Genomic DNA, 63,653 nt, shown 5'->3' with positions numbered 1-63,653 from the left:
GGAAGAACAAGTCTAAGCCCCAGGAGGGGCCTCTGGGGAGCCTAGGGCAGAGACAGGGCCAGGGAAGGGGTGCCCGTCAGAGCTTGAGCACAGAGGGTTTAAACAGAAGATATGGATACCTCCTGCCTACCCCTCTCCCCGAAACAAAAACTGGGCAAAGGACAATAACCCCAGTCCTTTGGGGCCTCTCTCCCAACCCTCTGACGGCATGGAGAGGACCCATCCCACAAGGACAACTAGAAGACAGACTCTCTACCAAGCTCTCATGCTGCCTCCCTAGGTGACCTTGAGAAAGTCCCTCCAGCTTTCTAAGCCTCTGTTTCCTTACCTGTGAAATGGTATAAATGGTCGCACTCAGCTCCAATGAGATAAAAGATGTGGATTGGCCAGAGCTACATTCCTGAAAGGGGCCTTTGAAAATAATTGCATTACCAATTAATTCGGATTTCGGTTAACAATAACAACCACCAGTGGTTCATTCAGGAGGCAGCACAGCCCTCGGTGGGGAGGCTTAGGAGAGGACAGTGGGTGACCAGGTCACACATAACCCCGGCCTCACGGCCTCACGGCCTCACGGGCCTGGCCTCACCCGCCTGGCCTCAGTCCTGCCTCCCACTGGACCAGCCACTGCTACGCTTCGTTGCCCTTTAAACAGATGAGAAAATGTTCTTCTTCTCTTCCCAATGATTTATTTGGCCCAGAGCCTGGTCAGGTTTCCTTCTAGCCGGTGGGACCTAGGAGTGCCCCTCCCTCAGCCACTATCCTCTACTGACACTCAGCCAGGTGCCCACGGCAGCCCCAAAGCTCTGAATGTCAAGGTCCCCTTTCGATCCCCCAACCCCAACCCAGATACCTATCAGGAGCTCATAACATGTCCCCAAAGACACCCAAATCCATGTGACAGTCTTCTATCAGGGTCTGTCCGAGAGCTCACGTGACAGATACCTCATTGCTCTGGAGGTCATGGATTCCGGAGGGGTATCCTGGAAAAGGTGGACTGGCCCTCTCTGTCTGTGGGAAGTGCCGCATGTCTAACTTCCATCCTTCCTGCTGCAGATGTCAAACGGGTTAGGAGCCTGGGGCAACCCGGCTCGGGTGTTTGTCATTTTCTTGGTGCTGTAGATCAAACAGAGGAGGGCGGCTTAGCTGCTGTCTAGCCAAATCCTCCCGGAAGGTCAGCACCGGGTTTGTGTGCCCCCCTCTGGGCAGTGCCTGCATTCTCTGGCCCCTGGGGCAGAGGGTGGAGAAGACCTGTAGGATCCCGGGTGATCTTCATGTCTTAAGCTGGAGGGTGGGCACAAGAGCCTGGCACCAGGAAGGTGCCTTTGCTGGCCCATTCAACAAATATTTATTGAGTGTTTACTATGTTCTAGGCTCTGGGATCCAGGCCATCGGCAAGTTCCGTTGCTTCTACCTGCCAAAATACCCCAAATCTATTCCCTCTTCACATCCCCACTGCCAGCACCAGAATCCAAGCCACATCATCTGTCTGGTGCCCGGACCTCCTTTATTTCATCTCCATGCTCCCACTTCTTCCTCCCCACCCCACTGCATTCTCCTGGAGCCCACATGGAAATCAGGGCAGCTCTTCTTAAACCCTCCAATGGCTTCCTACTGCCCTTAGCACCATGACCTTCCAAGCCCTGCATGATCTGGCTCTTACCAGCCTCTCCAGAGCCATCTCCCTTACCCCCCACCTTCACCCCACCCCCCACAACACAGGTCTTCTTGAAAAAGTCCAGATCCTTCTTCCACTAGCACTTGCCTTAGCTGACCCCACTTACCAGGAAGATCTCAGTTCCAACATCACCTCCTCGAGGAGGCCTCCCCGGATTACACTTCTATCTACTCATCCCCAGTTGTTCCATCCCATGGCCTTGCATTTCCCTCGCAGCATCATTGCTTGAAAATATGTGATCTATTTACACACACGTCATCGGTTTCCCGCACTGGACTAGGAATTCTGTGAAGGCAGAGACCATGTCCATCTATTCATGTTTGGACCCTGGCACAAAGCACTATGCCAGGCATGTGATAGGCGTTTGTCAAGGGAGTGAACGGCAAAAGGGCAAGCAAAGACCCTGCCCTCACAGAGCTTCCAGTTTGTGGTCCTGGGTCAATGTCCAATAAAGCAGTGTTTCAGTTTCCCACGTGATGGACTAGAAAGGACTTCTGCCTCTGTCCCTCAGTGGCCGTGTGACCTTGGGCAGGTCAATTATGCTCTCCAGGCCTTGGTATTCTCTTCTGTAAAATGGAAACAGGGGAAACAACCGTAGCAGAGCTGATGTGAGTCACGTGAGATGATAAAGATGAAGCGCCCTGCACAGTGCCAGACCCAGGGAGGTGTCATCTGCATGAATATGGCCCCCTTTTGAGACTTCCTCAGGGCTGCAGCTGTTTCCGGTTCTGAAGACATGGAGAAGACTCCGGAATGGGGCCCTGACCTTGAGGCCTTCCCAGTGCCCCTCCCTCCCACCTAGGGAGAGAGGATTCTTATCTGCTTAGATCATTGCTGTGAAGGAGGCCACCGGTGTGACCGGGATAATCACACCGGTGAGCGGGAGACCACTGCAGAGAAACTGAGTCTGGATCCACTTCTCCATGGTACCTTCTCTCCTTATGCTGAAGCCCCTCTCCGTTTTCTGCCTTCCCATGTGCGCACGCATGGGTACGTGTACAGACAAACCCATGTCCACACACGTACAGTCACTGGCCTGCAGACAAATATACTTGACTAGGAAACTCAGGGGTATAAATAACCCCCCTTCACACACTCACACACACAACCCTAGGACACAACAACCTCCCTCCATTTTTCTGGCCCAGGGGGGATGTGTCCGGCTCATCTCTCAATCCTGCTGCCTCCTGCTCTAGGCTGGGGTCAGACACAACCCCTGCAGGTTAACAGGAGGCAGCCTGGGTGCTCCCCTTGGGAAGTTCTCCTTGAGGTCTAATCCTACATTCCCCTGCTGCAGACCTTACGGACGCGGAACGCTGGCAACCACTCCGGATGCCCAGAAATGACAGCACCATCCCCTGTATCCACACCCGCAGGCCGGGGGGCCATGTAGAGGGTGGAGGTGCCCGGGAAGAGCTGCTCCCAGCTTCCTGCCCAGGTGGAAAGGGACGGGGAATCCCTCGAGGAGGGTCTGGGACACTTGGCAGGCATGGGGCACACCAGCAGTGGGGGGCCAGTGTGTTCCCACCATCTGGGATGCCCCACGTTCTCTCCCCCGGGCTCTCTGCCACCTGGACCCAGCTGGGCTGGGCTGGTGCCAAGCAGGACACATTGAGCATAGCAGGGAGGGGGGCGGGGGGGTGACCTAAAGGTGACAACCTGAGGGACCAGCTCACCCCGTCGAGCCCCTCTGTGGGCCTAACACTGTGCCAGCTGCTTTGAACTCATTGTCACAACAAGCCCTTACACGGGCAAGGTCACCCCCCATTTCCCAGATGAGGCCCATGGCTTAGAGCGAGGCAGAGAGAGAACCAGAGCTCCCCCACCCCTCACCCCTGCCTCCTTCAGTAAGGCCCTGCCCTAGCCTTGCCTCTCCTTGTCCTCCTTGCCACCCTCCAGAGGACAGACCAGGAAAACTGTGGAAAACAACTTATCAGTATTGGAGCTGCTCCTCCAGAGAGAACTAGCTCTCTCAGGGTGAGAGATGTGAAGGGGCCTGACTCCCGGGGCCTGGCCTGTAAGGAGAGGCTGAAGCCGGGCGCCCAGATTTGGGGGAGGCAACCAGAGTTGCTGAGGGTGCTGGGAAGGACGTCTGCCGAGATGGACGCATGTCGCTGGCAGGCGCAGCCACACTCCTCCGTGACACACCCCAGGAGGACAGCCATCTTGCTGGAACACACACCACCCGGGCTGGCATACAGCAGTCACTGCTGGGTGGGCCTCCCCTCTCACTCGAAGCTGGCACAACTCTGACCTCTAGGGGTCCCGGGCTTGGGGGCAAGGCCTGTGCATGGGGCCGGGAGCTGGGTGGTGGGGAGACGGAGGAAGGCTCTGAGTGTCGTGATTGGAGGGGAGGAGCCCTGGGGTGCATCGCCAGCCAGCGTTCCGCATGTCAGAGTGGGAGTGAGTAGGGCTGAGCTCGGGTACACGTGTGGGTGGCTGTGTGCGTCAATGCGTGGGGGGAGAGTCTGTGTGTGTATATGATGTGCCTGTGCGCAGGCTTTGTGTGTGTTTGCCTAGGCCTTGTACGTCAGAAGCCTGGGCCCGGCTCTGGGATCTCTGCTGTGTGTGTGTGTGTGCGCGCACGCACGTGCGTGTGTGTCTTTGTATACAGGGTGTGTGGTGGTTTTTGTGCATTGATTTTTCCGTTTGCGTATACCTATGGCATACAATGCATCCAGGTGTATGACGCTGGGGTTTGTGTATCCACCCACTCGGTGTCAAGGTGGATGTGGGGCGTGTTGACAGGGCTGGGTTTAGTGTTGGAGTCCGTGTGCCACCGGTGTGTGCTGTTTCTTTGTAGTTGATGCTTGAGCCTGTGTGTGTGTGTGTGTGTGTGTGTGCATGCGTGCGCGTGTAGGGGGAAGTGTTTTCAAGCCTGTGTCTGTGCCTTTCAGTGCGGTATGAATCAGGGCACACGGCATTTGCAGGCCTGAATGTGATTGTGTCTCTATGTGTCAGTGTTTGGTAGGTGTGCGAGCCCGTCATGTGTTCGTTTCCCTGTGTGTACATGGGGGTTGGCCTTCAAGTTGGGGGGGGCACTGTGTGTAATACTGTTTGGTGTGTGACTATGGGTGGCTGTGACCCTGGATGTCCTATATATGTGTCTAGATGTGGGGTGCGGATTAGTGTGTGGTGTATATCTGCTGATCTGTGCCTGTGACATTGTTATTCTTGCCTTTGGGGACTTTTTAAGCTAATGCTTCCCAGGAAGTCTCCTCCTCCCCCAAAGGCTGAGATCTTGACCATGCTCTCCACTCCCAAGCGTCTTGGCCAGCTCTGTATTTGCCTTGGGGGATGGGGGGCCTGCTAAGAGAACCCTGAAACTGCAGGCTAAGGGTCAAGATGGCATGGCAGGAAGCACGGCGCTCTTTCTCCTAGGGCGCCCCAGCACCTCTCCTTTCCCCTCCTCTCTCACAAAAGGCCCTACTGGTGAGGCCACCTGCACGCCCCTCCCCACCCTGCCCAGGTCTCCCGTGAAATAAATTTTAATTTCCGCGGGGCAGGCGGGCTGGTAATGAGGCTCGAGCCAGCAGGGCAGGCAGCGGTGGAGGTGCGGGGCGCCTCGGGTCTCCAGCTGAGGAAGGGAGGCGCGGATTTGAATTTCAAAGGCAGCTGGGGCCCAAGTGCGTCTGCCTTGTGTGATTGTGTGTGCGGCGCTGGTGTGCCTGCCAAGGCGCGCCTGCGTGTGCGGCGTGTCTGGGTGAGCGTGTTTAGTGAGTGTGCCTCTGAAAGGCGTGTTCGAGGCCCCGTGCGGGCTGCGAGTGCGAGTGTCTGAGCGTCCGGGGGTCTCTGTCACCGTGAGAACGTCCACGGCAGCGTGTCGCGTGTCGCGTGTCTGTGCGTGCTTGTGGGCAGACGCCTGCGTCTAGGAGTGTGTATTTCTAGGACGAGTCGGCACCACTGTGTGTGTGTGTGTGTGTGTGTGTGTGTGTGTGTGTGTGTGTATCCGTGCCCCAGGCCCCCTTTTGACCCCCTGCGAGGGTGGCCGCAGTTTGGGGCGCTCGTGGCTGTGTCACCCAGTGGACGTCCGCAGGGGTGTGAGGGTGTGTTCTTGTGTCTGTGCCACGTGTGAATGCGCGTTTGCCCCTCGTGAGTCCGTGTGGGCATCTGCTTATAGGAACGCGTGTCTGAGAGTCCCCGCGTTGAGTCTGCGAGGGTGTCCGTGCGTCTGTGTGTCGGGGGTCTGTGTCACTGTGTGTCTGCAAGCGCTGGCGCCGGCGACAGTGGGTGTCTGCGCGAGTGTACGGCGGGCCAGGGCGCCGGGGTGGGGGAAGCGGGGAAGGGCAGCCGGGAGAGAGGGGCGGCCCCCCTCCCCCCGGAGAGAGGGGCGGCCCCCCTCCCCCCAGGGCCCCCACAGCGGGGGGGCCCAGCTCGCCGACCCGCGGGGGCTCAAAGGGCTCTCAATGGGAGGCAATGGCCGGAGAGGATGGGCCATTAGCCGGAGGGGCGGAGCGGCGCCCGCTTAACGCTTGCTCTTCCGAGAGCCAGGGCGTGGGGGCGGCTCATCAGTCTCAGGGAATCGGGGAATCGGGCCTGCGCAGCTGAGAGATCGCCACCGCCTTGTGGCTGCACTGGGGACTCAGGCTACAGAGCAGGAAGGACCACCAAGGCCCCAACAAGGTCTCCCGAGAGGCAGAGGCACACACGGACACTAACTCAGACACACCAGGGCACATTCCCAAGCACACCTAACACACCCACGAGTGTGCTTGGGGCTTCTGTCACCCAGCTCAGAGGTCCGGCCCGCTGGTGCACACCCAGGAATGCACGTATGTGAGTGACTACACACACACACACACACACACACACACATCCAGAGACACAGGTAAGTTGGTGTGCACATCTCACACTCACTGGGACAAACTACCCCCTCCCTGGGTTGTGGACCCTGTGGGGTGAGGAGGGGTAAAGCTTAGAAGTCCTAGAGAAAAGGGGTAGCTTGAGTCACTTCATGTCACCTTTACTCTGTCCAGCCCTGGGTTGGGCCCTGCCAGGGCTGGCTCCCCCTGCATCGTATCTCCCAGAAGCTGGGGTGGGGGTGGGGGCACAGAGACCCCCCCAATACAGTTATTCCTGGCCGTTCCCGCAAGGTGCAATCCCACAGCCAGAGGCAGGTGAGAGCCAGGGGCTGCCTCCTCATGGGAGGTCCCCCAAGGTGCTGGCTGGAACAGGCAGGCGCTGTCAGGAGACCCAGAGGACAACAAATTAGGAACGAGGGATGGCATGATGGTTTCAGGCCCTCCTTCTCTGCAAGAATAGCAGCATTCTGAGAAGGGGTAGGGACTGACTCCTCTCAGTAAGGCTCAGCAAGGGGCCTGGCACCAAGGGGCTGCTCCAAAAACACTACTGACTGAAGAAAGAAAAGAAATAAATGAGTTAGAGAATTAGAGGACCACCTAAGGGCTGAGGGAGCACCAAACAGAGGCAGAAATAGTATATCCAGGCTCCCTGCATGGCCGTGTGTGTGCGTGCGTGTGTGTGTGTGTGTGTGTGTGTGTTTATAGTTGGGGGAAGAACACCGGAAAGGGGTGAGGCTGGAAAGACATCACTGTGAGCCTTGTAAGCCAAACCAGAGGTAGATTTTATTCTCAAAGCAACAGAGTCCAATGGAGGGTTTTAGACATGAAAGAATCAGAGTTAAGTTTGTTTAAGGAGAAAGAGGTGGGCCACTGGAATGTAGATTTGAGAAGCCAGGATTGGACAAGGGGACTAAGCTCATTCATTTGTTCACTTACTAATTTAAAAAAATTTTTTTAAATGTTTTACTTATTTCTGAGAGAGAGAGAGACAGACAGACAAGCGTGAGCAGGGGAAGGTCAGAGAGAGGGAGACACAGATTCTGAAGCAGGCTCCAGGCTCTGAGCTGTCAGCACAGAGCCCAACGCGGGGCTCGAACCCATTAACCGTGAGATCATGACCTGAGCCGAAGTTGGATGCTTAACCAACTGAGCCACCCGGGCGCCCCTTTTATTCATTTATTCATTAAATGAATATTTGCTGAAAGCTTATTATAAGTGTTTGGCGCAGAGGCGCCCAGGTGGCTCAGTCGGTAGAGCATGTGACTCTTGATCTCAGGGCCGTGACTTCAAGCCCCACTTGGTGGTGAAGCCTACTTAAAAATAAATAAATAAAAGTGTCTGGTGCTGAGGGAGTGAAACAGATACAATCTAGGACCTCAAGGAATTTCTAGAACATGACCGCATAATTGCTGAGCTTATGTGGGGCTTAGCTTCTAGTGAGGGGGTGGGGAGGCAGACAGAAAAACATAAATATGTGAATGTTGAGAAGTACAAAGAAGGGGGCGCCTGGGTGGCTCAGTCAGTTGGGCTGAGCGTCCCACTTCAGCTCAGGTCATGATCTCATGGTTCGTGAGTTCGAGCCCTGCGTCGGGCTCTGTGCTGGAGGCTAGCTCAGAGTCTAGAGCCTGTTTCAGATTCTGTGTCTCCCTCTCTCTCCGACCCTCCCCTGTTCACGCTGTCTCTCTGTCTCATAAATAAAACATCAAAAATATTTTTAAAAAAAGAAGTACAAAGAAGGAAAATAGTGTCGGGTAAGGAGACAGGATGGTAGAAGAGAACGGGGGTGGGGGGACAATTTTAGGTAAACTCTTCTCTGAGAAGGTAGCATCTGAGCAGAGACCTGAAGGAGGGGAGGAACGCCAGGAGGAAGAGCAGCCCAAATAGGGGAAAGTGTAAGTGCAAAAGGTCCTGAGGGGGTGTGTGCCATTTACTCAGATGGGGAAGACTTGTGGGAAAGTGGATGATTGCTATTTTGGACGTACCTCATTGAGGTGCCTTCAGGACATCCAGGGACAGTGACCAGGAAACAGGAGAGATTTGGGGAAAGATAGAGATTAGCGAGAATGGAAGCTTGGGTGCTGCTGCAGTAGGAGAGATTAAGTGTAGACGGCGGGGAGGAGCATGCGGAGGCAGCCCAAGGTGTGAGAGTCCGTTTGGGGGAGAATGGCTGCCAGGAGGGGGAGCAGGGATGTGGAACATGTGACCAAAGCGGCACCCCTAGACTGGTCCGGTCCCAGCTTCCCCTCCTGCCCATCCCCCTGGGGTCACAGCCTCTCCACACTTGCCGTCCCCCCCCCCCCCCCCGCTTCCTGGGAGGGAGCCAGGGAAACAGGCTAGGTTGCAGACAGGAGCCCCTTTCTACAAGGTCCCTGGGCTCCCTCTGCCCCCATCCTGGCCATCAGAGCCAACCTGTCCACCTTTAGTGCTTGTTTCCTCTCACTTGAATCCTCAAGTAACCCTGCAGCCCCGGAAGCAGGAATCCATCCTGGGGAACAGAGGAGCCTAGACTGAGAGTCCGGAGGACCACAGACTTCCTAGGTGGCCTCTGAGCTTCTGTTTCCCGAGGTGGGATTTGGAGGGACAACATCATAGCAGGGCCTTTCCAGCCCTAACAGGATCAGAATTTCTGAGGCTCTTTCATCACATTTCAGAATGTTTTGTGGGTGAGTTGTTAACTGTTTAACGGCTGGCTCTTGGGAGGGAGTGGGGAGGTATAGCCTTGATTTGTAGCAATTGCCAATTTCCATGGTGTAAATCCTCCCATGATGGCCAATTTAGACAAGCAGCGGGAAGTCAACTGGCCGGCAGGTTCCTGAACATTTAACAATGTTTGGCTCTCATAAACTGGTATGAACTGGTTCCAGTGTCTTTGCCAGACACTTTCTGGAGAGACGGAAGAAGCAAAAAGCCTGAGACTCTGGGGGTACCAGCTAGTAGGAGAAAGGTCGGGATTCCTAGCCACTCCCATCTTTCCTCTAACATCCAGGTCATTCCCCAGGGAGGGGCCAGAGCCTCTCATCTGCCCCCATTGCTCCTCTGACTTTAACCATTTCTTACTCAGAAGGTGGACTGGTATCCCCAGTCCCAGCCTCCCTGTTGAAGGGGCACCTTTTTTTTTTTTTTTTTTTTTTTGAAATATTGAGGCCAGACAGCCATGGGCAATGCCATTCTGACCCACACCCAGGCTACTGCTATGGTCAGTGTAGACAGGTGACCTAGATATCTGGTGCAGATCAGCCACCAGCTCCCAGGAGTTTCCTCTCCTGAGCTGTCCTCGGTTTCCCCATCTGTAAGATAGGCAGCAACTGCTGGCCTCCCCGAAGGCCCTTTGAACTGTGAGATCCTGCCATTTCTATCAGTCCTTATCTCAGCCCTGATGGCAACCCAGGGCCTCCTCCCTCGGAACATTTCCCCAGCCTCCTAGACCCTCCCGGCTGCAGCGGCCCCCCACTGCCTCTGGCTCCCCAGGCTCCCCGATAAGGGGCCCAACTAATTACATTAGGATTTCATGCCAATTAGCAAACAATTACACGGGCAAATTGGTGCCTAATTTGGAGCAATAACGACAGCTCCATTGGCCCAGGCAAGATAGCTGCAGACAAGACTGTTCACCAGGCCTGGCCCTGTCGGAGCCCCTGGAGGATGGGGACCGCCAGCTCTCTGCATTGACCCAGCGGAAATCTGTGATTCTCCTTTAAGGATCTTTAAGCGCTGTTCACGCTGATGACATGGTCTGCCCAGGGCCTTTGCTAAATGATGGATATGGAGGAAGGGGAGGAAAGGTGGATAGTGGGGACAGGGGCCACCTTCACCAAAGAGGTGGGGAGGATTGGGGGACAGTAACTAACCATCTAAAGGCTTGGATGCTTGAGTGGTTCATGTGAGCTCAGGACCAATACAGACACTGGTTAGGCCAGAGCACAGGCTCACATAGCGGGGAGGAGGGCTGAGGCTGTAGAGGTGGATAACGCCAGGCAGAGAGCACCATTAGAGCGAACTGAGGCATGCTCCGGAGGCCTGGGCCCTGGGGACCTTCGAGCTTTCCCTCCCTTTCTGCCTGCACAGCCACCCAGTGTCCTGGGAACTAGACCCTGTTTCCTGATTGTGCCAGACTCTTTCCCACCTACCAGCCTCTGACTCTGCTCTTCCCTCTGCCTCGATTGCTCTCCCAACACCCCTTCCTTTTTACCAAGGACAGTCCTTCCAGCCGCCCCCCTCCCCGTCCCCCGCCACCTCCCAGATTCCTCCAGGAAGCACCACTTCTCTCTGGGCTCCCTTTGTCACCTTCATCCGTGGCACTGTCTACCCCATATAGGAGCTGGTGGTATCAGCGTCTGCCTGCTGCTCATGGGTAGGGCCCGGAGCTGATTTACTCTGTGTCTCCTTCATCCAGCATAGAAAGCACATGAATAGAGAAGACAAAGGGATGAGATTTAAAAAAAAAAAAAAAGAATTCCCTTGAGGATGGTGGGGAAACTGAGGCAGAGACCCAGAGACCTATTTATGAATCTGGCTGGTGGATGCTTCACTTAGGAAAGGAAAGCTGGGTCAGATTGCAGCCCTCTGGTCACTGGAGCCAAGCTCTGCCCCATCCCTCCAGGTTCTCTTCCTCAACACCTTCATGAAGCTTGGAGGATCTCCCTGAATCCATTCTTATCCAACTGTTTTCAGCTCTGCTTTCAACAAATGAGATAAAGAAAACCCCTACAAGGCAAAGGATGTCCCCCGACCCCCCCCCCCCGATAAAGGCAGCTCTCATGAGGGCAATGGCACAGCAAACTGAACTGCAACACGAAGGACTATGGGCAGACTCAAGGAGGAACCTCCTAACCACCAAGGCTCAGCCCCTAAAGTGATCCCTAAAGGAATGGGCAATGGGTAGGGGGCAGGGGGCTTCGGCTTATCTAAAGGAGACAGGGTGGAGGCCAAGGATGGAACGCAGGCCTTTCTGGAGGCAGGGGCATGACCCAGCTGACTTTCCTGAGGGCTTGGCTCTCACTTCGGGGGGCTGCCACTCCATCTCAAGGCCCATCACTCATGTTAATTACCAAGAAAAAGCCGATTTCTCCTCATTTCCAGACTCTGAATGACAGTATCATTAGGCTTGTAATGCGCAGAGAAATTGTGCATGTCTATCTGGGAACATGTCCTGAGCCTGTGTGGGTGAAGGCGCCCCCAGCTAGGGTTTGTCTCCAAGATGTTCCCTATGGCAGACGGCCCATCTCAGGAAGAGAAGCTGCGCCCCTAGGCAAAGGTACTCTCCCTCTCTGTTTAGCCGGTCCCAGTGGTGGTGATTACACATACTGGGCAATGGTGTGGGTCACAACTCACAACACACAAACCCTGCTAGATGGAAACAAAGCCAGCAGTTCCCTTCTCAGAATTATACAAGGGCCCAACCCCTCTTGTCTCAATTGAACTTGAACTTAGGCCTGTCTGCTATCACAGCCTGTCCCAATCTTGCCCAGACCCTTTACTCTGAGCTCCCTGCCCACCTCTGGGCCACCAGGGCATCTGGGTACCATCTCATCTCTGGGAGCGGGGAGTTGACTATTCCTGAACATTCCTTCTTCCCTCAGCAAAGCCAACATCCGAAACACGAGCAGAGCTAAAACAATAGCCGCTGCTCACAGCCCTTTACACACCTCTTCACACTCTTCATTGTGTTTAGTCCTTGCTCAAACCCACTTAACATAGGAGGAAACTGAGGCCCACACAAGCAAAGTGATTTGCCCAAGTTCACATCTCAGAGGTAAGCTTGACCCCAGGTCTGCCCAATGTCAAAGCTCAGGTTGAAGACAGGGTCTTCAATCCATCTAGTACTCTGGGACAACGTCCTCAGTCGGTCCCCACTCCTGATAGAGAGAATTGGACCCAAATAGGCTCTGCCCTCAAGAGCTGAGGTTGGCAAGGGAGAGGCAGGATGTAAAAATATAATTATAGCTCAGTGCATTCTGTGCATGACACAAAAGAGAAAATACAAAAGGTTTATCCTCACCAGTAATCAAAGACATGCAAATTAAAACAACAATACAGTGCAGTTTTACCTATTGAAATTAATACAGTTTTTTTTCCCTAAAGACAGCACCAGTGTTGATGTGAACTGAAATCTGGGGCACTCTCAGACTCTGCTGGTGGAAGAGTAAATGAGAACAACTTTTCTTACTTTTTTAAAAAAAAGTAGGCTCTATACTCAATGTGGGGCTCGAACTCACAACCCTGAGATCAAGAGTCACATGCTCGACCAACTGAGCCTTCCCCTAGAAGAGCTTTCCTAGAAGGCCATTGGGCCATGCTGTCAAGAGTTTTAAAAACACACCCCTTGATCTTGTTAATCTACTTCTAGGAATTCAATCCAAGAAATAACCAAATACTGAAAAAGTACCATGCATAAGGGATGTTATTGCCATTATCTATAACTGAAAAATCACAACCAACATAAATGTCTGGTGGTAGAGGGTTCATTAAATAACTTATAATATATCCATATATAAGAATATTATGCAGCCATTAAAAGTCATGTTCTTGAAGAATTTTTAATAACTTGGGAAAATGCTCACTCTATAATGATAAGTTAAACAAAATTATACATATAGGATGCCCCTAATTTCATAAAGAAATTTAATCAATTCATGTAAAGAAAGTCTGGAAGGGGGGCGCCTGGGTGGCTCAGTCGGTTGAGCATCTGATTTCAGCTGAGGTCATGATCTCACAGTTTATGGGTTCGAGCCCCGTGTCGGGTTTGTGCTGACAGCTAGCTCAAGAGCCTGGAGCCTGTCTTCGGATTCTGTGTCTCCCTCTTTCTCTGACCCTCCCCTGCTCATGCTGTCTCTCTCTCTCAAAAATAAATAAAACATTTAAAAAATTTAAAAAAAAAAAGTCTGGAAGGAAACAAGCCAAGAGTTAATCTGAGAGGATCTGGGGTGATTTTTTTTGTTTCAATTGGTACCTTTTGGTTTTTTTCTAAATCTCCAAATCTGTGGGGAAGAGTCAAAAATGCATGCAATGTAGGGGGGTCGGGTGCAGCCCAGGATGTCATGAGAATGCAGAGGTCCCTAACCCCAGTCAGGGAAGGCTTCCTGGTAGAGGTGATGCCTGGATTAACTCTCAAAACACATAATCTTTATTTACCATTCCGAGAGTCAGAAGACTGGTTCTAGGCTAGGAAACCATGTGCAGAGGCACTGAGGCAAGAGAGGTCCTGATCTCTTCTGGAAACTTTTAGTTGCTAGTGGGGCTGGGTGAAGGGGCAACAGGTAAACCCAGGCAGTGAGCAGAGACCAGACTGGGGAAAGCCTAGCGGACCAGGCTGAGGAGCTGGTGCTTTGCCCTGAGAACAAAGAGCCAAGCAGGGGGTGTCACAGAATCTGAGCTGGGTTTGAAAGGATCATCATTGTGGCCACTGAATGGAGGAGGGGATGAGGGGCACAGGAGAGAGGGCGAGGCACGACCCAGGAGTCTGAAAGGTAGGGGCCGCTGGTTGGAGGCTGTGGCTTCGGCTGGGTGAAGGAGGGGCCTGGCCCGGGGTTGGGTGCGGGTGGCAGAGAGGAAGAGAGGAGGAGGGAGTTAGAGCAGTGACGATGAGGAGATTTGACAGGACTCAGTGATTAATTGGAGAGGGGAGGCCGGGCGGGGGAGGGGAGGCTCTGCCTCTGACAGGGACTCCAGCACACACACATACACGCACACACTCAGAAACGTAGATCACACGGTTTCAGGAGTGAATTCTGCGCCGCCCCCCTCTGCCCCCTGCAAAGGGTCAAATTCGAGCCTTATTTGATATTTAGCCACAGACCCTGGAAGAGGCTGAACTTGGCCCAGGCACCACACCTGACCTCTGGCTCACCCTGGGCACCCATGTGCCTCTGTACTCTGAGCCTGCAGCCCCAGAAAAGCAGGGGCAGGCAGGGTGAAGGGAAAGCCCACAAGGAGTGGTGGGGGGTGGGGCATGGGCAGGAGCAGACAACTAGATCTTCCCTTGGGACATAATAGACACCGTCACACACACAGACCCAGATCCACAGAGAGAGAGAGCACCGTCACCCACGGGGACTCTGAGAGTCAAGTCACAGTCAGAGAGATGTTCACAGAGCCTGACGCAGGCCTGTCGCACACACAGTCACACACCCACCATCAGATGAGCCTCTGACACAGCCCCAGATGGGCCTCACACTCGGGCCATTGTGCTCAACTGGGGCCCGCAGGTCCTCGGGCTGCTCCACCCCCGGCCCCACAGCCCTCCTCCCTCCTCAGAAGGACGGACAGAGGGCTGGCAGAGGGGCCAGCAGAGGGGACTGGCACAGGAACCAGCAGCCAAACGGGGCAGCCGGGAGGAAGGCCTCTGAGAAGGGGTTGCCAAGGCAACAGGCTCCTGTACAACCTACCAGGAGCTTAGATTCTCGACTCTTATTTTTAGAAGTTGGGCCTGGGCTGGTGGGGCTGGCCGGCGGGCCTGGCTCCCTTGGGCAGTGCCTGAAGACATAGGCACCAGCCTCGGCTCCCCTGGGGGATTCTGGTGGGCACTGCCCATGCCTGGCTTCTTCCCCACAGCCTCCTTCCCCAGGGTCATGCCCTGGATAGGATCTTCCACTCCCTTCTGTCTTCACACAGACCCAGGGCCCCACCTGCTGTACCCTCTAACCTCCAGGTCCCAGGAATGGGGGACACAGCCTACCCTCTCCACTGCCGAGTGTTGATGTCTGTGGCTTAATTGACAGTGTGTTGATGGAGCAAGGAGAGGGTGGACCTTGGCCAGATTTGTGAGGTGGTGTATGTGAGGCTAGTGTCTGAATGAGTATATATGTGTGCCCACCTTAGGGGTAACTCTCACATCAACTCTGTGTGTGTGTGTGTGTGTGTGTGTGTGTGTGAGAGAGAGAGAGAGAGAGAGAGAGAATATTCCCCTTTCCACAGGGGGAAAACAGAGTTCTCCCTCTCTCCCAGCCCCCTAACTTCCACCCATGCCTGGATCTCTCTCTTTTTTTCTTTTTAATTTTTTTAACATTTATTTATTTTTGAGAGACAGGGAGAAGCAGAGCACAAGCAGGGGAGGAGCAGAGAGAGAGGGAGACACAGAATCTGAAACAGGCTCCAGGCTCTGAGCTAGCAGCACAGAGCCCAATGCAGGGCTCGAACTCACAAACCGTGAGATCATGACCTGAGCGGAAGTCAGCGCTTAACCAGCTGAGCCACCCAGGCGCCCCCTGAATCTCTTAAAAATGGGGGGAGGGCAGAGATCTCAAGCTGGAAAGGTGGTAGAGGGCCTGCGCCTCGGTGTCCCCCCTTTTCCACACCCTCCCTGTGTCTGAGCAAATAGCTCCTGAGCAGGGCAGGAGAGCAGTGGCAAGGACAGGGAGGGACCAGACTGGTCCCAGGTGCACGACCCAGGTGGACGGAGACTGGGTAAGGGCATCTGGGGAAAGCTTGCTCTGAGAACTGACTTCATGGTGACTCCTCCAGCTGCTGGGGATTCTCTGTTAATCTGGGACTGCTCTGTTTGCATCTCATTTGCCTATATTTGCATAACAAGGGTCTAGCTGGCACCGGAGCTCGAAATTCCTAGCCTGGGTAATTGTGTGAAAAAGCCTCTGGGGACGGAGCGGTAATTTGGAGGCCAGGGAAACAGAGGCAGGGAGCTGGGTGCACTGATGCGGCTGGTCCAGGTCCATATTTAATCCTGGGAGCCTCCGTTCCTTCCTTAGCGCCAGCAGGAGGGGCAGGGGTGCCAGTGGGAATACGGCTGGAGGAACAAGATTGAGAGTCAATCTTGGAGCTGGGCACAGAGCCGTCCCCTTGGTGGAAACGGCCCGGATTTAAGAGCAGAACTGGGAGTAGGGGTGGGGAAGGAACACTCTGCTAGTTCTGCCCCTCCTGCCCGCCCCCTGCTCTGGCCCCTCAGCCCCCACCAGTCTACATGAGAGCTGAACTAGCCAGGGTGCCGGGAAGGGTGCCCTGGACCTGCCACTTACCAGCCCCAATACTCTCAGTATTGGAGGGCCCTGCCCTGGCTCCCCTACTTCAGACAGCCCTCTTCTGCGTGGGATGAAGAATGTCAAGGTCCAAAGGCCCACAGGGTTGTGCCCACGGGAGCTCCAGCCTGCTTCTAGACCATACCCCAACCCAGGCCCCTGGAATTCCCTGCCCGGAAAGCCCTAAGCCAGCTGCCAAGGCCGGGGTAACGTCTTTCCCACATCCTTTCTCCTCAAACCCTAAGGGTGCTCTTTACCAGGAATGTGAAGCAAGCAGGGACTCCAGTGTTGGGGCATCCACAGCCCTGCCTCTCACCCTGCTACCTGGAGCCCAGAGATGGAAGAGGAGGGGGGTGGGCGAGGTCCAGGGGGGTCTCTGGTTGTATTCTTGCCCTAGGCTTTTTAAACATTGGGGGTGGCTCCGAGAAGCTGTTTGATCTTGGGCAAGTTACTTAACCTCCCTATGCTCCCGAGTGGGGTTAATAATAGTGCCTGCCTCATGCAGTTGTTAGGAGGAAGAACTGAGTTAATTCATGTAAAGCACTTAGAGCAGCGCCTGGCACAGAGTAAGGGCTTGTAAGTGTTCACTATTATTATCTATATTATCCTGGGACTTGGCGTTTTTTCCCCTCCGGCTGCAAAAGAAGCACCTTTTCTTTCACTTTGAGCGACCGAGAAAGCAGGGGATGGGGACATCCTTCCACTCCCCTCCCCATCCCTCTGAGCCCAGGCTGCCTCCTGTTTCCCTCCCCAGCTACCACACCCCCAGGCCAGGATGCCAGATGCCAGGAGGACAGCTAGGTCACTGGACTGAATATAATGGTTCGTTTAATGCCTTACTGGCTGAATGAATGAGTGAACATTGGTTGAGTGAATGAAGGAAAACAAATCGAATGACGAAAAGTGAAAAGAAGGCTGGATTTACAGACAGAAGGACAGATCTACAGCAGATGCTTTGGCTTTGGGGGGCCCACAGATCTGTTTCTTGTTTGCTATCATTAGATGGTAGGAGGCAGCGGGGGAGGGAGGGGGCGGCGGGGGTTAGAGGCCTGGCCAGGCTTTCTGCAAAGTCAGCCCTGGCTTTGGTGAGGGGCTCCTGCCTGGGGACGGGGCAGCTGTACCTGTGGGTGCTAGAGGGGGTGTCTGCCTGTGTCTGGGTCCTTCTGTGTCCTGCGGAAGCCTGAGTGGGTGGGGGCGGCTCTGTACGAATCCACACATCTCTGTGTCTGTGGGTCCTTGCTCAGAAGCTCCTCCCTGCCCAACGATGAAAGGCCCTGGGGTATCAGGCCTGGGGTGCGGGGTGCAGAGGGTGCTGGTGAGCTTCATTACCTCCTTATTGCCACCCCTGCCCCTCTCTGGCTGAGCCAGGCCTCAGTGCACCCGCCTGTCAGCTGGCGGGGTGGCGATAGAAAGCTCTCCTGGGGCCTGGTGGTCTCCACCATCTGGCCAGGCTGCTACTGGAGGAGATGAAGGGAACCTATCACAGGATGCCCCCTGGGCCCTCCAGCTTGACACTGGGCTCGTCTCAAAGAGTAATGGGCATAGGGGCACGTGGGAGTGCAGGTGTGTGTGAGTGTTGCTACATGTGCTCCCATATGCGTGTGATTTCGTGTGCGGCGACCCTTTGTGTGGGCAGCTAGGACTGGGTGTGATTGTGGGTAGGATTTTATGTTTGCATTCATGACTGTCTATGTCTGTGTGGCCACATGACTGGATCTTTGTGGGCTGCTTTCTGTGTATGACGACGTATGTCCCAAAATAGGGGCTAAGTGTTTGGGTCTTGGCTCTGTAGGTTTTCCATTGGATGGAAGCTTCCAGGCGGGGGGAGGGGAGGGTCTGGTGGGGACAGGAGCAATGGCCTTGAGAGGAAGGTACCTATTCTTAGCTTTCAATCGAGAGAAGTTAACCTCCAAGTCCATTTCTTTAGAAACAATGCTCATTTCTCTTCCTCCACCTGGGTGGCCCAATGGTGCTGAGTCCTGCTAGATGGGCTAGATAGAAGTCCCCGTAAGGGAAAGGGAGTCAGCCCTAGGAGTCCTAGAGCCCTGTTTCCTAGAGGTAGGTCCGGGTTTCAGGTACCATCAGAGCTCCCAGGCTCCCTGGGGAACATCCCATGGGGACAGCCCCTCACCTGCCACAGCTCAGAGAGGACACACATAAAGCCACTCTGAAGTAGTGACACAGTTACCCAGACATGAACACTGGCACAGGTTCACATGTGAACCAGAAGCCCACGTGACAGTCACGGATCCACGGGACACAGCAGATGTACATATACCCACGACACACAAACGTTCATATAGGCACACAGATATAAGGTGCATGCCTGTTTACACACACGAACATGGCCATGAGTTGCAAGGACATGCACGCTTATTACATGCTTGCAGACATGCTTGCGTGTGTGTGTGTTCACACACATTCTGTCCCGTCCCACCCTTGTTCCAGTGCTCAGTCCGATTTCCTGCTGCAGCTCTCTGTGGATGACCCTTTGCAAGGTGGGCATCAAAGGAGGGCCACACATATCGGGGACTCCATGAGTAGGTAGCTGTGTCTATCTATGTGTCCAAATTTGTACATGTGTCACTGTGTGTCTTGTAGTCTATGTGGCTCCGGCTCTGTGTAAAATACGCAAGTGTCTCTTTCTGGGTATTTTTCTGGATCTCTGTGTATTTCTGGCAGAACTTATGTGTATCTCTGTGTACACATTTTTGTGAGTGTGGATGACAGTAGGGGACTTCTGTGTCGTGTGCCTGCATCTTGTGGACCATCTCTCCACACACGTATGTCTGTATATGCCCATGTGCATGTTGGCACATATGTGCATTTCTCGTGTGCCTATGGCTCCGGGGTCCGGAGTCCACAGGCTGGCTGGGCTGGCTCCCCTCCCTGCAGAAGCTGTGGCCTGGGGTGGGGCTGGGCGGGACTGGACTGAATCCCTCAGCCATTGACAGTCGTATTTACAGAGCTCCGAGTAGGATGTAATTGCTTCTATTAATCTTTCTCTGGTTGTTAATTGCTCACTTATCGGGTTGTGTATTATGCCGACTGTTGCTCTTAATTCGCCTCCGTAGCTGCAGGTGTTTGCTGCCTTATTAACTGTTAATCGGCGCGGCTAGGGATGGAGACTTAATTGGCCCCCAGAGTGGGACACAAGCGGGCCAGCCGGGCACTGCCAGGCTCTCAGCCTGTCCCTGGAACCCTTACCTATGGAGCGCAGGTGGCTGCAAGGGAAGGAGTTGGCCCACTGCCAACCACAGGCAGACAGCAGTCTCACGTACAGTGGTCAGAGTGACAACTGTAGGGTATAGCCCCTATGTAATCCTACCTCCTCCAGGAAGCCAACCAACCAATCAGAATCCAGCTCCTACACTCCCTCTCCAACACCAACAAACTTCGTCTACCCAGGAGAGGAGCCAACCTCATTTATCTTAATTATCTGAACCTAATTGAGAACTAAGAGACCAACACAGAGTGGAACTGGCTCTCCTCCTTTAACACCTCCTCTGCCTCCCCTCTGACCCTGGCAGTCAAGGCTGTTAAGGTTACAGAGACTCTGGGAGAAAGGGAGGCAAGAAAGCCAGAGGAGGAAAGGCTGAATTTAGACCGCGGGAGGACTTTCCAGCCTTTGAAGAGGCTGTACGGAGCAACGAGAGTCCGAACAAGAACCAGAAATTCCAGGAGGAGATCTGCTGCTCCCTCCCAGCCATGCTCTCAGTCCTGCTCAGCTTCTGCTTTCATAGCCCTGACAACAGGGAACTCACTACCTCCATGGCACTACCACACAACTACAGCAGTGAGGACTCTTCACCCCGAGCTAACCTCTGCCTTTTTTTTGCCCCATGTCTGAGCAGAGGAGTCCCAATTGTCCACAGTGGAGACATTGAGGCACAGAAAGGACAAGGGGGTGCCTTCTCTCTGGTAAAGGCTCAGATGTTTGACTCTCCACCCGAAGTTTCTGCCCTCAGCCTCTGGCCAGACCCTGATCCACCCTGGACATCTCGGTCTTGTAGGGGACCTTCTTGGTCACCACCTCCCTCGCTCTGGTTTTTAAGCTTCTCCAACTCAGCTGCCACTGCTGCAGAGGTATTGGGCTCCAGCACGTTTGAGACAGAAATGCACGGTTTCTGGAAACACTTGGTCCTTGAGAGGAAAAGGGGTGTAAGGGTGTGCATGAGTGTGTGGTTGTGGTGATGGGTAGGGAATGGGGGTCCATGCTTCACCAACCTGGCCTCCAGCCTCCAAGGACAAAGAGACAAACCAATAGTCCTCATCCTTTGCCTCGAATCCTGACATCCGGAAGTTCTTCTTGGTGTTTAGTTGTCAAGTCTTGAGCTGCAGAGGACGTTGATTTGCTTTGGTTGGGTCCTGAGAGGAGCTGAGGTCTATGGAAGGAGGGTGGAAGCTACCATTAAGGGCTTGCTGTGTGCCAGAAGCAGCGTAAGTGTCTGCTAAAGTGACATCTCATTGAATAGTCACATCACCTGATAAATTAGGGATTAAGATCCCTATTTACAAAGAAGGAAGCCATAGAGGGGGGAACTAAACTAAACTTGTCCAAGGCCACACAGAAAGGAAAGGGCAGAACTGGGATTCCAACCAGGCCTGGCATTGCCTGGGGGTGCTGGTCAAGGTCTTTGGTCAAGGGTACCTGGACGAATTCATGCTAATGTTTGACGGGGCGGGGGGTGGGGTGGGGCGAGCCATCGGTCACTATTGCAGATCACCCATCCGCCCCAATTTTGGGAACAAGAAAAAACACTCACGCATGCGCTGCCCACGTGGCCCTCCGGCGGGATGAGAAAGGAAGCAAAGGGAACTGTCCAGGGATAGTTGCCCAAACAAGTTCCGGCCCCGCCTCTATGTTAATGACATGCAGATATATGTAAATTTGTACACGCTACCGCTCAAACCTTTGGAAGAAATGGGATGACACAGGAGCGGTTGCTATGGAAACCCAAATGCGACCCCCTCTCCCCCCCCCCCCCCGCACCAGCGAGCGTATAGACACGTGCACAAAGGCCCAGGGTTCCTCGCTCCACAGCCCAGAGGATCACGGAGTCTCGGAGGGTGTGAACCGGAAGGACCCTCAGAAACTGCGTCCAGCCCAAGGGAAGCTGAGGCCCGGAGAAAGTCGCGAGAGAGCAGTTTCGTGGGGCGCCTTACACTGAAGCCGAGGGGAGCTGGGTGGCCTTTCCGGTCCCTGGGGACTCCTACTCAGGCCTAGCAACGTGAGCCCCGCCCAGCGTTGCTCAGTAACGTCCCTCGAGCCCAGCAACCGCCGGCCACGCCCCCTAGCAACAGCTAGCCTAATCCTTGCTCCCGGCCTCCTGGGCCAAAAGAAAGGCGAAGGAAGGGGCTTTTGGACTAGGGCCAAAACGTGGGTGGAGGTTGTGTTGTCCGACGCCCGGCCTCAAAGCAGGTTGCAGGATTTCGCGGTCCACCTCTAGCCCTCTTCGCTGGGTGAGGTGCTATGGGGCCGCGTCATCACCCCCATCTGCCAGGGAGGAAACTGACTCTCCGAAAGGAAGTCCCAGCCGAGAGTCCAGAGCTTGTCCTTCCCTGAGTGACCTGAGAAGGCAGCAAATGCTCTCCCGTCTCCCTGGAAGGAAGCCCTGGGCCTGGGGGGAAGGAGTTCACAGCTGTCTTCCCCTTGGCCTGCCCCAACTGCGTTAGGAAAATGACCCAAGTTGCCGACTCAGAATCAAGCTGCAGGTTGCATAGTAATTTGTGTCATTTACATGTAGCACGGAGGCTGCGGCGCTCACAAGCCAAGCCGGTCGGAGACGGTAAAGTTCGCCCCGCCCCCTCCCCGGTTCACACGTCCGGTCCCTTCTCGTTTCCCCGTACTTCCCACACCTCCCCTCGCACCACACCCCGGGCCCCTCTTCCAGTCCCTCCCGCTAAAATTCCATACCTCACCCCGCCCCCAGCTCTTCCTCCTGTCCTGCGAGCCCCGACCTCCATCCCTAGGCCGAGGGCCCCCTCTGCTGTCGGCCGCGGGTAGGGCAGCAGCAGAGCTCATGGGGCAGAGAAGAGGGGTGCCCCCAACCAACCAAAGCCCCATCCTTCCCAGTCCAGCCCGGTCCTGAGCGAGGCTGGTGCGTGGGGACACTTCCAGAGGGTACACTCCTTAAGGGCGGGGGAAGGGGTCGAGGACGGAGGGGTCCTGCCAGAAGTTCTCTCCCCTAAGCCAGGCCCTGCCTCTTTGCACTGGGTTAAGTGGCCAGGGGGCAGCTAGTGTCCAGATAGGTCCCCAGACTCCGTTCTCCCAGAGATGCTTCACAATTGCAGCTGCTGGTAGGGTCTCATTCCAGGCCCCAGGCAAAGCAGCACCATCCAGCCCTAACACCAGCTTCCAACCCCACCCTGAAAGCCCAGCCCCCTCTGCTCTCAGGCCAAGACCCTGGGCTTTCTCCTGAACCCGTCTCTGGGAGCTAGCAAGAGGCACAGAGAAGAGTCATCCTACATGGATCTCCCAACTTACCCAACAGGGACACACACAAACGTGCAATCAGACACACACACGCTCACAGGCAAATGCACACATAAAGACACTCACAGATGCACACAGACAGAGATGCATAGGGAATATGGTGGCACCCAACTGTCCAAATGAAAAAAATCCTGGTAACTGAAAAAAATATTTTTTTGGTAACTATAAAATTTAAAAACCATTGCAACTTGCTTTCCTTTTCCTCCCTATCTCTAGATGCGATGCCTCCTTTCTCTCTCCCCCACCCTGATCCTGCCCTCTCCCCCATTGCTTCTTCCTCCGGGTTCAGAACACTTGCAGAATACTTCGAGAACCCACCACGGCAACAGCTGTGTCCAGGGGCACAAGTGATGGTTCAGGATCTCAAGACACGCAGCTGGTACGGCTGCCTCTCCCTCCCTGGCACGTTAGCTCTGCTACATCCGTGTCCAGAAACTCAGACACACCTACCCCGACCCACACCTGGCCGGGCCCCAGAGTCCCTCCCGACCAGCCAGCAGATGCAATCTCACCTTTGCCAAACTCTTTATTGAACCAAAAACCAACACCAAGCAGACTGCAGAAGAGGAAACTCAAAATAGCCCACCCTCCCCTTCCTCTGCCCCTCTCTCCCGGGAACAGCTCAGGATTCAGCCCTGGGGAAGGAATCAAAGGCTCTCTTCCGGTGGGTAACGGGGGTCAGGTCTCTCCGGGGAAGGAACACTCAGAGCCAGCTCCATCTGGGGTACCCGAAGAGTCAGGAGCTGGGCTAGGGGTCTCTATGGCTGTAGGCAGCCGACACAGTAGGCCAAGAATTCCCGGGGCAGCAGGAGACGGGGCAGGAGCTGAGGGAAGCGTCTCCTGGCCTGGGGACCTCAGTGAGGCTTGGAGCTGGTGGCTCATGGACACCAGGGATTCAAGATGCTGGAGCAGGGCCTGGTGGGGACAGGAGGCCCTATGGAGGTGCCAGCCGTGGCCAGATGGTACTGCTGAATAGGGATGCCCGGATTGGCACTGGCCTGGCTTGGGGGCCCACTGCCCGCGCCCTGCACTCTGCCAGGTCTCAGGCTCCCCCCGCAGTCTCCCCCTGCCTCTGGGTGGCCTCCGCCAAGCACAGATTCCCCTTGGAGCCAGGCTGCTCTTGCCCTGGCTCTGCTGCAGCGTGCCCCGTGGGGGAGGGGACTCCTTCGGGGCCGCGTCGGGACTCCTGCGCTCTGGCTGGTAGCATCTCATCTCCACTTTTCTGTTGAAGGAGACCATCTTCTGAACCTTCCCCCACAGAGGTCTGGACTCTGCTGTATCTGGGAGCCCTGCCTTGGGGAGCAGCACAGCCAGCACCAGGCTTGAGTGAGTGGCTTCCAGGCCTGGGGAAAGAGGAAGCCGAGAGACCAGAGGCCTGGGGGGAGAGAACACACTGTGCCTAGAAGCTGCAGCAGGAGGTCGACAGTCAGGCCCCAAGAAGAGCTTTCCAGCCCAGAGATGGGGGTCCATCTCCGTGAGAGGCTGCGCACAGTACGGAGGAGGCTACGCGTGTCTCGGGAGCGTCACTTTCAGCACCGGAAGGGGCTCACCTGCCTGAGGGTGGGGCACTCAGTGGTTTGACCTCAAGACTGTACGGACTCGGACTACCACACTGTCCCCAGGACAGGCAGCCCAGAAAGGCTGGGGACAGCGTGCCCGTTGAGCCCCCTCCCCCACCCCAGGTGCTTTCCTGGAGCCACGCCCCAGAGAGACCCTCCTGGGCACCAAGGCCAACCTTGGCCGGGGATAGTGGTGGTGAAAACATCCTTCCTTCCTGTCCTGCCTTAGGTGATGCTTTCAGTCGCCTGTCTGTGGGTCCTGCCTCTGTCCTGCTGTGTCTGCCTAAATGTGGCTGTCCCGTGAGTGTCTGTTCAGGTCACCTCGTCGAAGGGGCAGTGTGGGGGGGGGGGGGAGGCCAGGAGCCCAGGTTCCGCAGCCAGGCTGCGTGGGTGTGAAGCCCGGCTCTGTTCCTGACAGGCTGTGTGACTCTGGACAGGTCACTTGCTTTCTCCCTACCTCAGTTTCCTAATCTGTGAAATCACAGACTGACGGTACCATTCTGATGGGGTTCCCGTGAGAACTAAATGATTTAGTGTAAGTACAGCTTTAGGAGACCGCCGGGCACACAGTAAGCAACGTATGCCTATTCTTGTTGCCCCGCGTGTCCGTCCCAGGGGTTCCCTTCTGAGATGTGGCCTGCCTCCGTGGCCACGGGGGTGACTGTCAACAGTGTCCCGTCTGGTCCCAGGTGAGGGGAGGCAGGGCCCCGCAGGGGCGTCGGAGCGCTCACCGGGGCCTCCCAGAGGGCGCAGTCTGGTGGGCAGGGGCTGGAAGGCGGGCAGGGGCAGCAAGACCACGCCCACGTGTTGCACGGCCGCCAGGCCGTGGCGCTGCTTATTGTTGAGGTAGGAGTAGAGCAGGCGGCAGTTCTGGGTGTCCCGGGCCCCGTGCGGGCACAGCCTGACCACGCAGATGTCCTACAGATGCAGGAAGGAGGGCGGCCCTGAGGGCAGCCCTCCTTCCCGCCCTGAGAACACCCCTGGTCTCATCCAAGCCCCTGAGACCCCCCTGAGGATGTGTCCCCACTCCCCAGAGGAGGAGCCAGAGAGACGTGCCCAGGGTCACAGAGCCTCTACAGTTATAGTGGGGACGAGACCCAGACGCCCTGAGCCGGGCCCCTGCTCCAGAGGAGGAGACAGAGGGAGCACAGGGCCAGGGGTCCTGGGCTAGAGGGAGGGGGCGGCCCAGGACGGCAGTTACCTTGGCCTCCGCTGGGCAGATGCTGGCCAAAAGCTCCCAGACAGTATTGGAGGGGATGCAGCCTGCCGAACGGATCACCTCGGGCAGGGCCTGGGGGCAGGTAGGATGGCCAGTCAGCCCCCCACCCCCCAGCTTCCCACCCACTTTGGGCACACTCAACACCAGCCACCGCGAAGCCACAGCCTTCAGGAAAGAGGACGGACGGGCAGTATAACGGGACCCCGAGAAGGTCAGTGGCTGCCCAGGAAGCCCCGACTGCCCCTGGAAGCCTCCAGCCCAGCCCGCCAGGCTCCTAGAGCTCCCCAGGAGCCCCTTCCTCCCTCCTTGAACCTCCCACCCACATTTAGTGGTTCAACTGATCATTCAGTCACTCAACAACCACTCGTAAAACCCTCCCCTGGATCAGGGAGGCACCAGACCAACTCTTCTCCCAGGGCCCTCTTGCATTATGCCTTGGGTTACATGGAGTCCTTGACCCATGTGTGTGTCTGCAGGAGTGGGGCTGGCATCTCATCTGCCCCAGGCCTTGCACAGGGCCAGGCACAGAGAGGGTCCCAATGCCTTGTTTTAGAATGAGGGAGTGAATGAATGAATGAATGAATGAATGCAAGGGGGTGTGGGTAGCTGACCGGGCTGGCCAGGGTGTGAGGGAGACCCTGGCAAGCAGGACTGGAGTACCGTAAGGAGCCGACGGCTGTTTCCAGAAACCAGCTGGGCCTTGGCCCTGAACCGCTTGATGGAGAACATGTCCAGTGCTCCCTCCCAGGGCGGGGGGCTGGGCAGAGCCTTTGTGGGCCCAGCAGGCATCTGGGGCCTAGAGAGAGAGGACGGAGAGACGGGGACAGGCAGAGCAGGTTATCAGGACATCCCTCAGCGTCTCCCTACTTTTCAGAGAAGGTCCTGTGTTCCCAGTGAACACATGGCCTTGTGAGGGGGAACCAGCAGACGGCAATGACTGATTCCACTGTGCGGAGGAGGAAACTGAGCCCCACGGCAGAAGCAGGATTTGCCCAAGGTCGTTACAGAAAGAAAAGTCCATGCTGTGTCTGCCTCCCAAGCAGGTGGCCTCCCCCCGGCTGACCGTCTCCCAGCCCCACACCTGTCCTGGAGCTGCGTGGGAGGCTTCTCCCTGGTTTGGGGCATCGCTGGCAAGGACACGAGGGTTGGGCTCGGGGCTCTCTGGAGGACACTGTCCCCTGTCCTCCTAGTGGCTTTGGAGGAGCCTGGCAGCTCACACGAGGGCTTCCAGTCTACAGAAAGCAGGGGCGGAAGCTGAAGCCGGAGGCGGCGGCTACAGGAAGCCAGCCGAGGGCTTTCGAACCAGGTTCTTTTCGATGTGACCTGGGACACAGATATGCCCCCCGCCCCGCCTCCGCCTTCTCCCCAGGCCACAAGGTCCTGTTCCTGCTGAGCCCACGCTCAGCCCCAGCCTGCCCTCCACCCCTGCACCCGTCCTGTGCCCCCCACCCCCCACCCATGCAGATGTGGCAGCTGGGGTCCAAGAAATGGTGCTCGTGCTGCTCCGTGGTGTCCTCTCGCTGCTTCGTGGTGTCCTCTGATGTCGCAGGCAGGGCCAGTGGGCTACCATCTACGGACACCATGGGTCCCTAGGAGGCACAGGAGGAGAGAGAGGGGTGGGCTGGGAAGGCACTAGGGAAGCCAGCCTCTATGACCAGGGAGCCCCAAGGATATGGTTTCATTTTTCCAAATAATACGTTCTTTTGTTACAAAGGTGCTATGAACTTGTTAAAGAAAATTTGAAATTACCCCCAAATCACCTCTTGTCCCACTAGTCAGAGACAGTAGCTGGTATCCTGGGTATTCTTTGGAACAATTTTTCTTTTTTTTTTTTTTTAATATTTTTATTTATTTCTAGGATAGAGAGAGACAGCGTGAACAGGGGAGGGTCAGAGAGAGAGGGAGATACAGACTTTGAAACAGGCTCCAGGCTCTGAGCTGGCAGTCAGCACAGAGCCCGACGCGGGGCTCAAACCCACAAACTGCGAGATCATGACCTAAGCGAAAGTCGGAGGCTTAACCGACTAAGCCACCCAGGCGCCCCTCTTTGGAACAGCTTTTCTATACACAGGGCTTTGGGGGTTCTTTGACTAAAATGGCTGGGATCAACTATTCACCCTACATTCTCACCGTGTCCATGAATTATAACGGAGATGCCGGCCGTAGACACAGGGACCCTACACACCGTGGACTGTCGTGCACAGTGGATGGTGGGGTCGTCCCCAGATCTTCACCACTGCAAAGAGTACTGAGGACATCCTCAGGCAGAAAGTATTTTCCTAAACTTTCAACTATGTCCTTAGGACAAGGTCTTAGAAGCAGGGGTCAGAATCAGGGAGAATGAACATTTTAAAGACTTTCAATGCCCACTGCTAAATCACCTTTGTCCCTCATAATGGAAATAGCTTTAAAAAAATAATAACCATTGCGTTGGGGCACGTGGGTGGCCCAGTTGGTTAAGTGGCCAACTTCAGCTCAGGTCATGATCTCACGGTTTGTGGGTTCGAGCCCCACGTCAGGCTCTGTGCTGATGGCTCAGAGCCTGGACCCTGTTTCGGATTCTCTCTCTCTCTCTCTCTCTCTCTCTGTCCCTCCCCCACTCACTCTGCCTCTCAAAAAATGAATAAACATTAAAAAAATTAAAAAACACACAGCAACATTTCTTTAGGAAGATTTTTAAAGATTTTTAAACTCTCTTCTTGCCTCAAGAGTAGCACCAAGGCACAGGCTTTGGAGTCAGCTTCAAATCACAGCTCCCCCATGACCAACTAAGCAATCCCATGACCAACTAAGTGACCTTGGGCAAAGGGCTTCAGGTTCCTTATCCAGGAAGCTGGAATCATCTACCCTGTGGGTCACTGTGAGGTCTGAATGAGGCTGTGTGTAAAATGGCCACTTAGCAGGCGCCCGATAAGGAGTAAGATGTGATTATGTGCTATTCTCCCCTCCCCTACTCTGCCCTTCTCTCCCCAGTGAGGACTTCTTTCTGGGTCTTCTAGTTCCTCCCTCTATGCTTGTGTTCAGTTTGTTCAGGGGACACAGGCTACTTCCTGCACAGGCTGCCGTTCTGGAGGCTGTCCTGGTTACTGTGTGCAGAGTGTGGGGGAGCAGGAATTTTCATCTGTCATGTTCACTGCCATTTCCCCAGTGAACGTGGCTCTAGGGGCCCGCAGTGTCCATCCTGGACATGTAGCTGATTAGAGTCGGGTGAACCTCTGACCCACTGGACACCCAGGCAGAGCACAGAGGTCTCCCGAGAGTGGCTGAACTAAGCCAAGGGGGACTTCCAGTTGTCTGCGGGGGGCTGAGCTGATGAGCTCATTGATTTGAGGGCTGCTGAGCCACCATGTCAGGCCACATGTAAGATGGGGGACAATGGGGAGGAAGGAGCAGGAGGGACCTGAGGACGGAGCAGATCCCCGGTGACAAGAGGGGCTCCAGGCGGGGTCTCTGCCGGCCCAGAGCACCTCTAAGCCCCACCACGCCACCAGAGAGTAGGGCTCTGTTCCTCACATCCAAAAACCGTCACCGCCTCAGTGTGGCCCTCCTGCTTCCCAACCAGGGATCTGGTGGGAAAGGCTGAGGCTGGGGGAAGCTGCAGGGTAAGACCTACCACCACCTGCGTTAGGCCAGAAGGAGGGGATCGGCGCCGAGAAGGCACAGACAGGTCCGCCCCCGCGGGGCTGCGGCAACCATCATCGCCTCGTTCACAGCAGACCCTGGGCCTCACAGTAGTCAGGTGACTTGCTCAAGGCCCCCCAGCCGCTGAGGTGAGCCGCGGGACCCTGGCCATGAGCCCCATCAGCACCACATCTGTCACTTACCATCAGATCTTCTAGGGTCAGCGTCTGGTCCACGTCCCGCACGATCTCGACTTCACCCTTGTGGGTCAGTTTGAAGGCCGGGAGGCTGCACGGCTCCTTCTGCTGTTGCTCAATGATCTCCAGGCCCTGGCAGGGGCCAAGCCACCCAAACGCAGCCAGGTCAGGGGGGTCTCGGGCCACCAACAGCCCAGGTGTTCACATTCCTCCCATGTGGCCCCTCTCCTGTGGTTCCTCTTCCTCTGCCTTCACGTTTCTGCTTCCACCGTCTCCCTTCCCTAACGGGCCCTCTGCCCTCAGCCCTACTGCTCCCGTATTCCACTCATCCACCCTCCAAGCTCAAGCCCTGCCTCCTCCAGCAAGCCTTCCCGAACTTCGCCCCCTTGCATAAGTCCATGCTGCCTCCCACTGGACCCCAGCCTCTGTCCCGGGAAGAGTTTAGTGCAGTCCAAAGAGTGCAGGCTCTGGGGCGCCAGCTGGGTCGTTACTAGAAACCCTCAAGGTAGCGCGGCCTTGGGCAAGCACTTCACTGCTCTGAGCCTCCATTTCTCTGTTTTCTAGGAATTGAATTAAGAGCATTAAGTTAAACTGTATGTAGAACGCTCGGCTGGAGCCGGGCTCACAGTAAATGCTGCCTGTCATTCTTATTGCTGATCAGTGTCATCCTCTCTGAAATGTGTCCTGGAGGCCTGGAGGACGTCCCATCCTCCCTGGCAGGGCTGGCTTCATGGGCGAGGGCTCCATGCTGTTGCAGAGGGCACTGCACATCAGTGGGGCCCCATATGTCGTGCGGCCGCCATCTTGAAATTCTTCATAGTCGTTGAGCAAAAGGCACACGCTTTTGTTTTGGACTCCCCCCTATGAGGTATGTAGCTGTTCGTGCTCCTGGTCCCCCCCCCCCCCCCGGCTCCTGCACAGAAGCTCAGCCTATAGTGGACAGAGTCACCCAGTGGATTCTAGGTGAATCTAATCAGCCCAGTGTCTTCCAGAACAGGGGCCTCAGTACCCCACTCCACCCCACTGGCCTACTCCCTAGATCAGCTCCCTCTCTCTCACGGGCCACCAGCAAGCATTGGGCAAGCATCCCCCAAAGCCAACTCAGTGCCCACACCTTCCCTGTCCCTGAGCAGTCCCCAGGAAGGAAGAGACACACGGACACAGGGTGTACGGGGACATGACTGTGAAGCGCGAGGGCTGTGGGGTCCCTCACCCAGCCTGGGGCACCAGGAAGACTTCCAGCCTTTTCTGGGGCTTCTGAGGCTGAGATGGAAACAGAGGAAGCCCAGAGGGTCTACCCCCATCTATGGCGGATGACAATCCTGGACTCCAGACTTCGGACCATCATCCCCAGTACCCCCACCCCTGCCCCCAGCTCCACAGAAAAGCAAGCAGAAGATGACACCTCTCAGGGTATCACCTTACCAAGCTTTCCATCCCCAACCCCTTTCCGTTTCTGCCTCTTTTCCTTGGTTTTTTGTTTTGTTTTGTTTTTGGTGGAGAGAGTCTCTCTGACTCTCCCTGCTGCCTGCTTTCCACTTCCTCCTTTCTGTTTCTCTCTGTCTCGTGCCCTCCATATCTCACCATGTCCCTCCCACATCACCTATCCTGCCTTCACCCAACAGCTCACCCTTTTCTCCTCCTGGTCCCGCCAGCGGGCCAGCTCTTGGGGGGCCAGTTGGGTTGAGCTCATCCGCACCAGGCCGTGGGGGGTGACATCTCCCTGAACCACTTTGAGAAACAGGTCCTGCAGGGACAGGCGTGGGAGCTGCACCACACTGCTCCGGAAGCCCCCCCACCCCAACATCCTGCCAAGGGGGCTTCAAGCCTCCGAGGGAGGGCGTGGCCTAGCCCGAAGCGCAGCGCACCGGATTGCGGGGGTCACGCAGGTTGAACAGCAGGCTCCGGTACTTGGTCTTGTAGCGGCAGTTGGTGGCTTGGGTCAGGTCGAAGAGGGCTGTCTCGATGCCGGCAGCGATGCCCTCCACCGCCTCCTCACTCAGCGCCAGGTCTGGGAGCTCCTGCAGGCTGCGGGAGGCCAAGGGCGGAGACCACGGCTCTGAGCCCGTGAGGAGAGGATGGAGCAGAGGGTCTGGACCAACTGCACTTTCCATTCTGGTCATTTCCCCATGTGCACACGTTTATTCTCACCCCCACCCCGCGAGGAAGCAATACTATCGTTCTCCATTTACAGATGGGGTGAGTGAAGCTCAGAGAACATATGTGGCTTGCCCAAGGCCACATGACCAGTGGCAAAGCAAGATCTGACTGCTCAGCCCAATCTCCATCGTTGGCCCAGTGCAACTGGGATGGAGGAAGCCTGGGGGGAAGGGTAAAGCATCCGTCAGGCAGGGGACAGAGCCCTGGGCCTGAACAGAACATCGACTCCACCACGGACTTGCTGTATGGCCTTGGCAAAGTTCTACCCTCTCTGAGCCTTGGTCTCGCCACTGTAAATGAGAGCTCTGGACTCAGATCTCTGAGATGCTCCCAACACAGGCTCACTGTATCTGGAAGCATTCGCTGTGGGTGACACCCACAAGGACGTGAGCAGCAGCCGTGGTTTTATGGGAGAGCATGACCTTGAAGCCAGAGAGACTCAGGTTCAAGCATCAGCTCTCCGCCGGCTCGCTGCACCGGCAGGTGACCTCACTGCTACAACAGGGGGTTAGTCGGATATTTAGAAGCCGGGGGAACATGGCATGGCCCTGGGAGGTGAGGACAGCTGTGACGATGTCGTGGAAGTCAGGGGAGTGGGGAGCGAGGCCTTACCGATTCCACAGCACCTCCTGCATGGCATGCACCACAGTGCTCCGTACCCCGATATCCGGAGATAGCTTCTCCTGTTGGGGCTGAAGCTGAGCTGTGGGGAAAGAGAGTCACGAACTCCCGTGGGATGCCGAGGAGCAAGGGGAGGGGGCGAGATGACCCTCAGTCTCAGGGACCTGAGATGTCTCGGATCCTATCCCAGGCAGCCAGCAGCCTCCACCCCTCTGGCAAAGGACTCAGGTTGATGGGAGGAGGGGCAGGGGTGTGAGGGAAGAGTCCTAGCAGGGGCTGGGGCCCCGCCCACTTCCCAGCAGTCCCTGCAAGACGGGCAGCTGCTGAGGCCCCTCACCTGAGTCCTCTCCCGGGTCTTGTTCCCCTTGTTCCCCGGGCTCCTCCACTTGAGGCTCCCCTGGGACGCCCTGGAGGGGACACAGAAGAGGACCTGAGGCCACACTCTGGGAGCAGCCTCCGGGCACCAGGGGCCACTGCTCCCCCAACCGCCTCCCCACCTTCTCCCTGACCTGTGCTCCCCGTGGGCAGGGGAAGGAGCACTCACCCCGGCCATTTGGCACAGGGGACAGGAGCCCCCTCCTGCAAGAGAAAGAGGACATGGAGAAGGGGGGGAATCCCCTGAGGGGAAAGGAGTGACTCCTCAGATGGCAGAAGAGGTCAGAGGCCACCAGAAGCCCATGCTGTCTTTCCTGAGGGGGCTAGAAGACCTTAGGATGGCAAGATCCGCTGGTTGGCCAGGAACAAAGGTCAGCGACTGTCCCCTCTCCAAAATGCCCTGGAGGCTCAGCCCCTGCCTTGCTCTAGTCACACTCCTGAACTCAGTGGCGCAGGAGAAAGAGCAGACAGCGCACCTCCCCCCCAGCCAGCCAAGTGGGGCTCACACCTGTCTCTGGCTAGTATGTTCTGTGTGCCCCGGAGCAAGTCACATCACCTGTGTGGGAGGCAGGGCCATCTCCGTGAAGCAGGTATGCAAGTGTCTCCCTCGGCAGGGTTTAGGTAACATTGCCTATGCAAAGACCCTGTTCTGGGGCGCCCAACTGGCTCAGTCAGTTAAGCATCCGACGTCAGCTCAGGTCATGATCTCGCGGTTTGTAGGTTCGAGCCCCACGTCGGGCTCTGTGCTGACAGCTTGGAGCCTGGAGCTTGTTTCAGATTCTGTGTCTCCTTCGCTCTCTGCCTGCAACCCACTCGCATTCTGTCTCTATCTCTCTCAAAAATAAACTTAAAAAAAAAAGAAAAGAACCTGTTCCGTACCTGGCATCCAGTGGGGCCATGAGCCACAGGCCTTTCCTTCCTTCTGGACCTTGGGACAGGTGAGACCACACTGACCTCCATCATGTTCTCCAGAGCCTCCAGCTTGGGGTGCTGTGGCCCCCCTGCCTGACCACAGCTGATGGCCCCCAGGAGGCGGATCAGCACCCCGGAACCAAGCTGCCGGGGAAGAAAAGCACTTGAGAGCTGAGCAGTGCAGGCCCTTTGGAGCACCCACTTCACCTGCAATTCTTTAATGTCACTCTCCCCCACTGCGCCATAGGAGAACATGAGGACAGAGACTATGTATGTCCTGGTCCCAATGCCTAGAAAAGGCCTAAAGTAGCATTCAAGAAATGTTTTGCTGACTGCACGGCCTCTGTCCCAGGAGAAGAGTCTGTCTTCATTCTATCGTCTCACCTTCCCCTCTCAGCTCCAGCCCTTTATGAGTATCTCAAGGTGCAAAATGGATTTTGGGCTTCTTATGAGCTATAGAATCTATCTTGTTCCCCTTTTTACTTTGGCTGCCAGGAAGCTCAGCATTAACTTTGGGTCCAGCAGCTCTACCTTTCCAGGATTGGTAGAATGAGAGGCTGTCATACCAAAATTTCTCCTTTTTCCCCCCTTTTCTTTCTTACTTTAGGCCTTTATCCCATTACAAGTAGGTTAGATTCTTTTAACTTATTGCAAACCACGGAGAACTACTGTAAAAGTAGATGCGGCTGAAATCTAATCTCTGAATGAATTATCACGAATGGCCAGGTTCCGAAGTGTGGGGGATACTGGATGTCTGGGGTTCAGCATCACAGGGAATGGGGAGCACTACTGTGCTCTGGAGAAGAGCAGGCCAGGGGGGCTGGGACTGCCTCTACTGTGGAGGACCCCTCCCACCCCACCAGATGCGAGGAGAGGAAGAAGAGTGGTAATAAAATGCAAAAACCTACATAACACACATGCTTCACCCCATGGGGCATTTTCATTTCCTCCTTGGAGAGAAAAGATGCAGAGATTAGGATTCAGAGGACCAGTGACCCCACTGTAGGTAATTCACAAGAAGACACACACACAAAAGGTGTGAAAGATGTTCAGTGTTCACTGGATTAGCAAAAAACAAACAAGCAAAACCCCCAATGAGTACCCAGCAATGTCCATCAAAAGGGGAAATGGTTAATAGACCGTGATAGAGCATACTATGGATTCTAAGCGGCCATTAAAAAGAGGGAGTCATGGGCGCCTGGGTGTCTCAGTCGGTTAAGCATCTGACTTCAGCTCAAATCATGATCTCACGGTTTGAGTTCAAGCTGCTTTGGTCCCTCTGACCCCCCCTCTCTCTGCTCCTCCCCTGGCGAGCTCTCTCTCTCTCTCTCTCTCTCAAAAATAAACATTAAAAAAAAAAAACGAGTCATAATAAAAACTACCATTCATCAGAGACTGAAGAAAGCACATCACACATAATCTTACTAAGGTCTCGGATCAACACCAGTAGGTGTGTACTATTTCGATCCCCATTTTACAGAGGAGGAAAACTGAGGGTCAGAGAGGATATGAAAAGTCCCACAGCTACTAAGCCGCAGAACTAGGATTAGAGCCTACTTCTGTCTCACTCAAGCCCAGGCACTGAATGGCTGCGCTGTGTGGACAGCACTGACAAACGTGGGAAGATTCACGGAAAGATGTCAAGACATATTATTTGGAGAACAAAAAAATAGGTTACAGAGCAGTATCTATTGCATAAGCCCATTTATGTAAATATATATTTATAGACGCATAATGGAGGTTATCTCTGGGGAATGAAATTCTAGAGGGACTTTCACTTTCTGCTTGTAGACACTTGGGTATTTATGTGATTCAAAATGAGCACGTATTTCTTTTATAATCAGAAACATAAGTTTTAAATAAAAAAGCGAGTTTAGAACAATATGTGTAGTGTGCTACCATTTGCGTTAAAAAAGAATTTTTAAAGTTGTATTTGCTTGAATCTGCATGAAATATCTCTGGAAGTATCCTAAACCTAAAAACAAACCTAAAAACAGAGGCTGCCGGTAGGAAAGGGACAGGGAGCTGGAAGGAAACTTTTCACTTTTTTTTTTTAAACCATGAGAATGAATCAGCCTTTCAAAAAAGTAAATTGAGAAAAAGTGGGGGGAGGGGAGAAAACAGGACATCTGGGAAGGAAAGCAGGAAAGATTTTAAGAATAGCCTTCCCTGGCTTAAAACTTTTTGACTGGTCCTTGTCTCAGGGGTCTGTACACCAGCATTATGAGGCTGGACAACAGGCAGCTGAATCTACCGAGCAAAGAGCTTTAGATCCTGGATTTATCAGACTAGAATACAGAATATGTGTACTATGTTTAACAAAATAGAAGAAGGAGCCAAACATATGAGTGAAAGGGAAAACCATATTAAACAATAACAGATCTTATTGGGAACCAAACACAACTTCTGGAAATAAAAATATAATGATTGTCAGAATTTAAAACTCAGTATCTAGATGGGGCGTCTGGGTGGCTCAGTAGGGTGAGCGTCTGACTTTGGCTCAGGTCATGATCTCATGATTCGTGGGTTTGGGCTCTGCGTCGGGCTCTGTGCTGACAGCTCAGAGCCTGGAGCCTGCTTCCGATTCTGTGTCTCCTTCTCTCTCTCTCTGCACCTCCTCTGTTCATGCTCTGTCTCTGTCTCTCAATAATAAATAAATTTAAGAAAATTTTTAAAAAACATTAAGCCCAAATCATTAAGCTTACTACAATAATAAATTAGAGAATAAAAATCGTATTATTATCTCAAAAAATGCAGAAAACACATTTGGTCAAATGTACTATCCATTCAGAATAATGAGCAAACAAGGAACAGAAGAGAGCTTCCTTAATTTGATAAAGGGCATGTATATAAAAACATGGCAAACATCATCTCTGGGGAGATGATGACCACATTCCCTGTAAAGTCCAGAACAACACAAGGGTCCATATTAGCATCTTCTTTTCAACATTACCCTCAAGGTCTTAGCTAGCACAGTAAGGAAGAGGGCAGAGAGTATACAAAAACTGTCAAAGAAAGAAGAAAACTGTCATTATTTGCAGATGATATGATTGTCTACATAGAAAGCAAAAACTTAGGGGTACTTGGGTGGCTCTGTCAGTTAAACATCCGACTTCGGCTCAGGTCATGATCCACAGTTTGTGGGTTCAAGCCCCGTTTCAGGCTCTGACAGCTCAGAGCCTGGAGCCTGCTTTGGAATCTGTGTCTCCCTCTCTCTCTGCCCCTCCCCCGCTCATGCTCTGTCTCTCTCTGTCTTAAAAATAAATAAATACTGAAAAATTTTAAAGCAAGAAAAAAATTAATAGGTAAGTCATATGAATTAATAAGAGTTCGGCAAGATTTCTGCAAAATCAATTGCATGTTTTTCCACCAGCCACAGTTCAAAACTGCAACTTTTAAAGTTACCATTTTATGATGTAATCCAAAAGTACTAAGTAGTATAATCAGATATGATGTGGTTTTGGATTGAAAAACACACTACCACCTACAAAGTAGTTGGGCCAAAAATTGTGAATCCAACCCAATCAAAACTCCAGACTCAACCACCAGTTCACAGGAAATACAGAAGACAGAGGAATCGCTGTCACCAAACAATGCAGATGCAGTAAGCCACAGGACAAACAACCTAACTTCTTCAAAAATAGGGGCACCTGGGTGGCTCAGTCGGTTATGCATCCGACTTCGCTTTGGCTCAGGTCATGATCTCACAGTTGGTTCATGGGTTCAGGCCCTACATCGGGCTCTCTGCTGTCAGTGCAGAGCCTGCTTCAGATGCTCTGTCCCCCTCTCTGTCTGCCCCTTTGTCTTTATTTTTTTATTTATTTTTTTTAAATATTTTTATTTATTTCTAGGAGAGAGAGAGAGACAGCGTGAGCAGGGGAGGGTCAGAGAGAGAGGGTGTCACAGACTGAAACAGGCTCCAGGTTCTGAGCTGGCAGTCAGCACAGAGCCCGACGCGGGGCTCGAACCCACAAACCGCGAGATCATGACCTAACGGGGCTCGAACCCACAAACCGCGAGATCATGACCTAAGCGAAAGTCGGACGCTCAACCGACTAAGCCACCCAGGCGCCCCGCCCCTTTGTCTTTAAAAAGACAAAGTATAGGGGCGCCTGGCTAGCTCAATTGGAAAAGCATGAGACTCTTGATCTTGGGGTCATGAGGTCAAGCCCCATATTGCGTGTAGAGATTCCAAAAAAATAAATTAAAAAAAAGACAAAGTATAAAATAATTATCTTTATCAAACTATTGAAAATTTAGATATTGACTATTAGGTGATAGTAAGGAATTATTGTCAACTTTCAGGAAAAATAACAGATGGCTGACAGAGTTGGGTGATGAGTACAAGCAATTTCATGTCAGGTGCTGGCAATTTTCTTCTGTAGACAACCAGAGAGAAAATATTTTAGGGATGCTGGTTATGCGGTGTCTATTGAAACCCCTCGACTCTGCCATTGGGTCATAAAATTAGCCATAGATAATGTGTAAACAAATAGCTGTGCCTGTTTTCCAGTTTATTTACAAAACTAGGTGAGGGGGCCAACTCATGGGCCTTAATTTGCCAATCCCTTCTTACAATTTGGTGTACTTTTATATATATTTGAAGTTTTCCATAACAAAACGTTATCTATACATACAGTATTTAAGAATAAATCTGAGAAAGATATGCAAGATTTTTTATGGAAAAAATAAAAAACCTTATTGAAATACAATAAAGGTGGTCAAATAAAGGAATATACCATGTTCATGGATTGAACAATTTGTACAAGACTGTACATCTTTACATATTGTAAGGATGCTGCAAAGATGTTAGTGCTCCTCAAAAATTATTTATAGATTCAGTATATTTCCAGACCATATCCCAACAAGTTTTTGTATGTGTGTGGAAATTGATACATATTGTAATATTGATACGAAAGGGCAAAGAAACAAAGAGTAAAGATCCTCCTGAAAACAACAAAGTTGGGAGACATGTCTTGCCAGATATCAAGAATTATTAATAAGCTACTGTAATTAATATTGTATATTTTTTAAATTTTTTAATGTTTTTTCTTTGTTTCTGAGAGAGAGAGACAGCGCAAGCAGGGAAGGAGCAGAGAGAGAGGGAAGGAGCAGAGAGAGACAGAGGCACAGAATCTGAAGCAGACTCCAGGCTCTGAGCTGTCAGCACAGAGCCCGATGTGGGGCTCGAACCCACGAACCGTGAGATCATGACCTGAGCTGAAGTCAGACACTTAACCAACTGAGCCACCCTGGCACCCCATTAATATTGTATTTTAGCAAAGGGAACATTTTTGAACAAGGTGAGCACAGGGAGACCAAAAACCAATCCCACACACAGAGACTTGATTTGTGACAGATCTGGCACTGCATAAAGTGGGAAAGGACTGAAATTTCAGTAAATGGTGTTGGAATAATTGGGTATCCATATAAAATAATACATAGTCCATATCATTCACAAAGATTAATTCCAGGTACATTACAGAATTTAGTGTGAAAGGCAAAACAACACAATGTACAAGAACATCTTTATCGCCTTGTGATAGGAAAGGAATTTCTTGAAAAGATTTTTTTAATTTTTTTAACATTTTATTTTTAAGTAACCTCTACACTCAATGTGGGGCTCAAACTTACACCCCCAAGATCAAGAGTTACACACTCCACCAACTGAGTCAGCCAGGCACCCCTAAAAGATTTTTTAAAATATATCACATAAGTGAAATGATAAATTAGAAAATTAAGCATTTCTCCAGCAATTCCATCTTTTCAATTCCACTTGATTCAACTGCCACTTCTCAGCATAGTAGACACAGAAGAATTGAAAGCACAGACTTGGGGCTCCTGGGTGGCTCAGTCAGTTAAGCGGCTGACTTCTGCTCAGGTCATGATCTCCTGGTTCGTGGGTTCGAGCCCTGCGTCGGGCTCTAGGCTGAGAGCTCAGAGCTTGGAGCCTGTTTTGGATTCTGTGTCTCCCTCTCTCTCTGCCCCTTCCCTGCTCACGCTCTCTCTGTCTCTCAAAAATAAATAAACGTTAAAAAAAATTAAAAAATAAACAAAGCACAGACTTGAATAGGCGTTTGTATGCCAATGTTCCTAGCAGCATTAGTCACAATAGCTGTAAGGTAGAAACAAACCAAGTGTCCGCTGACAGATAAACAGATAAACAAAATGTACTCTAGGCAATACAACGGAGTATTATTCAGCCTTAAGAAGGGATGGAATTTTGTCTGCTACATGCTACAACAGGGAGCTTGAAGACATTATGCTAAGTGAAATAAACCAGTCACAAAAGGACAAGTATTGTACAATTCCAGTTATATGAGGTATAGTCAAATTCATAGCGACAGAAAGGAGAACAGTGCTTATCAGGTGCTGGGGGAAGAAAGGAATGGGGAGTTATTATTTAATGGATACAGAATTTCAGTTTCGAAAGATGAAAAAAGTTCTGGAGATGGACAGTGGTATTGGCTGTACAACAGTGTGAATGTACTTAACGCCACCGAGCTGTATACTTAGATGTGGTTAAAATGGTTAATTTTACTAAAACTAAAACACTTTTCAATAATTAAGAATTTCTGCTCATCAACAGGCACTATAAGACAAGTAAAATATGAGCAATATTTTGGGAGGATTTGTTTGCAAAACATAGAACTGACAAAGGGATAGTATCCAAACTGTATCAAGAATTCCTACAGACCAAAAAGGAAAAGTTAGGGGCACCTGGGTGGTTCAGTCAAGCTTCCAACTTCGGCTCAGGTCACGATCTCACAGTTCAGTTTGTGAGTTCAAGCCCTGCCTGGGTAGGTCTCTGTGCTGACAGCTCAGAGCCTGGAGCCTGCTTTGGATTCTGCGTTTCCCTCTGTCTCTGCCCCTCCCCCACTTGTGTGCGCACATGTGCACACATGCGCTTGCGCGCGCTCTCTCTCTCTCTCTCACTCTCTCCTTGTCTCTCAAAAATGTATTTTAAAAACATTTAAAAAAATATTTAAAGGAAAACTTAAACAACCAAAACAAAAATTGTTTTGGCAAAAGACTTAACAGGAATGGCCAAAATGTACGAAAAGAGTCTCCTTAGTACAGGGAAATGAAAATAAAAATTGAAATAACACTGAGACACCAGAACATATTCCCACGGTGGCAAAAATGGAAGTCTGACAATAGCAGGTGTTGGTGCAGATGTGGAGCTCCTGGAATGTGTACACTGCTGGTAGGAGTATAAACTGTTTTAGCCACTTTTAAAAACATCTGGCATTGTTTAAGGAAAGTTGAAGATGTGTATACCTTATAACCTAGCAATTCCACTCCCAGGAATATTCCATGGAGATACTCTTGCTCATAGGCACCCAGAAACATACAGAACTGTTCATCATAGCAACACCAGATGTAAAACCAAAAAAAATTCAAACAACCCAAATGTCCATATGGCGTCAATAAGTAAATCACAGCATATTCATGCAACGGGACACTTACTGCCAACAGCTAGGATCTGTATAATCCGGGGAAATTACTTCATCTCTCTGTGGCTCAGTTTTTTTATCAGTAAAATGGGGATGCTACCAGTTATCTACTTCACAGGGTAGATGCAAGGACCATTCTTATTCCAGGTTCTTAGAACAGTACCAGGAACACAGCACGCTTTCTGCGTAAATGCTGATGTTAAGATTCCTCGGCTCAGGCCTGAGAGAGCCCCTCCTGATACTTGTCCGCACTTAAGTCTCTCCGCTTCCATTCAAGCAACGTTGTCCTTGCCGGTCTCCCCACCTCACTCCTCCCCTCTAGACCCCCACCCCGTCTACAGCTCCACTCCTGTAACCCTCCAAGCTGCCTCCTGCCTCTGTACCTTTGCCCATGCTCTGCTCTCTTCCTGATACGTCCTTCTTACCTTCTCTGCCTCCTGACCACTTACTTCCTTTGCCCAGACCCAACTCAGGCAGCCCCCTCCTCCGCCCTAATCCCTCCCACCCACCCTTACCCAGGGTAGACTCATTGCCCTCTGGGTATCTTAAGTCTGCTGGGCCTCAGTCCCTACCTCTAGTTACCTGTTTACTGGCCCCCACTGGACCATGAGATCCCTGGCAGAGGCCCTCTGCTTGTTAAACAAATTATAATAAAGTCCCATAAAATTCCAAACCCCATAGCCTGGCTGAGAGCACAGACTCTGGAATCCCATGGGCTTGGATTCAAATACTGGCCTCCTTACTTGCTGTGTGATCTTGACTGAGTCACTTAACTTCTCTGAATCGCAGAGGGGAGTATTAACACTATTTATTTATTCATTTTAAAGGAAACTGGTTTGGGTTGTTTTTTCTTAATGTTTATTTATTTCTGTGTGAAAGAGATACAGAGCGTGAGCCAGGGAGGGGCAGAGAGAGAGGGAGACAGACTCCAAAGCAGGCTCCAGGCTCTGAGCTGTCAGCACCGAGCCTGATGGGAGTCTTGAACCCACAAACTGTGAGATCATGACCTGAGCCGAAGTCAGATGCTCAGCCGACTGAGCCACCCAGGTGCCCCTTACCACTAACTTTTAATGCTACTGTGAGGCTTAAATATGAGACGACAGCATTATGTGAAGTTCCCGGTATACAGTAAGCACTCAATAAAAAGAGCTATTCTCAAGCTACCACTTGCTAGAAAGACATGCTTCTCTCTCACACATCTCCTGACACTTGGCAGCTGCAGACGGTGCACCTGAGCCCAGACACCTGGGTGGAGGCAGAGGCTCTCTGTGCCTCCCTGGTTGTGGTGGGCAGATGGGGGCGGGGGGGCGGCAGAGCTTCCTTCCCCATGTCACGTGCTATTCCATCCGCAAAGCAGCTCCAGGCCTCACTGACCACTGCAGGACTCAAAAGAAGAAAAGGGCATTTCGCCCCACCCAGTGACAGTCCTCCAAGAGTCTGTATTTCACACCAGAAGAACACAACACAGCCAGCCTCTCATACCAGATCCCCGTTTCATAGAGGAGGCAGCTATGATTCAGAGAACAGACATCTCCCATCTCCCATCTAAAGTTAGCAGAGACGAATCGTGTCCCCAGCACGAGCCGGGCTACCTCCAGAAGGTGCTAGGTCTCTGAAAGGGGCCCAGACTGGACTGGACGCTATGCCCACGCTTGCCCGTACCCCACTCAGCCCTGACCTCAGCCACCCATCCGTCCCTGTCACAGCCTCCTCTCAATTCTTCTCCTGCAGCTGGGAACCGGTTGCCATAGCAATGGGCTGTTTGGGAAGCTGTCCGGCTGAGTCAAGGATGGGGCCTGGAGGGGGAGGCGGCTGTGGGCTGCTTCCAGTCAAGGCAGGTGGGCACCTGGCGCCACCACTGAGCTCAAGCAGTTCCCTCAAAATGGCTTCAGGCCCCGGAATCCCAATTCCAGGCATCTGGCCCAAATAAATCATCTGAAATGGGGAGAAACCAGATGCATGGGGACGTTCACCCTGGCGTTACTTAGACCAGCTCAGCACCGTATATGTCGATGACAGGTAACATCTTTGAGTGTTTACCTTGTGCGAGGCGCTGTGCTGAATGCCAAACACGTGTCATTTCATTCGCTCCCCCATCTCAGGTAAGTACTTTTAACATCCCCCTTCTGCAGATGAAGACAGAATGCTCAGAAAGGTGAAGCCACTTCCCCAGGTCATTAGGACAGTGACAAAGCCAGTGTGTCAGCCTCCAGGCTCCGTACTCTTAACTGCACGACAGCAGTCGGAAATGAGAAGAGGAAGCCCCGGCCCATCCTCGGGTCCTGGCAGCGCCTGTGGCTGTGACAAATAAGTCTGCAGCTCGCTAGGATCCAGGGCTCAGGAAAAGCACGGATTCGGGAAACGGATAAGTACCAACTTGGAAAGATCTCCAAACACTATAATGCTTGAAAATTAAAGCACAAACCCCAAAACAATAAAGCATTTATAAGATTACTTAGACATGTACGATATGTAGATGTAGATGTTCATCGTAGGGAGACCGGAGGAGACTCCAGCCGGTAACAGGCCATGGGGCCTGGAAACATTCAAAGGGACTTCCTCTTGCTGTGTTAACAAATTAATTGTGAAAAAAAATTTCTTTAAGTAAGCTTTATACCCAACGTGGAGCTTGAACTCACGACCCCGAGATCAAGAGTCGCCTGCTCTACCAACTGAGCCAACCAGACAGCCCAACTGTGAACTTTTTAAAAAATACCGACAAAGCTGAGTTATACATCTGACATCTGATCCCATTTCTAGATAAAGAAAAGATACGTATGCACAGGAAAAAGACGAGAGGAAGGACATACCAAACACTTGGCATCATGGGGTTTTTTGTTTTCATTTTCTATGATAAACACGTACTGGTCTTTTTTTTTTTATTAAAAATTGTTTTTGAGCGATGTTTACAAAAACAATGTCACAGCATTCCAATGCAATTATCATACCAAACACCGGTAAGTCACAGCAGCTCATGTGTTCCTATCCCAGTTCTACTAATTTGCTGGTTGGCCTTGAGCTAGTAGTTATGTCACCTCTCTGAGCCTCAGTGTCCACATCAGTAAAATGGGTATAGATCAGTAGCACCTATTTCATAGGGTTGTTAGGAAGGTAAAGTGCTTGCCAGCACGGGGTAAGCAGGCCAGATACCATGACTACTTTGATGCCAACACAGAAGCTGCACAAACAGGTGGTACAGAACAGATTGCCAGGGTTTATACCCCATTGGCTCCGTCAATGACCATGTGTGTGACCTTGGGCCAGTTACCTTACCTCTCTGGGCTTCATGGGAATATTAAATCAAAAGTACCTATAGCACATAATACATACTCAATGAATGTGATAAACCTTCCACCAAAGAATATACACCAAAATCAGGTCACCTTCTGCCTTTGGGGTGGAAACATGTTAGCTACGATTATTAATAAAATAACAAGTATGATCACTAAAGAACAATAGAGAGAGGAGTCATGAATACAGGGGAAAGGCTGGGCACTGACTCTCTTGCTGTGTGAGCTTGGAGGAGCTTGTTAACTGCCCCGAGCCTCAGTTTCCCCATCTGGAACCACGTAGCTAATGCCTATCTTTTAGGGTTATTGTTAACACTAAAGGAAACACAAATTTAATATCAATTAAGTAATTCACTTCGTGCCTTATGCTGTGCTAGACGCATTATTTTACACCATCATCTCGTGTAGTTCTTAACACAACCTTCTCTTAAATTGGAATCAATATCCCCTTTGTTTTTTGTTGTTGTTGTTGTTGTTTTTCTAGGAGAGAGAGAGAGAGACAGAGTGAGCACGGGAGGGTCAGAGAGAGAGGGAGTCACAGACTGAAATAGGCTCCTCCAGGCTCTGAGCTGGCAGTCAGCACAGAGCCCGACGCGGAGCTCGAACCCACGAACCGCGAGATCATGACCTAAGCGAAAGTCGGACGCTTAACCGACTAAGCCACCCAGGCGCCCCAATCAGTATCCCCTTTGTACAGATGAGGAAACTCAGGTTAAAAAATATCCCAAGGTCACTCAGCTAGGAAGTGGACAGGCAAATCTGAACCTAGGACTCACCAACTCCAAGAGATAATGAACCCTCACAAGACACCAGCAGACATAGTTCATTTTCTCTTTCCTGACATACTGGGTCTCAGTTTACTCATGTATCAAATGGGTGTTAATGTCCATTAAGAGCCTCTGTAGCTTAACCTCTATTAATCTCCACGGCCAAGCACGGTGTGTTAAGACTAGCCAAGCCCTGGGGCGCCCGGGTGGCGTAGTTGGTTAAGCGTCCGACTTTCGCTCAGGTCGTGATCTCGCGGTTCGTGGGTTCGAGCCCCGCGTCGGGCTCTGTGCTGACTGCCAGCTCAGAGCCTGGAGCCTGTTTCAGTCTGTGACTCCCTCTCTCTCTGACCCTCCCCTGCTCACGCTGTCTCTCTCTCTCTCTCCTAGAAATAAATAAAACATTTAAAAAAAAAAAAAAAAAAGACTAGCCAAGCCCTTCCATCCCGACCTCTCAGACGCAACTTACCAGTCTGGGGAAGCCTCCCGGGCTGGATCCCTCTGGCTGGTCCTGGCTGCAGTTATCTGTGCCCTGGTGCTGGGCACGGGGCACTGGGCCTCTCCTCAGCCGTCTACCACCCTTGGATCTTCTCTGCCCCATGGACGGGCCTGAGTGAGCTTTGCTGGCTGCAGGCTCGAGGGGGTTGGCGGGGGTGCTGGCCTCGCCCCAGCCTGCCCCTGGGCTCCGGCTCGGCCTGGACGTCTAGCTCCTCCTGGTCGTGCGAGAGCAGGGCCATGATCACAGCCAGCTCCCACTGCTCGGCTCCCTGCCCCTCGGTGAAGGCCTTTCCAGACACTCCCAGGCTCCGCACAGAGCTCTGTGGAGGGTCCCGGGCAGCTGGCCTCAGGGGCGCTCCTCCATCGAGCAGTAGGGGCTCACTGGCTGGGCCCCATTCCCCGCAGTGGGCTCGTGTTCAAACTTCTCAGACCCTGACACACATCCCACACAACTTCCACCCGGATCTCCGGGCCCAGGGCCGGTGCCCTTGGGAGAGAGGTGACCACAAAGGCCTCCCGGGGACTCCAGGTCAGCACCTGGTGCGGGGGGGCCTCCCAGGCACTGGGGGTCGTCCCCACCAGGGCTCTGACCAAACCACAAGAAGCCGCCAGCCCCCTCCCCACCCTCCGAGCGGGCCTCCTTTTGGGGGGCTCCTCTTTGCTGAGGGTGGGGCTTCTTTCATCACACCCTGGAGGACTCCAGCCTCCTCTGGCCTCTCCTGGCGGGGGGTGGCTTGTCTCTCTGCCCCACCAGCCTCTCCCTGCCAACCGCAGCTCTCCCCGGGAGACCCACAGACATGCTGCGAGGATACCCAGGCCAGCTTTCAGCTAAGAGGTCGTGCAGACAAACCTGGAGCCTCTTGCAGGCCCAAGCCCTCCCCTGAGCAGGCACTACGGGCAGCTGGACATGGAGCCCGGGGACAGGCACCCAATCCTGGCTTTGGCCCATGGCCCACAGCTCCAGGACCATCAAGCGGGCCTCCACCTCCAGGCTGGCCCCAGGAGCACCCCCAGCCTGGGGACTGGCACCTTGATGGGCCTTTTCCCTGAGGGGAGCCTTCTCCTGTGCCAGCCCTGCATAGGCCCCAGGGTTCACCCCTTGCATGTATGGCATCAAGCCTGACATGGAGCTGGCTTCTTCTACATCCTTCTAGAAAAGCCCCCAGCTACTGGGGCTGAGGCCAAGGTCCTTGGTGTGGGAGCCCCACTGCAGCCCCTCCTGAGACATGTCTGTCCACCTACTGGGGCCCCAAGCAGAACACAGGCCTTGAAGAGAGAGGAGACTCCATTACACAGCCCATTCAGGAGACAGCCTCCCTTCCAGGTGGAGGCCTGAGGCCCTGCCCACACCTGAGGCCTGGGGGCCACAGGGAGACAGCACCCAACAGGGCCTGGAGCCCCAGGTCGGGGAGGGGAAGCCTGCCACCGGACTAGGTTGAGCGACAGTGACCCTTCAGGGCTTCCCATCTCTGAGAGTTCACACTTTTGCTCAACGGGGATGGAGCAATAAAAGGGCCATTGCTTCATGACCTACTGCGTGCGTAATCTCATCTCGTGCTGGCAGCCACGGCTGAGGAAACCGAGACACGGGGACGTTAAGCGACTCCCCAAAGGGCAGGACACGCAGACAGGAGAGGCAGAGAGGGGCTTCTCTCCCCCACCGAAAGCCCAGCTCCAAACCACCAGGCAGTGAGCAAGGGAGTGGCAGTAACTCGCCTCACACCGATCCCGTTCCAAGAGGTACCACCTCCAGACTCCCAGATCCGCCCCGGACGGTCCCCTACCGCCCAGCGCGCCCAGCAGCTCTCACCTGGGCTCCCCCAGCTCCCCCTCCCAGGCTTCCACCCCCGAGCTCGCCAGCAGCTGGGGTCACGTGAGGCGGGGAGCCCGGGTGAGGGACGGAGGCGGGGCCTCTGAAGACGCCCAGAGGACGGCACCCCAGGCGTGCTGGCGTCCTGGCGCCGGCAGGGGGCGCGCTCTCCCTCCCGCGGGCTTCCCGGCGGAGGTGCCAATCCCTTGGGCTCCTGGGCGGAGGGGGTGGGGCAGGTGGGCGCCGGATCCAGAGATCAGAATGGAAGGACCTTGAATCTGACAGTTTAAACTTGGTTCTAGGGCCATGGGGAGTTGCTGAAAGTGCCTGAAGCCTGAGGGGAATCACAACCACATTTCTGCTTAATTCTTTATTGTTTTAATTATCTCAAATGTAAAAGTAGAATTCATATGGGTAAAAACGCATCTCCAAGCCCAGCTGAAAGGTTAGAAATAAAAAGCTTCAACGTCCTCTCACATCCCGACTCTTGGGAGCCACCTTCCTTTTACCATGTTCATTGTCGTTTTAGTTTTTTATTTATGTGACTTTCATAGCTGTGAATAATGTTCTCCTACGCTAGTACTTGGCTTATTCCTGTTAATAGTATCTACTGCCTGGGGCACCTGGGTGGCTCAGTCCGTTGAGCGTCCAACCTCAGGCCAGGTCATGATCTCATGGGTCATGAGTTCCAATCCGGGTGTGGGCTCTGTGCTGACAGCTCAGAGCCTGGAGCCTGCTTCTGATTCTGTCTGCCTCTCCCTCTCTCTGTCCCTCTCCTGCTCACACTCTGTCTCTTTCTCTCTCAAAAACACATTTAAAAAAAAAACATTAAAAAAAATTTTTTTAAATAGTATCTATTGACTCTCTGCTGTTGTGACTGTGTTAACCACCTGGGCCCCTTTCTCCCCCCCGAGTTTTTCTCTTCTATATTTATTTTGTTATTGTTTCTACTGGATGCTATCACTACTTTGAATAGTAGTCTTAAATGTCCATCTCTCCCTTAGTTTGCATCTCTGGACTCACCTCTGTGTGATATGAACAGTGCCCCTTCCCGTCTGCTGCCCTTCCTCCAGCGCCTCACCTTTTTTTTTTGCTTTAAGATTTGTAGCACGTCTGCCCTAGCCTGTAAAGATAATTCAGTTTGCCATACTTTGCCTGTAGATTGATTCTTAACATTAAAGCCATATGACATTTACGACATTACAGCTATGTAAATATTTTCTCTGCGGAACTAGGGATTTGATAGACATCACCGAGAGGGAAATGGAATCCACCAGCCCTGAACCTGTACCCACGTGAGGCCAGGAGACGCTTTCGGGTCAGTGGAATATTCCAGTGCAGTTGGAGTGCGCACGATAAGTCTATATGTCAACATGGCTGTCTCTCAGAGACATAATGTTCAATTTAAAAATCAAGATAATAGGAAGGAAACTGAGTGCCAGGTGTACGGGAACTCTCTGTACTCATCTTCAATTTTTTTTTTTTTGTACATCTAAAACTCATAAAAATAAGGTCTACTCTAGGGGCACCTGGGTGGCTCAGGCTCGATTGGGCATCCGACTTGGGCTCAGGTCACGATCTCATGGTTCATGGGTTCGAGCCCCGCGTCGGGCTCTGTGCTGACAGCTTGGAGCCTGGAGTCTGCTTCGGATTCTGTGTCTCCCTCCCTCTCTGCCCTTCCCCTGCTCGTGCTCTGTCCCTGTCTCTCAAAAATGAATGAACATTTTTTTTTAAATGTCGGAAATAAGGTCTACTACAAAAAAGAAAAAGAAAGTGTCATGTGATCAAGAGCTGGCATGATCTGATCTGGCTGTCAGGGTCACAGACGGCGTAGGAGCTGAGACTCGATGTCACTAATTCCATCCAGCTACCACCCTAAGAAATGATTTTTTAGGTGAAAAGATCTCCCACTATGGAATGTTGCAGTCCTGGAGGTAGAGACTTGACCAGGCCCCCTGGGACGAAGTGAACTGTTATTCTAGTCCATTTCCATAATGGAAGTCTCCCGCCATCGCCAAAGGAGGGGGGAGTGGAGGTGTTATTAGCACCCCATGGGGGTATTGAGGATAAAAAGATGGCAATGGCTAATACATAGTGCTGCTCGGAGCCAGAGACTGGTCTAAACGCTTTACCTCTATTTATCTGTTTCAATTTAGCTATATTAATCCTAACACCGAGTCTATGAGGTAAGTACTATGATTCCTACTTTACAGATGAGGGTTAGGGTCAGGGTTAATATTTGTTGGGTGCTTGAAGCAACGTGAAGTGTCCATTTAATGGTGTGAGCTTTCCTTGCCTCTTTATTACCTCGGCTTTGACATCATGTTTTTTAAATCCGCCGTGATCTAGAATAACTTGAAACTATAGAAATCAGTGTTCAGGGCAGAACACAGAAACCACTCCTGGTATCTGAGAAATAAGGAGGCGTCGGGTGTTTACCAGGGGCCTGGAGGGGCCGCAGGAGTGCCCTCTAGGCTGGGCTCAGAGACACCCCCACTGGAGCCGGCTACAAACACAGCCTGGCCTAGGGAGCCAAGACCGGGACAGAGCACGGCAGAGTCCCAACATTCACAACACTGGAGGCCAGACATGGACACACAAAGCCCAGCGGCCCTCCCACTAGGCTTGTACTAGAGCAGAAACAACCCCAGGAAAAGCACGGTGGCCTCTGCCGGTCATCTGCCTTCCAGATCTTGCGTGGTGGCAGCCAGTGCTGGAAACGAATCCACATTTTGCAGCACTAGCCGTAAGGGACTCTGGGAAATAATTGACAGCTTCCCTTCCTCTGCAGGATAAGAAGGCACGCTGGCAGGTGGGAACAGATGCAGAGTGAATCGGTCCCCTTTGTCCCCTACCCTATTTTAAATTATTTTTCATCTGCTTCATCTGTCCACCTCTAAGAGGTGTGGTTTTAAATCTCACGCTATTATTGTGGACTCGTTGATTTTTCTTCTACTTTGGGGAGTTCCTGCTGCATATATCTCAAACACTTAATTAGGTACATACACGTTCACTTGTTTTTATGTCTTTTTGGTAGATTATGACTTTCATCAGTGCCCAATGTTCTTCTTTCTTCCTATCGGTGTTCTTTTGCTTGAATTCATTTATTAGTTCATTCATTTATTAGTAGTAATAAATTATTGTAATAATTATTCATTTATTATTTGCTTATATTTACTAGTACTTCACTTCCCTGTGGTCAGTATTTACTTGGTATAATTTTCCATCCTTTCATTTTCTTTCTTTTACTTTTTTAAATTTTTAAAAATTTACATCCAAGGTAGTTAACATATAGTGCAATAATGATTTCAGAAGTAGAATCCAGTGATTCGTCCCCTACATAGAACACCCCGTGCTCATCCCAACAAGTGTCTTCCTTAATGCCCCTTGCCCATTTAGCCCATCCCCCACCCCAGGCCCCTCCAGCAACCCTCAGTTTGTTCCTTGTATTTAAGAGTCTCTTATGTTTTATCCTCCTCCCTGGTTTTATATTATTTCTGCTTCCCTTCCCTTATGTTCATCTGTTTTGTATTTTAAATTCTCTACCCTTTTATTTTCAACCTGTATGCGCAATTTTACCTTTCATCGCACCTCCCTTGCGTGATATAGCTAGACTTTAGAATTCCAGTCAGAGCGTCTTTGTCTTTCATCGATGTGTTTAACCTAATCATATTCTTAGGACTACTAATATACGTGGTCTTATTTCTACCGCTGCTGTGTATGCTTTCTTATTACAAATTCTCTGCCTCCTTGGTATTCTTCTTTGTCTTCTTTAGGATTTTATTTTATTCTTAATGTTTATTTATTTTTGAGAGAGAGAGAAAGAAACAGACAGAGCATGAGAGGGGGAGGGGCAGAGAGAAAGAGAGACAGAATCTGAAGCAGGCTCCAGGCTCTGAGCTGTCAGCTCAACCGTGAGATCGTGACCTGAACCGAAGTTGGATGCTTAACCGACTGAGCCATCCAGGCGCCCCAGGATTTTTTTTATGTTTATTTGTTTTTAAGAGACAGAGAGAGAAAGAGAGAGGGAGAGAGAGAGAGAATGAGAGAGGGAGGGGCAGAGAGAGGGGTAGAGAGGATCCAAAGCGGGCTCTGTGCTAACAGCGGACAGCTGGATGAGGGGCTCAAACTCACAAACCATGAGATCGTGACCTGAGCCAAGGTCAGACATTTAACTGACTGAGCCACCCAGGCGCCTGAGGATTTATCAAATCTTATTTACCCCCTTTATTTTCCTCAAAAGAAAAAAATCTTCCCATCTCTAATCTTCAATAGTGGCCCTTAAACTTGTAACATGAATACTTCAGTTTCTCCCAGCCAAGTTCTCTAGGCCTCCGCCAGAGCCCTGCCGCGACACCCCCGGATGCGTCTGCACCTCTGAGTCCTGGCTGCAGCTGTAGAGACTAGGTTTCCCGTGTCCCTGGGTTCCCAGCAGCTCAGGCGATATTTGGGCGCTCCAGGCTCCTTGTTCCCGTCCTGCTGGGTCGTGGACAGCCAGCCAGGAATGGACCCGAGCCGCGGCTACTGCAGGCGGGTATGCTTGCGTTTATGAAAAGCAGACCTTTCCCAAGGCTGCAGGGGGCTGCCGGCACCCTGACCAAGGCTGCTGATGGACACACATCATATCGACATGACTTACCACTGCCGATGTTGACCTTGATCACCTGGCTGGGTCATGTTGGCCTGGTTTCTCCTCTGAAAAGGCCACTCTGCCCCCCAGCTGTACTCCTAGGAAGGAAGTCACTATGTGCAGCCCACACTTAAGCAGTGAGTTGCTGTGCAGCATCTCCTTGGGGGGAGAAATATCTACATAAGTTATTTGGAATTCCGTGCAGGAGATTTGTCTCTTTGCAATCATTTATTTATATCATTTACCCAATCATTTATTTATATCAGTATGGACTCATGGATATTTATTTTATACTTTGGGTTACAACCCAATGCTGCCTTTTTTTTTTTTTTTAATTTAAAGAGAGAGAGAGCACACGCGCACAAGTGGGGAGGGGGCAGAGGGAGAGAGAGAGAGAGAGCGAGAGCGAGAGAGAGAGAGAGAGAGAGAGAGGGGATCCCAAGCAGGCTCCACCCTCAGCACACAGCCGGACACAGGGCTTAATCCTACGACCCTGGGATCACGACCTGATCATGGTTAGCTCAACCGACTGAGGAACTCAGGCATCCCCAGTGCTGTTTATCTATTCTGTTGCCCAAACTGCTCCAGCTATGACCACTGGGAGTTCTTCTAGTTGGGTCCTGTGTCTTTTAACATTTTGACATATTGCTATTGTTGTGAGTGGCGGGGTTGGGGAGGGGGAGGCATATATTCCCACCTCTTTGGAGACTTTGCGACCCCACCGCTGTCAGATGTCAGATGCAGCTGGGACTCAGACTGACCCCCTCCTTCACTCGCCCCTGCCACTCGCTACAGGGCCTTCGAACCCGCACCTCTGATTGTGAGAGACCTTGGAGCTGCTGGATGCACTGAACTTGAGACCCTGCCTTTTCCTCTTTCCCCCAGCTGCTGCCCTGGCCTCTCCCTGGGCTGAGTCTTTCTGCCAGTCCCGGCCCCAGAAAAGCTTTGTAACCTTAGTAACAGAAACGCTATCCTCAATGTGTGAGAATAAACATATTTAAAAAACAAAATAAAACAAAACATCCTCGTCTCCATTCTCTTTGAAACCTACCTTATCGTCTCTATTCCTGAGACTTCAGATAAATGTCCTTTTGCCTGAGACTGTTATTATTACACACCCTCCTCTCTGGCCAACGTGGCATCAAGGTTTCTGGAGGTTCCAGTCCCACTGGCCCTGGGCAGTCACTTGATCTCCCCAAACCTGTTTCCCCATCTGTAAAAGAGGGATAATAAAAGCCTTCAAATAGCCACCACTGACAGAGCACCCACTACATTTATTAGGTGGTAACTTATGAAAAGCATCTAATATGGGGCCTAATACACATAGTGGGTGCTCAGCAAATGGGAGCTGTTATCACTATTAGTAGTGGGAACAATCATTTGTCTCCCTCAGTCTCTTTCTCAAGTCCACCTGCTGCTCTGAAGCCCAGACATGACAAAGCCACTCTTCCACTCACGGTCCCTCCAGGATCCAGAACACCGCAGCTTCCTGGGATTGAAGAGCTTACGGAATCTGGCCCTGCTCCGAGACTGGCCTCATCCTCCTTCCCTGCCCCAACCGCACCAGATCCTTCACTGTGCCCCGAATAGGCCTCGCTTCACACCTCCTTGCCTTTGCCTATGCTATTCCATCTGTCCACAATGCACTTCCAGCCTTTCTCCCTCTGGAGGCTCTCAGGTCTGGGTTTCCGTTCTCAGTGATAGAAACCAGCCAACTAGCTGGAGCTGTGGCTCCTTCCCGCAGTTGGAGCCACCTCCTAGCCACCATGATTGCTGCTGCCGCGTCCGCCCTCCACCCCCACTGACCAGGCTGCCCAACAGTCAGGGGCCAACAGAAGGGAGGAAAGTGCATGGACTCCGAGTCCCACAAACCTGGGTGTGACCCGCATTTGGATCCTAGCTCTGCATTTTATCAGCTGTGTGGCCTCAAGCAAGTTCCCTAGCCTCTTTGTGCCTCATTTTCCTTACTAATAAAATGATAATAATAGTAGTTATTTCATAGGAATGTTGTAAGATTTAAGTAGATAATCCATGTTAAGCACCTTGCAAAATGCCTGGCACACAGAAAGCGGTTAATAAATGGTCCCATTCTCTCTTCTTATTAATATGAGGCAGCCAGGAGTTGCCCGCTCTGCTAGGCTCCATTTATTGATGGATTCAAAGCTAAAAATAGAGCTGCAGCTTTGGGGAGTAGGTCCTTCCAGAGCTAGGAATTGATGCCCTTGCTCTTGAGGATGGGGAAGGAGCCTGCTTCTCCCTGCAGGGGCTCTCAGAGGAATATACATCTTGATGCCTTCCTCCCATTGATTCCAGGGCAGGCATGCAGAGGCCAGCCCAGCCCAGGCTGGCGAGCTCTCCTAGCCGGGGTTCTGTGATCCAACAGGCAGGCTTCTAACTCCAGCCCTGCCTTTCACTGGCTCTGGGAACTTGGGCAAGCAACCTTCCCTCTCTGAGGGTCATGATGACTCTCGAGCCTGGGAAATAGACAATGGTAATAATGGAACTTGGAAGAACAAACAGCTTACATGCACAGAGGCCCTAGGACTCTGGCTCATGATGTCCCCTCCCTGAGCCTCACTTTTCGTCTCTCTGACATAGACACAGTAGCCCTCACTTTGGAAGGCTGTTGGGAGTACCTAGAGAGGTCAGGGACAGCAGTCGCTGACAGCAGTAACACCTGATGGGAACCTGAGTTGTCTAATGGCCCACCATCTCCCTGTCAGAGGGTACAGAGAGCAGACAGGAATTTATTTTGGCTGTTTGTAGCTATTGATCCACCAGCCTTGGAAAATGCAAAGAAATGAGATCCAACAGGGGCTCCTGGGTGGCTCAGTCGGTTAAGCGTCCAACTTCAGCTTAGGTCATGATCTCGCAGTCTGTGGGTTCGAGCCCGGCGTCAGGCTCTGTGTTGACAGCTCGGAGCCTGGAGCCTACTTCGGATTCTGTGTCTCCCTCACTCCTTGCCTCTCCCCCACTCACTCTCTGTCTCTGTCTCTCAATATAAAATAAGGACATAAAAAAATAAAAAATAAAAAATAAAAAGAAATGGTATCCAACAGAAAAACACCTCTACCGTGACCTGTTAACAGACTGGCCCTGCCAGTGGGTAAGGCACTTCCGTGCAACTGACTTCCCCCGCCATCGGTTCAGTGCTCTTGGCAAGTTGTTCTGTCTCCCAGGACAACACATTGATTTCCTTAAAGCAGAACCTGAATTGTGGGCAGGAGTCCCCATTTCCCCTTCTGCGGCTAGTCTTAACAGTGACCTCAAAAGGCAGAAATCTGGCTTCCAGGGTCACTGAGCCGACCTCCTTCACATAGATACACAGGGCCAGGAGAGCCCACAGCCCCAAGGCCACACACCCTGGATCGTTTCTTTCCTTCTTCCCTTCCTGGGACAGGGTCCGTCTAGCCGCTTACTTATTTCTGACCATTGGGAACGCCTGGGTGGCTCAGTCGGTTGGGCGTCCAACTTTGGCTTAGGTCTCACGGTTCGTGGGTTCGAGCCCGCGTCAGGCTCTGTGCTGACAGCCAGCTCAGAGCCTGGAGCCTTTCTTCGGATTTTGTCTCCCTTTCTCTCTGACCCTCCCCTGCTCACGCTGTCTTTCTCTCTCTCTCAAAATAAACAAAACATTAAAAAAAAGATACCAGGAACCATCAAAATGTAGAAAGGAATTTTACAAACCATCGGGCAAAGAGCAAATGTTCAGGGTATCTTCTTTTTTGTCTCTTTCCTCCTACTTTGAATACAAACTCCATGGGACAGACATCTCAAATGTCCTGCTCACCCCTGTGGCCCCAGCATCTTTACATGGAGCCTGTGGGGAATGAACAGACAAATAAAACGTGGGTCAGGAAAGAACCACCTGTTCCTTGAGGCTATTGGCCAACTTGCATCTCTCTGTAGCTCCATGCCTGGGGGAAATCCGCTCCTTCTTAAACTAAATGATGCTTGGATTTGGCAGACTGCAACGGGATGCCCATCCCTCCACAGCCTCTCGCCTGATGGTAAAGTTGTCTTCATCTTTCATTTCTCAGTTTTGACTCACCTCTTCCTGGAGGCTTCCCTTGATGAACAATTCCATCACTGTCCCTGCCGTCATCAACCACCATCGCCGCTTTCCACTTTGCCCCGGGGAGCTGGCTTAGCATGGTGGTTACAGTCTAACTGGCTGACTTCAAATACTGGCTTCGGCTCTTACTAACTGCCTGAGCTTGAATAAGTCATGTTAGCATTCTGAGAAGTGTTCTCCTCATCTGCAAAGATTCTGAGGATGACTCCCCTTGTCTAAGTCACAGAGCTGTTGTAAGGTTTAAATGAGATACAGTATACAAGCTCTTCCATGGGAGCTGGGTGCAGAGACCTAGCTCAGTTTGCCATTACTGCTGCTGCCTTTGCGATCCTCATTATTCTAGCACTTACTGAGACAACCTTGTGATTGTTTTCATGTCTGCATCCCCAGCTTACCTGGAAATCAGGACCTGGGGTGTCCTTTACTCCCCCGCTCCCTGTCTTCTCATGTACCTGTCATATGGATAGTGTGCTCACACAGCATTTGTTGGATAAACAATTAACTAAGTCAAAGAGATCACAGGTGCAAAGACTGACAGATAAAACACCAACATTTCATACATTAGAAAAATAACTATAACTTAATGTCACCCAGGAGTGGGGGAAATGGCAAGTGGTTAATTCCTACATTATATAAGGGTTTCATACACACCAATAAAAAATACCTGAGTTGCTAAGAGATAAGTCTGGACAAAGGTCACAAGCAAGCAATTTGAGTGAGGAAGTAGAAGTAGTAAGTAACCATAGAAGAATACTATCTTTTTTTTTGTCAGTAAACGTCTTTTATAATTATTTTTTAATATAATTTATTGTCAAATTGGTTTCCATCATGGAAGAATATTCAACCTTCAATAGGAAATGGTAAACAAAAGTGAGATACAAATGAAAACAACAGTAATATAGGATATATATTTCAATATGAAGTTATAACACTACAAAATGTCCAGTAGCAGAGTGGTTATGTAAATAACGGTACATTGATTCAATGGCATGATGTTCCACCACTAAATAATTACAAAAACATGGAAACAATTGCTTATAATACAGTAAGTCTATGGACAGACTGCCAAATTAGATTAAAGCATAATCACAAGAGTGCAAAATATTCATCCTGACTTGATGAAAGTGTGGCAGAAAACACTAGAAAATGAAAATAGTTGCCTTGATGAAAAAAAAAAAAAAGAATGTCCACCATACACCAGACACTATGCCAAGGGCTTATTTCTATTAAACAAGAGTACAGAGAAGAGATAGAAGAGCTCACAGAAATAAAAGCAAAACAACCGAAGGAAATAAAACAAGCTGTCAGGATTCAGGAAAATGATGATATCGCAGAAGTAAAAATCAACATGAACGTAGCACCAAAGAAAGCAGACTCTGTTGAAACACCACCAGGGGCAGAGTGGTTAGAATGAGGAATGTGAGGGGCACCTGGGTGGCTCAGTCGGTTAAGTGTCCAACTTTGGCTCAGGTCATGATCTCACAGCTCATGAGTTTGAGCCCTGCATCAGGCTCTGTGCTGACAGCTCAGAGCCTGGAGCCTGCTTCAAATTCTCTGTTTCCTTTCTCTCTCCCCGTCCCGTGCTCACACACACACACACACACACACACACACACACACTCTCTCTCTCTCTCTCTCTCTCTCAAAAATAATAAACATTTTAAAAAACTTAAAAAAAAGAAATGTGAGAAAAATGGAATGGAGAGATTTTTCTTAAGCTAAAATGATGGAAGAACATGACAGAGACCATAGACACGTAACAGAAAAAGTAAACCAAAAAACACATCAAAGAAATATTCGAAGATATAAGAAAATGTTTTTTGAAAAAGGAGACATTGAAAAGATCATGAGACCCAGGGAAATGGATTCATAATGATCAAAACCAAGTATGTCCTAATAAAGCTATTAGATCTCAAAGTTGTTAATAATAATAATAATTAATAATAATAATAATCCTTTGGGCAACTTGACAAAAGGGAACTAGTCACTTACAAGTGGGGGCATACCAGGCTGGCCTCTGACTTCTTCATGGCAGCATCCAGCATTACAACTCAATAGAGCACCACCTACAAAGGAAGAAAGTGTGACTCAAGAATTTTATTTTGAGCCAAACTGCTGATCGAGTATAAAGCAGAAGACAACATTTTTGAACATGTGTGGGAGTTTGGAGGCTGAAGCAAAAGCACAGTCTGGATTTATTGGAAGAACAGGACTTTTTTTTTTCCTTTTGGTGACCTACAGTCTTAGTCATAGTTTCATTTATTTGTTTATTCAACAGACACTTAAAGACCCTGGTACGTGTTAGGACCTGTGTCCCCAGACTATAAACGAATCTTACATCAAGGGCTGGCGGGTGGAAGGAAAGTTTCCTTGAAAAGGTGAGTTGGCCTTTGAAAGGTAAGTGGGAGTACATGAAGGAAAGGGTATTCCAAGCAAGGAGAAGAGCAGGCAGGCATGAAGGAATGGAACAGATATTCTAAGATAAAATTTAAGATCTCATCAAAACTGTTTTCTGGAATGTGCAGACATCTGGAATGGGATCAGTGGGTAAATCCTAAAGACTCAGGATTGGGAATGCTAGGCTTTTAAAAGGCTTAAACTTCATCCCACAGGGACTGTGGAATCTTGGAATGGTTGAAGCATGAAAACCACTGTTTAGTTGCAGAAGAAAAAGATCAGAGGTTCCACGAGGATTCAGATTTCACTATTCCCACAGCTGCTTAAGCTAGCATTCATACTTGATGATACACATTCTAACCATTCCCTTTAAAGTCGGGAACAAAGCAAAGTTGCCCACTAGTACTACTTTTGTTCAGTGTTGCATTGGAAGTTCTGGCCAGCACAGAAAGACATGAAAAAGAAATTTAAAGGGTAAGGATTACTGTGACCATCCACATATTGTTCATTGCTGAGTCAAGGAGTGAGCTTGTATATTTCCTTCCTTCTGCATCTTTATGTTTTTCCTGGAGTTTTACATTGTCTATCCTTTGTTCTGCACTATTTATTTGCCTTTCTTACTGAGGGGCAGAATCTTCCCAACAACATGATAAGATCAATTTTTCTTATTCCCATTTTATAGATGGAGAAGGAGGCTGTGAGGAGTTGACAAATACCGCAGCCAATACACAGTGGAGATGGGACTCTTATCTGTCTTGGTTGGATGACTCTCTCAGCCCTAGGCTGGCCCTATATGAAGAAACAGAATACATGTCAGGGAGACGGTGGTATAGTGAGGGTATGTTTCCATTATCTGAACCTCACAAAGTTCAGAAAGAGGAGGACACTGTAGAAAATCCCAAAAGGCATCTGATTAATAAAAGTCTATGAAGTAATGCACAGAGGGCTAGCCAGTTTTGTCTATATTCAACTCCCCAAGGAGGCTAAGAAACCTATCCCTTGCACCAGGACTTTTGCACATTCCATCCAACATCCAAGTATACTCCAGACACATTTCTTGTGTCTGGCTCTTCCTCATCCTTCAGGTCACCTCATTCTTTCCCCTTCTCAGAAAGCATCCCCTACACACACCAGTTACTCTTCATCTATTCTTCATCTCTACTTCCCTGGATTGCTCAAGGCTTTGTTACCAAGTCAGGCTCCTTCCTCCCTGAGTGAGGATGTTTCTTGCATCCTTCTTGCAGGCTCCCTCAGCCCTGGGGTGCTCATCCCACCAGATCATCAGATTAACCCATTCCTATAGAGGTCACCATCCCTAGCACCTGTAGAACTAAGGGAAATAAAGTACTTGGGGTGGGGGTGGGGGCCCTGAGTGGCTTAGTCGGTTGAGCATCCAACTCTTAATTTTGGCTCCGGTCATGGTCCCAAGGTCATGGGATTTTGCCTCATGTTGGGCTCTGCACTGAGTATGGAGCCTGCTTAAGATTCTCTCTCCTTCTGTCCCTCTCCCCTGCTCTCACTCTCTCATAAAATAAAATAAAATAAATTAATAAAATAAAATAAAATAAAATAAAATAAAATAAAATAAAATAAAATAAAAAGCATTTGGAATATTCCATGTTATTTTGCACCCGGAAGCAGAGGACTTCCTTTTGAGCACAAGTGAGAGCCCCTCAGGGTTTCCTAATCTTTTCTCTAAGCTCCCACACCTAATCATCTACTTAGTCAATAAATTTCTTGAGCACTTCTCATGTGCCAGGCCTGTGCCAAGCCCTGGGTATACACACCAAGACAGCCACTCACTACATGAGGGCCCCCAGCTGACAGAGAAGTAGGGGCCAAGACCTAGCCCATGGACCAATCACCAGACTGTGGGCTCACAATATGTCTGGTCCATAGGGTGCCTTTTCCTAATTCCTTCAAAAGCACTGGATGGGCCTGAAGCAGCCCTGCACATCACTGAATGAGATCCATATGGTATCCACACGTGTGGAGTTACAGTTCAGTGGGGAACAGACAAATAATTCAACTACTAAATATGTAATTAGAATTCACTCTTATTTTGATGGTGAGGATACTGCATTCCTAAGAAGCAAAGTCAGTGGCCCAAGGCTACTTCACTAGTGCATGACAGAGAAGGGTTCAAACTCATGTCCCCTGGCTCCAAAGACCACAATCTGCCCGCAGAATGAAAGAGGCATTTGGGGCACATCAGCATTCATGGTGAGCATCAGTCCCAACCTTTATCATTTTGGCTTCTCCCTCTTCCTGACCACACAGGTGATAAAACTGGCTTTCTCTGATCCTGAAGGGCTCTCCTCTTGACCTTGCCAGGCTTTTCGGCTCAGCTCACTTGGATACACCTGCTGCCTATTGCAGAGGGTTTTAATGAAATGACATTTTTTACTTCCTGACTCATGTGTCTTTTGGACCTAGTCATTTATCCTGGGGGCTGGGCTGGGGACAGACCTGAGTGTTGGCCCCTGTGCTATACTCATGATTCTGTTCACAGTGGCAACTAAAGCCATCATATATCTAGGAATAAGCTGATATGAATAAAATTATAAAACTTTACTGAAGGGCATAAAAAAAGATCTGAATAAATGGAGAGACACACCATGTTCCTGGATGGAAAAGGCTCAGTGTTATAAAGGTGTCAGTTCTCCCCAAAGTAATCTGTAAATGTAATGTAATTTCAATCAAAATATCAAAGCTACCTTTTATGGGATTTGACAATCTGATTCTCAAGTCTAACAGGAAGAAAAAAATATCCCCCCAAAATTTGTTTTTAGAATTTTTTACTGTTGTAAAATATACATAACATAAAATTTACCATTTTAACCATTTTTAAGTATACAGCTCCGTGGCATTAAGTGCACTCTCAGTGCTATGCACCCAACACCACATCCATCTCCAGAATTCTTTCATCTTCCCCAAGTGAAAGTCTGTCCCTGCTAACACTAATTCCCCGGGGCACCTGGGTGACTCAGTCAGCTGAGCGTCCAACTTCAGTTCAGGTCATGATCTCACAGCTTGTGGGTTCAAACCCACATCAGGCTGTGTGCTAACATCTTGGAGCCTGGGGCCTGCTTCAAATTCTGTCTCCCTCTCTCTCTGACCCTCCCCCGCTCACACTCTGTCTCTCTCTCAAAAATAAGTAAACATTTAAAAAAAACCACACTAACTCCCCATTCCGTCTTTCTCCACAAGAAAAAATAATTTAAAAAAAATTTTTTATGTCTTTATTTTATTTTGAGAGAGAGACAGAGAGAGAACAGGGGAGGGGCAGAGAGAGAGGGAGACACAGAATCTAAAGCAGGCTCCAGGTTCTGAGCTGTCAGCACAGAGCCTGATGCAGGGCTCGAACCCATGGACTGTGAGATCATGACCTGAGCCAAAGTCAGATGCTTAACTGACTGAGCCATCCAGGTGCCCCAAGAAAAAATAATTTTAATGAATAAAAACGAGGGGATACTATCAAGCCTGAAATAAAAATACTTATAAAACAAGAGCCACCTGGGTGGCTCAGTCAGTTAAGCATCCGACTTCGGCTCAGGTCATGATCTGACGGTTCGTGGGTTCAAGCCCCGTGTTGGGCTCTGTGCTGACAGCTCAGAGCCTGGAGCCTGCTTCAGATTCTGTATCTCCCTCTCTCTCTGATCCTCCCCTGCTCACACTGTGTGTGTGTGTCTCTCTCAGAAATAAATTTTTAAAAAAATTAAAAAAATTTTTTTAAATCAAATGGACAGAGAAAGAATTTATTTAAAAAACAAGAGTTTTATTTCTTTATTTCCTTTCTCCCCTCATTGTTTACCTATCTATCTATCTATCCATCCATCTATATTATGTGTAGTATTTCAAATCCACTCGGAAAATATAGACAATTTAATCAACACCATTAGGACACATGGCTCTCCAATTTGAAAGATGGAAAATTTGAACTCTGCCTTACACCAGACACACATACAAAGTACCTTTGATTTAGAGAGATGAATGTAAAAAAATAAAACCCCATAAAAACATTAGAAGACAGGTGGGAAAGGTGGATAGATTTGACTACATTTCGCTTCAGAATGACAGCGACTGCATAAGCCAAGTTAAAAGACAAGTAACTGGCCGGGGGGAAACAAACCTGCCCCAGAAACGCAGGAAGGCAGCGAGTACCTCTCTCAAAATAACAATTTTGCTTTTATTTTCTCTACTTCCTTATGTCAATCAGAGGCTCCACTTTACCTCCAGGAGAATTAGTGCTTTCATAGCAGGAATATAAAGAAAGAGAAACAGCCAACGTTCAGATGTCATTGTTTTTGAACTTCCCAGATCATCAGAAACTACCCTTTTGAAAGGCAGAGGCTTTGATTTGGAAGAAGCTGCTTTTGCCGAAGAAAAATGCTCTCGAAAATGAAAAGGGAAGGTCCTGAAGGAAGCTGAAGATGGAGTTTATACCTTAACTATAGATTGAAAGAGGACAGAGAAGACCCAGACCTAGTGCCGCCTGGGGAAGTCAGTGGGGTCCCTGGGATGTTAGAAAGGGAGTGGAGCAGACAGGGCCTTGGAAGAGGTCAAGGGGGCCTGAGATGAGAGAGCCAGACCTGTGGGGCCACAGGAGGGGAAAATAGTCAACGACTAGAGATTGCTAAGCCCTCCTTCATCACTACCAGGGGGCTTCCTGGGCGCCAGGCCTTCACCAGCACATCCTCCGTGGCCACTTAGGTGGGTGCCCCAGGCCACTTTGGGCCACTCAGCTCTCCACTCTCCAGCCAGGGCCTTCACTGACAGTTGTGTGGGGCGCTCAGGAGTGATGCCCAGCTCTGTCCTTAGACTTTGCCGAGTCCATCCACACTTATCCCTATCAATGTCACCCCTTTCTAAATGGCTTAGGACCCTTATCAGCCTCCGAAACCAGAGGGTGGGATCATTGACACCCATAGAAGAGGTGGTACAATGGAAGTGAAGACCCCTTGCAACCTGTACTTGCTAGAACTAGGTAACGGTAAAATCTGCTTTGGCTAAAGAGATCCACAATATATAAGGAACTCTTAAAAATCAATAAAAAATATACCAATAATGCAATAGAAAAATGGGCAAAGGATATGAAAAATAAGACGCACAGAACTACAAATCTCT

At 51.2% G+C, this 63,653-nt stretch overlaps 1 protein-coding gene across 1 annotated transcript; it reads right to left on the bottom strand.

Annotated features, from left to right (window-relative positions):
* Positions 1 to 23,452: 23,452 nt before the first annotated feature.
* Positions 23,453 to 46,845, bottom strand: SPOCD1 (SPOC domain containing 1). Its single transcript, XM_039232749.1, is given in 21 exon segments — positions 23,453 to 24,287; positions 25,235 to 25,421; positions 25,705 to 25,794; positions 26,383 to 26,518; positions 26,804 to 26,954; positions 27,179 to 27,311; positions 29,547 to 29,672; positions 31,171 to 31,287; positions 31,409 to 31,568; positions 32,313 to 32,403; positions 32,659 to 32,728; positions 32,862 to 32,900; positions 33,576 to 33,752; positions 34,517 to 34,558; positions 45,589 to 45,778; positions 45,780 to 45,845; positions 45,847 to 45,877; positions 45,880 to 45,990; positions 45,993 to 46,259; positions 46,262 to 46,362; positions 46,364 to 46,845. Coding segments are annotated over 21 exon segments (3,432 nt in total). The 3' UTR covers positions 23,453 to 23,622.
* Positions 46,846 to 63,653: the final 16,808 nt, after the last annotated feature.

Source organism: Hyaena hyaena, unplaced genomic scaffold (assembly GCF_003009895.1).
Source record: "Hyaena hyaena isolate Hyena2069 unplaced genomic scaffold, ASM300989v1 scaffold_3, whole genome shotgun sequence".
NCBI lineage: Eukaryota > Metazoa > Chordata > Mammalia > Carnivora > Hyaenidae > Hyaena > Hyaena hyaena.
Note: the sequence above shows the minus strand (reverse complement) of the source record. Positions and strands in the feature narration are given on the sequence as shown.